This window comes from Lytechinus variegatus, chromosome 18, assembly GCF_018143015.1.
Source record: "Lytechinus variegatus isolate NC3 chromosome 18, Lvar_3.0, whole genome shotgun sequence".
Classification (NCBI taxonomy): Eukaryota; Metazoa; Echinodermata; class Echinoidea; order Temnopleuroida; family Toxopneustidae; genus Lytechinus; species Lytechinus variegatus.
The window spans coordinates 6,652,894-6,713,044 of record NC_054757.1 but is presented as its reverse complement, the minus strand read 5'-3'; the positions used below and the strand labels follow the sequence as shown (position 1 = coordinate 6,713,044).

Here is a 60,151-nt window from a genome sequence, read left to right as displayed (position 1 = left end):
ATGGAGTAAATATATTCTCATTCAACATGTATGCAATGTTGCATAACAGCAATAAATGAATTGCGTACGACACAAAAATGAATTCTAGATTTGTGACCTCCTGCTCAAAATAAATGAAAGATAAATCAAACATTATATCTAAAATATTCACTTCCTCACTTCAATTCATTCCAAATGCTGTCTAGTTTCTGGAAGTGTAAATACTTCTTTTCAATGAAAACTTGAACTATGCATTCAAATTCACTATTCCACGAGCAAAACAAATCTTTTCAGATCATTTCAAAATTAAAACAAATAAATAACTTTGCATTTATGATAAATATCCTATAATATTCAATAATTGAAAAAAAAGTTATTAAAAAATGCCTGATATAAATTTATTTTCAGAAAGTATCAAAAACATTTTAGGATAAATTTAACATGGACAATTTATAAAGTTCAAAGCTGCATGCTCTTGAAGTGATTTGCAATGACTCTCAAATATTCAAAATATAATGACACAATTTATCTACAATCGCATAGATTCCCAGGTGAATAGATTAGATTGTATTTCAAAATGCTCTGCAGTAAACAGAAATAAGAACTCAATGGACCAGTTTTACATCTCTTTTAACCTTAAATATGCAGATATTCTAAAAGGAACTACATGTAATATACTCAACATAAACATATGTTTATTTTGTCATTTGACCCTGTTCTGAACGACTGATTTGGTAATTATTCACATCCACATGAAACATCTAAAATAAGTGAAGTTTAATAAAACTACTGTTTGATACGATTAAGCAGTTACAGAAAAAATGGAACACAGCCTTGAAAAAAGGCAAGCATGGATAATTTCTTTCAAATAAATATTGAGATAACTGGTTAAACATGAGGTGACAACATTGAGGCTCTTGAATGAGATGGGACCCATATTGAAAACTTAAAGGAATTCAGAGTATTTTTTATATTTCATCTCATATTTTTCCACTCCACATGACAGGCTTCAGTTTCTTAATACCACCTCTCTCTCTAAGAGTTTAACAAGAGCCGGTCCTTGGGCAAACACACTGTGACGACAAAAGCAATGCAAACACAACAGCCAACTGCTATGGTGAGGACACAAAAACTTCTTCACAATAAAGGCAGATATCTGAAAACTTTGAGGACCTGTTAACATGGACATTTTGAATGCTCCAGTACAAATAATGAATTCTTTCAATGGTGGCAGCGTAAAGCATATTGCCTCGTGAACAGAAATTGCTCTTCATAAATATTACCGGGGAATTCCAGTAAGTTGGGAATGGCTCAAAGGGACTGATAGTTTCCCTCAAAGAAACTACATATTTGCCACTGGAATGGAATGTGACATAATGCATTATTTTCACTATGAAAATATGTACTAGTAGTTGAATATAGTACCGGTTTGAAACACACCACCAGTTAACATACCTGTCACAATGGAAATTAACAGGGCATTGTCCTATATCATGTATAATATCATTGGTAAAAATAAACAAAAATACACTGTTATCACTCAATACCAATGAGAACACAGATATTTGATTACCAAATCAAACATTTGACTAATTATCAAATGACAATGAGGTACAATGTCAACAAGACATCTTGTTCCGTCAAATTCCATTAGAGTTTCTGGAAGTGATCACGCATCCTCAGTATGGGATTCTTAACTGACTTGGAGATCACTTTGAAAAGTTGAAGTAGGTTTGATACCAAAGGTACAGCCAATGTCCTAGGAGTTCTGTCAGTGTCTGAATTTAGCTGACCCTTGACAAAAGCAAAAAATAGAAGCTACATGGATAACAGACTTAAATTGCAGGGCTTGTCGCAAAGTACTATGAACCCTAATCAGCATGACTTAAGACTAACTTATAAGATTGCCTACTTAAGCATTCTTTTGCTATAGGCCTAGTTATGCACACACAATTTCATGGCATATAATGCAAAAATGCAAGATAATACCAATGTGAATTTAGTCACTCATGGTGGAACAAGATTACAATAACATTTGAGTCAGCTGCGTACAATCTGCAGTGCATTGTGTATGCAAGGAAGAAACTTTGGTTGATAGGTGGAAATTTAGTGGGTCAGCGAAATAATAATGGAACCTAAAGAATCTTCAATGTATTGGTCCATCTAGAAAGCATGTTTGGTCACATTCCAATGTTTTCAAAAATGATACGTAAATCAAGATATCTCCTGTGTGCAAAACAAGCAAACAATAAATTTGGAAGCTTGGATTAGGTGATAGAAATATTGGAAATAAAATAAATAAGGATTTTTGGGCATGGTTAACATCAAAGGGTTAGAAATTGTAATGTTGAAAGCTGTACTTTAAACCAATCAAATGTGCTCTTCTTTCATCACATACAGAGTGGAGTTATAAATATAAGATATGAATTCATCTTATCTGACTTAAATTCTTCCAAACATTACTTTAAATGTGAATGCATGAAATTACACAATTTTTAACATGATTAGGATTTTGCCACATTCCAATAATTCAATTTATAGATTTGAATATAAATCATACTAGAGTTTCATGCATCATTATTTAGGGTTTTCTGACCACATTGAAATTACATTTTATCAGGGAATGATTTTCCTGGTATCGCATCACAATGAATATGCTCCACATTTTTGAAAGACTGCTATGCATAAAATTTTTTGTATAGCATATTTTTACATATGACTCTACTTTACTTAGTTGAGAGCTTTCTATTCAAATTTGTAAAGCAAAATTATTCCCAGCTTATCTAAATACATCATAGCTTGGATTTCCCGTTTCACTTTCTTAAAATGTGGTAAAAATTCCCTATATTCCCTAACCCGACAGGAAATATAATCTCATATCCACACACACTGAGTCTTTACTTAAATACCCTTAATACTATTGCAAAAACAATTGCCAAACAAAGCAGAATTTAACCCACTAACCACTGATATTGTAATTCCCATATGCTTTTCATAGGGAGCACCAGGTTCAATTAGGGAACGAGTTGATCATACTCTGACATTAGTTGAACAAAAGAACATCAGGCATGGACAAAGTATAAGAGCTGTGCAATAGTTTTTACTATTGCACTGCAATAATGCAATAGCTTTTACTATTGCACTGTCACTACACCTTTGTGATATCATATAACAAGTATTGACTGCCTAAGCTTGTGCAATAATCAAAACATATCATTTTGTCATATATGGAATATACCATAGAAATAATAATAGTAATATTATAATTACCAAAGAAATAAGAAAACTTGACCTCATGATATATTTTGTACTATTGCACTCTCTGGAATTCAATATTGCTAAAGCTTCTATTTGACTACGGTTGCAGAGATGAACCCTGATACATATCGGTCACTGTGGCAAGGCCATTGTAGTTTACTAAGCAGTTAGACAACTATGAACCTGCAGACAACCATGTCTGCAAAATAAGACCTGTCAAATATCATACCACCAGATTGTCTGATTGCGACTTGATCTGCTCAAGATGGTGTTACAATTTGCTATAATGCACCTGTTAAAGGCAGACTACAATCCTAACAGGGAAATGCCTGGTGACCTTATCCAGACCAACAGTCTATTGGACTATGCCACACAACCCACTTTTGAACATAATGAAGGATGGGGTAAAATATGATAATATAACACTATCAATCGGTTTTTAATATTTCCTCCACCAGTTACATCTCCACTGCATCATTCTACATAATATGTCAATACACACTCAATATAGTGACTGTACATGATATCGTTCTAGTGATCACTTTATCGGCTACCACCTCGTACTGTTTTGTAGCCTATCCACAGTCTTAATTTCTGTTTAAAGATATTTCCAATTTTTTGTACAGACTCATCTGCACTTCATGAAAATAGGGCTTGAATTGAATTACTTGCAAGGCTGCCACTTGTACTGATGTAGGTTTTCCGGCCTCTTGTTGACCTTCACACAATTTGTTGTGCACGTAGCAAGACATACAAATATATTCATGAGTGTAAATATAAATTCTTATCTATTGTATCAACTACCTGCCAAAACATACATCATTCTTTATGAGATTTCTTTGATAATGTCTTATTGATATAGGTATTGTAGAAGAAATGTGCGAAGAGCATGAAATAACTGAGGTACATTAGGGAGGCATATTTTATATTATCATGGGTGGTGGAACACGACTCCCCCTTCTTGATCATCCTGTAAGCATATATGTTGACATAGCAACCGACAACCATTTGTAGAATCTGGATGGTCGTGATGGAGATGTTAACCCAACTTGGAATACGCATAAGCTTGGCTGCACGAACGGTGTAGTAGCTGTACATGATGGCGTGGACACAGGAATTGATGAGGATAAAGTAGCGACCAGGAGCAATGTAGTGAGCGTAGCTGTACCAGGAGTAAAGGAGGACAGTGATGTGGTGATACCAGTGGAGGAAGATGAGCCGTTGCTTGCGGAGCACAATGAACACGGTGTCTCCAAGTTCCGGAAGCTTGCTCAGGACAAACAGCCAGCACCAGAATCCGCTTACGCCTTTGTAGAAGACAGGATCACACATAGAGGCCTTCCACCCGTATGTCCTGACGAAGAAGAAGCAGTCGGTGACAAGACGAACAGCGCAGATCCAACTGAAGATGGCCAACATGAAGGACCAGGCAGTTAGAGCATACTGGAGGTTGTACCTGGGTCGGTTCTGCATCCATGCCTGAAGGCCAAAGATAACCACGATGTACACTGCACAAGACGTGAAAGACAAGGTCCAGTTGTTTTCAAACCAGGTTATTTGATCCTTGTAGTTGAAACTCTTCTCGAACGCGAAAACGGTGGTGTGGTTCGCATTCAGCCGGGTAGAAGCATCCACCGGCTCTATCCCCAGAGATGACATGGTTCCAATGACTGAATCCTTGATCAAAACAGTTTCGCAAAGAATCTAGATCGAGATGCACTTCTCGCAAAGCCTGGACAGAATCACACTGCACTGAAGTTCCAACACTGATTCTTTACGAGCAGTCTTAGCAGCAGTCGACTGGTGCCCCGTCTTGAAATAAATTGCAGGGATTCTGAAAGTTTTCGTCTGCTGTCAGAGGTCACATTAAAAACTGGTGTTCCGGGATAGATGATTCCTACTACAGATGTTGATATGAGCTGAGATGAGGATATTTTCTAGAATTCATAAACCCCTGGACACTCCCTCTTCGAAACCTTGACCGGGCGTGATATACTATAGCAACAGAAACAAGATCAAAGCCAAACCCTCAGCTCCGCCGCTGCCTCCTCCACACTTGAGTAGCTTATGAATATTCCCGGTAATATCTCACCAAGAAACACGATAGAAAGACGCTGGTTATTCTTTGATTATTACTCCCTTTGGAAGTTCCTATTGTAATAATTTTTCTGTTAATTTTGTTTCAAAAATGTATATTTAGAGTTTATATGCACATGAAAATAATTTTCCGATTATTCTATCATGCATCTAATAGTATTTTGTTGGTATAATATGGAATATATATATAATTTTAGGAAAGATTAGACAAAACAAAAAACTTCCGTTTGGTAAATGTACGGAGCACTGTCGGAGAAATCTCCATTCTGATTGGTTGATGGCATCAGGTGGTGCGATGCTGAAATGGGAGGAGCTGACCCGGTGAAGTCGAACACGTGAATTCTATCATCTCTGACTGCGATGGGGCGATAATTAGAGACAATAATGGAAAGCATTTAGATCTAGGGGTGAATTTCGACATAATGTTGCTTCGTAGGGAACATGAAATGTCAGTGACTTCACACTTCCACCAAATAAGTACAAAAATCAACACTTGTGAGCAACAGAAAACAATCTTGACTATATAATCTTTCACTGGCGAAAAATATATCATGGAGCTATCATTGCCCAACGGCGATCACACACGTGCTGTATTTGAAAAAGTTTGTTGACCTAATTATGATATTTCGCTTATCTCTAAACTGGGTAGCGCAGATACAGAGAGCGAAATTACTTCTGCAGGATCAGGATTTGCGAAATAAAGTTTGTTGACATCAATGGGCACTGTTTTTGGCCGGATGAAACGAACTATGTTACCAAAGAAAATGTTTATTTTTGCTGTGAAAATCATATTTCTTGTTAGTTCATGGAGTAGTGTAGAAGGTAAGTCGTAATATTTTCTGGAATTCATTTTCGGATAACATGGATTATTAATAAAAATGCAGTTGAATTATGAACCAAGATAAATGATGTGGTCCCATATCATTAGGAATTGTGTTGTAGGATGATGCCGGGGTGTATGGTGGATCGTATTACCGAACACTTTTCATGAATTTGATCATATCAAACACATTATTCCAATAAAATTCACCAAACTTTCACCATAAATACACAAATACCTACAAAATATAAATATGCAGAAATTTTGCCGAAATTGTTTTTCCTTTTTACGACATCAGCTTCCAATCTGACCCCTGGCCCCTCTTCGAAAGTGAAATATTTTGGTCACTTGAAAAGGTATCGTATTACCGAACGTGTGTTTTCTATGGGAAAAGTTGGGAAAACAACAAAGTCACTGATGAGCTATTTTGACCATTTTTATTGTTTTGAGTATATAAAGACTTCAAAATTGTGTTGTTGATAATTTTTCATCATTTTTCTATTTAAGTTCCCTTTGGACAGTAGAGGCGCACGGCCAATATGGGAGACTCTCTCCAATATTAAAAATAAGGGAGACAATCTCCCATATTGGAGACTTGCTTTGCAAAAGAACAAAAGAAACAACACCAACAAAAGTATGATTTTTTCCACCCAAACTTTTGTCCCACCGAGGTCAGAAGCCCATTTGTTTTGTGTGTGGATGACAACAAAAATCCTTATAAAAACAAAAGTAGACGGTGAATTTTTAAAGTAGACAGTGAAAAGGGGTAATATTTCATGAGGAATCTGCTTATCACATTTTCATTTGCCGCCAAGGTAATCCTTTTTAAGCAAATGTAAACAAAGAAAATTGGTCTCCAAAACTGGAGACTGTCTCTGAAATTGGATACCAAAATTCTTTATGAAAGTCTCTGATATTGGAGATAATCTCTCTCATGGGAGACGGTCTCCAATATTGGCCGTGCGCCTCTACTGTTGGAAGGAAGTTGCAAAGGTTTGAGCGTATTTGATTATTTTCTGATGCATCTGATGCGCGCGTTCGATAATACAAGGCCGGTCGGTAATACAATCACTATACTAGGTCTACTTCGCGGACTTTTCAAAAATATTCATCAGGCTTCAATTTTTTCACAAAATAATCACAATTTATACAAAACCAATTCATGAAGTAATTGCCACATTAACTGCAAGATCGTAAACTATGAAATCATTGACGAAAATGTAAAATAGTAAAGGGGTTTCGCCACTTGTTCACTGCTAGACAGCTGGCAGCCGTCTGTTTCGAGGAGTTTTTTAACATTTTTTTAATAATATCTCCTCGTACACAGATGGCTCGCTATCGTGCAGCCACCATTAGGGGACTTGCAATGCAAAATCCCCCCGTCGGGGCTCTTCAATTTTTGTCTTTAATGAATAAAAATTTTGAAAATTAACGCAACCAAAATGCAAATTTATATTGACTCTTGGCATTAATTGCCAAAAAACGGCGAAAAATGAAGTTGAAAGGAACAAAAACAGTGACTTACCTCGGCTGTCGCGCAAATTCACTTCCCCGTTTTATCCGATCTTAAGTACATAAACATATGGCCATTGAGTCCCCTGTACAGATCGCGCTAGAACTTCGGTCTCTGTATTTGGTGAGTGAAGCCAACGGAGTTCATCTGAACAACCAACGAAACAGAGACCGAAGCTTTTGGTCTAAGGTAGGACTATGGTATGCCAATGCTGTATTGAGCACACACTTTAAAAAAATATCACTTTTGTTACCAAAATTACTAACTTCCATACAGTTGCAATTCATTTTTCATTAGTAACTTGGGAATAATTTTTGTATTCACCAGAGCACTCAAAAACTTGAATTTTGGGCATATTTTTGTGTACACCCTCTATTGGTGGAAAGTAATATGGCAAGAAAATTTTAATTTTTCAATCTCTATTTTTAATTAAGAAAAAAAATAATTTAAAAAATCAAATTTACATAAGAGCCCCGTTATATGATAAATAGCTGTAATGAAAACTGACAGTGTAAGAAAATCAAGCATTTGTCCCATAGAAAAGGAGAAAATAAGCCAAACATTGCCACCCTTATTTTACCACACATGGAGATGTAACTGAGAACAAGGTTATATCATAACCTTGTTCATTGAATGAGTGGGTTTCGCTGGTATCGCGATCTCAAATTTCTAATCCAATCGGCAAATGCGCACTGTGCTGGAAAACCGTTCTGAAAAGTGTGACCTAACTTCGCGGACCAAAGTTTTTGTGGAGATTTATAGGGTACATGTAGCAATTAGCAAAGATGCACAAATGTCAAATGACAGAATTCTTTTTTTATTCAAGTCCTAAAATTAAATAAATTATGCTAAATTCTAATTATTATTTATTTCAAATCTTCTTACTCTTGATAGAATTTTTTCTTTTATTTTCCTTCCTTGTTATTATCTTTCACTTTCTTCTTTCATTTGTATTTTTCTTCCTTTAAAAATATATTTCTTTTTGTCTTCTCCTTCTGGAAACAGTACAGACCACCGTCTGGTGTATTGTACTGGTGAGGTGCAGTGTGCAAGTGTATGTAGGCCTACATCATATGATAAAAATATTGCGTACACCATGCAAGTAAAAACGACCACTGTTATTAACCGAGCTGAGTCTTTGTACCTCTTGCTTAAAGATGTGTAGAGAGGTACAATTAACTGTGCTTTGTGGGAGAGTTCCAAAGTCTTATTGAATCTGGGAAGAAGCTCCTCTGGTAGACAAGTGTTCTGGCAAAGGGATCTTCTGAGAATGACCTCTATCAGAGCTACCAAGTCTCGCGCATTATGCGTGAGACTCGAGCATTTTGGACTCTTGTTCATCCCCTCAAATCTCTGTCTCACGCAACTATCACAGCCTATCCCCATATACATTGTACACAATGTATGTAATCTCACTCAGATTCACAGAAACCCACGCATAGCTGGTCTATGGAAGGATGTGGATGGAGTGAGGAAGGTACACTGTAGGTGGGATGTCAATGAGTGAGCTGGTAATGCGGTAGATAATCACCACCTCGGCCTGTGCCCTACGCTCTTGTAAATTTGTCCATTTGAACTGGTTCAGCATGGTTGCTACACTGCTTGTTCTACAGTCATCATTACAGACGAAGCATGCATAGCGTTGCTGCACCATTTCTTCCTTCCTTCCTTCCTTCTTTCTCTTGTTTGCCTTCTTTGTATTCTCCTTCATATGGATTTGCCATTTTACTGAAACATTAGATGTATGCAGTTTTAAACTTTATGCCTTGTTTATAGAGTTCTTAAAAATTGTCATGGAATTGATTAACTGATATATCCCCAATATAAAATTAAATCAGTCTATTATTTCATGTTTGTTTTGATTCCAGGCAGTGTAAATGAACCACCAATACAAAACCCATTGCAGAGAGGTGACCAAGGCACATGTCCAAACCATTTTGCCCAATTTTTCCATCAAATCTCGCAAAGGACTCGTTGGGCCGCATCCCAGGATGACTCTGCTGATATTGACCATCCAGCCTGGCCTTCTTCACCATTCCAACTGTTTGAATTGAGTGAATTATTAAAAGGGCTGAATGGATCCGCAGAAGAGCAGCCTCAGCCAGATCCAACACCATCTCCTAAATTCAAGTGTGGCAGCAACTACAACGACATCCAGAATGGCAGTCGTGGTGTCATCATGGTCAACAGCTCTGAACTTGTGCATCTCATATCACGGCGACCCAATGTGAGTGCAATCGTGAACTCGTCCATCGAAGCAAGTTCAAACTCGACAAACAACTCAAGCAAGCATTCAGAGAGTGTTTGTGTGGTAGTGATGTTCTTTGCCACATCCTGCCGATTTTCAGCAGCCACAGCTCCTCATTATAATGCCTTTGGGAGAGCGATGAGTGGGTTAGACGTCCTGGCATTTGATATCAATCAAGCAAATGGGTATGTTCGATTCATGAATCCACTCAGAAAGATCAGAATATTGAAAACTACAAGAAATTTGAAATTAACCCCAAAACATTGTTTATAAAGGAGAATGAAACCTTTGGAACAAGATAGCTTGTGTGAAGATCACAGAAAGTTTGAGAAAAATCGGACAAATAATGAGAAAGTCATGAGCATTTGATAATTGCAATCACTGATGCTATGGAGATTCTCACATTGGCAATGTGACAGAGATGCGTGATGTCACTTGTGAACAACTCTCCCAATTACTTTCTAATATATTTCACTTAAACTACCTTTTTTTATCATGTCTATCAGTAGATCATGTGTTCTTTCTATAGGAGGGCATGTAATACAGATTTTTAAAGAATACATCATGGATAAAGAGCTTGTATCACCATAAGAAAAAGCAAAAAGAGACATTTGGGGGTATTTTATAGTACATCACCGGGAAAGTTGTTCACTTGTGACATCACACATCCTTGTCGCATTGCCAATCTTAGGATCTCCATGGCATTAGTGATTGCAATATTCAAATGCTCATAACTTTTTCATTATTTGTCTGATTTTTCTCAAACTATTTGTTCTTATTCTTTGATTTTTCTTTTTTGACACAAGCCTACTTGCTCCAAAGGTTTCATTCCCCTTTACAGATTGGCAAAATTATTTTTGATGTATGTGCCTGGGCCTATGAATGTTTTTTTAACAGAAATATGGCACCATATATATGCTGTGGATCATCATCATCTTGCTTTGCTGATGTGGTTTACGGTACACCATGTGGAGTGTTATAGAAACAGTGGATAGGCGAGAAAGTGGAGATTTGAGAGTAGAGTATTCTTTCTTGAAAGTAGTCCTGAAAAGGACTGTAAACCAGAAGGAATGTTGAGGAGAACAGCTTGAGTAGTAGAGCTGATTAGGAGATGCTGGCTTGAGTCGGCGAGTAGAGATGATGAGTAGTAGAGAGACTCGACGTTTCGGACAGGTTGACTGTCCGTCTTCAGGAGAAAGAATACTCTACTCTCAAATCTCCACTTTCTCGCCTATCCACTTCTTCTCTTCTATCCACTGTTTCTATAACACTCCACATGGTGTACCGTAAACCACATCAGCAACTGTACATGCAGTCAGACCGCAGGTCCCTATGCTAATGAGCAAAAAGGCCAGATTCATCCAAATCATCTCGTGGCTGAATCCTCCTTGCAAAATCTCGTGATTCGTGAGATTTTCTTTCTCTAAGAATTTACCTGTTTTAACCTCAAGTTAAATGACATATTATTGCACCATCAGATAGAGTAAAAGTTACTCTTTCATATTGGTCATTTATTTTGTATACAATATTTTGTTGAATAAGTAAATTTCTGGCCTGAAAGTGTGCCTCAAAACTGAATTTTCTTCCTCTGTTTTCTTTTGCAAATTGTGCAAAACTTTTTATTTTGAGCCTCAATGATATCTATTTCACCATAAAGCTGAACTTCTGTACTTTCTCACAATGCCATTCTTGATATGCGGTACCTTTAATCGGGTCAAGATCACACTTTTCCCACCAAGGTACAAGACGAGATTTCTGAAATTTTGTACTTGCATGAAATCCAGAGTCCTGATTGGCTGGATAAGGTTCACAGAACAACAGGCGCGGGGTATTTGAGGAGATTACCACATGGGAAGTGTGACCTTCCCACGAACCCAGGCACTGGAACCGTTGGAATTTGCCACTGGGTGGTCTCTTTGACCAATCAGAGTGCAGTATTCTTGTTTTCAAACTGCTTTATGTACTTGGCAAATGAAAAGTGTGATCTTGACCCGATTAAAGCAATTCTTATTTTGAAACCTATATCATTTCAAAGCATACATATTCAGCTTTATCATGATATAAAAATCATTTGGGCTCAAACATAAATAAAGTGTGAAAATAGCAGCTTTTGTCAGGTGAAAATATTTATTTTGTAGCATATTTTAGATCAAAATTTTAACCTATATTACAAAATCTTTGAATAAATCCAAACTCATGACCTGAAAGAATGATTCTTCTTCTTTACAATGGTACCAAAGTCATGAAATTTGATGCACAATGAGAGCAGCAATGACCGAATGAAAAGAGGTGTTTTGGTCCGCATCAAGCTCATTAAATATGCAAAACATCTCAAGTCATGAATATCACTTGGATGAAAAAAGCCACTTTCTTGGGACCTGCAGTCTGACTGACATGCCACCATGCAAACCTTCAAACAACATCTGATCATCATGCTTGTTCATATACATTTTCTGTATACATGTACCTTCCCTTTTTGTTAGGATACACTTGTGCTTTCTGCACCCCATATATGTAGTTGAAAATGAAGCGAATTGGGAACATTTGGTGAACTAACATGATTGCAAGCAATATATGAATGAAATTAAGGTTTTAGTGGTGATGAGGATTTCATAAGGATGATGATATTGTTGATGATGATGATTATGATGATTACGTGTGGAGCGTTGTGGCCCAGTGGATTAGTCTTACTATGAAACAGAGGGTTGTGGGTTCAAATCCAAGCCATGGCGTGATTTCCTTCAGCAAGAAATTTATCTACATTGTGCTGCACTCAACCCAGGTGAGGTGAATGGGTACCCGGTAGGATTAATTCCGTGAATGCATGAGCGCTGATAGGCAGCTTGAGCTAAAGCCGGGGTAATAATGATAACATTGCCCCTCGGAATAAAACATTTCTCGATAGATGGCGCTATACATGTATAAATGCCTATCATTATTATGATGATGATAATGAATGATGAAGATATACATTTTAGTTGCATAGTCAGTAATACTTGTCTTGTTCTTGAAATCTCTTATGTAATCAGTAATACATTTGAAACTTTCTTATGAAAGTTTTCTTTTGTCCACCCAATGACAACTTTCGTTAATCTTTAATCTACATTACATTTAACGTGTATAAGTTATCAAACTTGTTAGTAAGAGGTTTATTGAATATGAGCTTTGATGCAATCTTTTCCCGATCGTTCCTACAGGGTAAATTCAAGGTATGGGATAGTAGCGGTCCCAAGCATCATATTGTTCCACAATGGCAAGCTAGCGGCAAGGTTTAATGAGAGCCAAAGAACACTTGAGAGCATGATGAACTTTGTACACAACTTGACCGGTAAGCAGAGTTACCATCTCTTTGAAGCGTTTCCCTGTTCAATGCCTATCTCCCAAATCCCCTTACTGCAACTGAGTCATACAAGACAAACGTGGGAGAGGTTCAGGGGTCCATTTCACATAACTACATAATAACTTATGTGCAATTACAGTTTTAAAGATAAATGCTAGTTTTGGTAACGATATCAAAATGAGTTCGTACAGAATCCAATGAAATGACCACCAAAGTGTCTGTTTGTATAAATAAAACGTATGTGCCAAAGGATTCTGGAAGAAATTGTGTAATTGCTGAGAAATCAGCAAATAAGCACAGGATTCGGGTAGAGCGTCGGGCCCGACATTCAAAGCAATAATTATACACTGTCCCACGTGCGCTTATCTGTGTTGGGGATCTTCAGTCTGAACATTTTTCAGCGTAGATTTCAAGATTTCACAAAGTTCAGTTTATGTAACTGTACCAGATCTAGATCCTCAATGATATACTGACAATTAAGCCTTGTTTTACAGACTTTCTCATGAAATCAGTGTTTACTGCAACTACTGGAATTTCTCTTTAAGCTACTGAAATCATTTGATTTGATTGGCTTGATAGTGCATTCGTTAAAGAAATGTGTAATTATATCAATTCTTTGTGAAACGGTAGACCAGTTTTTAACTGACATATTTTTATTCATCCCCTGGACATACACACCTGGGGAGCGTTCATGAAAGGACTTGTCGGATGTTTTATCTGACAAGTCCCATTTTTCCGACAGTTACAGTAGTAACAGTGCCTCTCGGCCAATCAGAATCAAGGAAAGATGTCCGATCTGATAATCTGTCGGTCAAATAAGTTGATGAAACACTCCCCAGGCACCAAATTAACTTGAATGGTTGGGAAATGAAAACTACAAAAAAAAAAACATTTCAGTACTTCATGTTCATTTTGCAATTTTTAATTGCATTCTGTGAGCATTCCAAATGTCCAGACCAATTTTGTTGGCCCTACTCTTTTGCTTATAGTTTATTTTTTTATGGTGAATTTGAAGAGGAAAATATCCTAGACAAGGTGAGCCTTTTTAGACATTTTTTTTCTGGTTGCACATGCGTACAACAACAAAACTGAGACCCCCCCCCGCCCTTCTCATGGGGAGAATATCCATCTGCATCCAAAAACTTGATCTGAATACTTTTATAATATTTGATTGACATTCTAACATCACTTGAAACATACCACCATTGCATAAGAGGACAATTCAAGATTAAAACACAAGCCACTCATAACATGGCCAGCTGCTGCTGAAATATCAGTAGGCGAACAGAGTTACCTAATTTGAAACCAAAAAGGTATTCTTGAATTGCCTTTTGATTTTCTTTAGAAATTAAACACATATTTAAACATATATTTTGGCCAGTGTACACTGTGCTTTAGATGAATGCGTGTGACAGGACCCTTTATGCACTTTAGTATAAAATCTACAATTTTTTTTCTTTAAAAGAAGGTCAGTGATTATGGGTTACTTGCATAACATCTTTTATAAGGTGATTATTCTCTACTAAAGTTGTCTTAGTTTTTAAAAATCCTTAATTATTTGATTACCAAGGGCAATAATGAAGCAGAAATCGTGTTTGTCCTTGGATTAGCTATCACCACAGATTAATACTATTTGTAGTTAACAAGAAAGACCACAGATGGATAAACACTGAGTCACAGCTCAAAAGAATTTGTACATTGCTTTACTTATGTTAGAAGCGCAAACCAGTGCACCATTGGTATGATATTTGCAGAAAAACCAAATATATATATATATATATATGTGGAGCGTTGTGGCCCAGTGGATTAGTCTTCGGACTTTGAAACAGAGGGTCGTGGGTTCGAATCCCAGCCATGGCGTAATTTCCTTCAGCAAGAAACTAATCCACAGTGTGCTGCACTCAACCCAGGTGAGGTAAATGGGTACCGGTAGGCAGTAATTCCTTAAGAAGCTGTGTGCGCTATGAAGGCCTAGCTTAGCCGGGTAATATAGGAGCGCCTTGAGCACCTAACAAGGTGGATATGTGTGCAATATAAATACCCTGTATTATTATTATATATAAAAGTTGTGTATGTATATGAAATATACATGTAGGCTTTCACTATTAAAATGAATGACAGTGATGATATTAAGATTTTTTGTTTTCAGATCAGCATTTTTTAAAATTTTGTTTATATAAGCTATCACAATTTCCATCAATTGTTGTTCAATGAAGGGCATAAATCAAAATTCAAAATTTATAATTCAAAATTAAGTATGATGAAGAATAAAAACAACAAATCATCTAACTTACTTTTTTGTAAATGATGGTTGCTGAGTGATGCTAAGCATGGTGTAGCCTACTATATCTCAGTTCTATCTTTATTGTCAACAATTTTGTGCATCCTATAGCAGAAATGATTGTATTTGGGGAAAAGATTGGATGATTAATGGCTCAAATTAAAGGTTTCTGCACAAAGTGCATGGGAATTAAAATGTTTGCACCGGTTATAGATTGTTTGTGTTGTGGTATATCGTTTCCGAATTTATCTGATTCTGTTAAATGTTAGTGTTTATGGGCATGGTTTCCATGAACCAGAATAAAGGAATTGGTATTTTTGTAGATCAGCTTTATATATCAAGCACTTTGTTTTGAGGTTTTACTTCTTGGCCATAATAATCAATTTAAGAGGATTTTTTTCATCATTAGTAGGATACTAAATCTTTAATAGGAAACTGTAAAGATGAAAGACAAAAAAACATAATTTTTTTATAAGCTTAAAGTTTGAAGGATATTTGGTTTTCAACTCATCGATGACAAAATTAAGCAAAATCCTGCTGTTAAAGCTTTTTTGGTAAATTTCATTCATTTAGCTGTCGTATGGAAAATTGTAATTATAATATGTTGCAAATTGTTACATACAATTTAAAGCATGTATACAGTGGATGTAAATGTATTGGAGTAGTCAATTCCAATGTTTGTATTTGTGTTGCAAAACCATGAAAATAATGTACATGCTTTAAACAGCAGTTTTGAACTTAATTTTTATTGTTCTCATTTTTTTTTAATTCAGGTCTACCAGTGAACAACTCCGTACAAGTCTCAGAAGAAGACCAAGAAGGACCTGTTCCTACCACAGCAGTTATAGGTCCAGATTACTTCCTCTGGTTCTCAAACACATTCTTGTTCCTGTGTGGACTGGGCTTGTTACAACAGAAAGTTGGAGCGGCGGTCAGAGCTAAGATCACTGCAATTCAGGATTACATCATTCAGGTCTGGAGGACGGGTGAGTTCTACGAGCAGGTGGGTATAGCAGACAACGACCAAGAGCCAATGAACAATGATGCTGCTGAGATTAGGTGATGAATGTCCTCAGTGCTCAGAGGACAGTTCAACCTGAGAGGATGGCGTGGTTGATAAAGAGGAGGTACCAGGGTACAATGATGCTTCTGAGATCAGATGATGAGTGTCTTAAGTGCTCTAAGGACAGTTCAACCCGAGATCTTTAGCCATCATTTTTGTCAACAGAATGGGAAAGTTGGCAAAGATGTACATGTAGTGCCAGTGTAGAATGACATCTCTGAGAGTGGGTGATGAATGTCTTCAGTGCTATGTGGACATTTCAACCTGAGATCCTTAGCCATCAGACTTTGGAACAAGATGGCATAGCTGACAAAGATGAAGTGCCAGTGTAGAATGACATTGCTGAGAGTGGGTGATGAATGTCTTCAGTGCTATGTGGACAGTTCAACCTGAGATCCTTAGCCATCCAATTTGTGAACAGGATGGCATAGTTGAAAAAGATGAAGAGCCAGTGTATTATGATGCTTCTGAGATCAGATGATGATCTCCTGAGTTTGTGAAGATATCAACTTTGGATCCTTGCCCATATGCTTTTACAAGCAGACCGAGTGACACTGCTGATAATTCTAGCAAATGAAATATGTTCCTTACAAAATCCCAAACCTATGACTATTCTGTCCGTGGGACTAGTCAGCATGGCCATTTTGAATTTAGGAGAAGTCCTTGTTTAGATATTCAAGTGCTTAGAAATGGTGCAAAATGTCAACAGCAAAAAAAGCTGTTTTATTTTTTTTTTCATCAAGCATATAGGCCTACAGGAGGCTGCCTGGCACGAAAATATGAAAGAAAACAATGAACAAAAAGTATTTTTGCAGTTCCATGTTAATGATCTTAATCTCTGGGACATTCAGGGAGTTAATTTGTGTCAATGTTGCCGATCCTCATGTTTTGACCTTCTGATTTTTTTTTAAATAGATATTGTATGTTTATAAATGTTAGAAAGTGCAATTTGATTTTATTTTGAAAAGTGATTGTTTTACATGCCATCCAAAATGTCATTTTCAATGTGTGCAATCTAATTTGTCATTCTTTCTGTTAGGGGGTCTTAATTATTTTGAGCAAATGTATTATAACTTGATTCATCATTCATGATTAAAGGACAAGTCCACCCCAACAAAAACTTGATTTGAATAAAAAGAGAAAAATTCAACAAGCATAACACTGAAAATTTCATCAAAATCGGATGTAAAATAAGAAAGTTATGGCATTTTAAAGTTTCGCTTATTTTCAACAAAATAGTTATATGAACGAGCCAGTTACATCCAAATTAGAGAGTTGATGACATCACTCACTCACTATTTCTTTTGTCTTTTATTATACAAAATATGAAATATTTTTATTTTCTCGTCATTGTCATGTGAAATGAAGTTTCATTCCTCCCTGAACACGTGGAATTCCATTATTTTAACATTTTGTGCTTCAGGCAATGAGGTCCTAATCATCAAATTCGTAAAAATTGAAATATTGTATAATTCAAACAATAAAAAACAAAAGAAACAGTGAGTGAGTGACGTCATCGACTCTCTCATTTGGATGTAACTGGCTCATTCATATAACTATTTTGTTGAAAATAAGCGAAACTTTGAAATGTCATAACTTTCTTATTTTACAACCGATTTTGATGAAATTTTCAGCATTATGCTTGTCTGATTTTTCTCTATTGATTTAAATCAACATTTTTCTGAGGTGGATTTGACCTTTAAATAATTTTGTCAAATACCTTAGACATCAGATTCATACATGTAGGTTAATTGAAGTTACCAAGATAGAAAGTGTTGGTGTAATAGGTCCCTGGAGTGATGAATATAATAGTTTTCTCCACCATGAAAAATAACGTATGAGAAAATAATCCTAGTAAATACCACAAGCACACACAGTTGATGTTCAAATTCACATTTCCTGCCTCTCTCAGTTGGATCAAACTAAGCCTAGAGTTCCCAGTTTTCTGTAATACGGAAGAGGGAAAGAATTCACAGAACTGAATGGAAGATAGGCCCCTCAAAGTTGATTTATGAAAAATACTTTGAAATCATGACAATCGTAGCAGAATCAATAAAACAAAACCAAGCATAAGTGGAAAATCTGCCGCTCTAACAGTGTTTGATCTATGTTTATTTGAACTGAGGTTTTTCTTGAGATTTTTCTTCTTATCAGTTGTTTTTTACATGTGACCAGAGAGAGTGGAATATAGTCATTCGAACATGGAAGAACATGGTATTTTTTTATTTTACAAAATGAAAATCTTGAGACTGTTAGTCACTTGGACCATGTTTTATTTTCTATCAAACTTAAATGGGAATCCAGCCTTGGCCATAAAATGTTGTGTTGGGAGGAGAAAAATAACTTAAGCAGAATGGTGAAAGTTTGAAAGGAATCGGACAAGCAATGGGAAAGTTGTAACTGCTTAAAAATTGACTAATCACTAATACTATGTACTGTAGATTTCAAAAATTGGCAACTGGGTAAGTAAATTGTGACAAGGGGCAAGGACAACTTTCCCGTAGGCCATGTACTTTATTATCAGGGATTTGTGGTTTTCTCCTAAGTACCCATTTCCCTGGGGCAGTAATCTGAACATAACCCAGGTAGTATATTGTTTTATGTCCTCATGAAAAAAAAAATTGAAATAAAACTTTTGGGGAAAATGGCATTTTAGCCATAATATGTATTGGAGTACATGGAATAGTAGTCCTTGCCTTACATCACTATAACATCCCATATGCAGCCAATTTGAAGTCTCCATGGGTATAGTGATTACCAATATGCACAACTTTTTAAAAGTCATAACTTTCTTGTTGTTTGTCCAATATTGTTCAACTGTCACCCATCAACTTGTCTGATTTTTCTTTTCCTTATAAAAAAAAGTTTTAATTTGGGTTGGATTCCCCTTTAAGAATATTGGCCATAGGAAATGAAACAAAGCTTTAGATGAAGATATTAAAGTTTGGTTACCCCTCCTGGGGTGCCTGGATACTTGAGTGCACTACGGAAACGACCTCTTGATTTCAAATGTTACTTGTATATTTAATAATATTTAGGTCCCATAAAACAAGGTTAGGGAATAATCATACGCTTTATTTCTACGATTGATTGTACATTGTACTAGTCAGTGGAATCAATTGTAGAGAAATGTTTGATGATCATTGCTAAGTTTTGTGTTACTTGCCACTAATGTTTATTTTTATTTGTAATTCATGTTCAATTAAATACAATTTTGTACTGCAAGACAATATGTTTTTGATGAAATCCATTTACCTATCTATTTATCCATCCATCCTATCTATCCATCAGTCTATCTAGCTAACTATCTATCTAGCTATCTATCTAGCTAGCTAACTATCTATCCATCAGTCTATCTAGCTAACTATCTATCCATCAGTCTATCTAGCTAACTATTTATCCATCCATCCAGTCTATCTATCTAGCTAGCTAGCTAACTATCCATCCATTTCTCAGTCTAGCTATCTAATTATCTATCCATCCATCAGTCTATCTAGCTAACTATCTATCCATCCATCAGTCTATCTAGCTATCTATCCATCCATCAGTCTATCTATCCATCAGTCTATCTAACTATCTCAACATTGTTAGATTGGACCAATTTGCTATAATTCCATGATGAATAAGACACGACTAATTGCTCCATCGTTCATCACCCCCATTGACTTGACTTGGAGGTTAGAACAAGTTCAGTCTATTGTGTCTATTCTAACGTTGTTACAGCACTTCCTTCTTGCACATTGTACTGTGCCTTTTAATAACTTTGCACTGAATATTTCCCAATAAACAAACTCACATGAATGAAGTATATGAACCCTTTACCACCTTTTCTATTAGTCTTCTTTTCAATTATCTTTGCTAAATTGATGTTGGACACTTTCCACAAATCAAAGTCACGTGAATAAAGTAAATCGACTCTTAACCCATGTTTTGTCTCGTTGTCTTTGTCATATTGATGTCAGATTCAAACACAAGTTTTTAATATGAATGAAGGAAATATAGTCAAATTTTAATCCATCACTCAAATTATGTTTGTTGAAAACATTTATCGGTATATTGCCCCTAATTTTTGGTGCATGCTAGATTATAATTATTGTAGTAATTTTGCCATAAGTGGTCAAAAAGGACTGAAGTGAGAGAGAGAGAGAGCATTCAGGGGGTTAGATGAAGTAAGAAGAAGAACAAAATAACAAAGACAGTTGTAGGATGGAGAGAAAGTGAGATAGAATAGGAAAGAGGGTTAAGCTATAGAAGAGGGAAGGGGACCAAAGAACAAAATAACAAAGACAGTTGTAGGATGGAGAGAAAGTGAGAGAGAATAGGAAAGAGGGTTAAGCTATAGAAGAGGGAAGGGGACCGAAGAACAAAATAAAGACAGTTGTAGGATGGAGAGAAAGTGAGAGAGAATAGGAAAGAGGGTTAAGCTATAGAAGAGGGAAGGGGACCGAAGAACAAAATAACAAAGACAGTTGTAGGATGGAGAGAAAGTGATAGAGAATAGGAAAGAGGGTTAAGCTATAGAAGAGGGAAGGGGACCGAAGAACAAAATAAAGACAGTTGTAGGATGGAGAGAAAGTGAGAGAGAATAGGAAAGAGGGTTAAGCTATAGAAGAGGGAAGGGGACCGAAGAACAAAATAAAGACAGTTGTAGGATGGAGAGAAAGTGAGAGAGAATAGGAAAGAGGGTTAAGCTATAGAAGAGGGAAGGGGACCGAAGAACAAAATAACAAAGACAGTTGTAGGATGGAGAGAAAGTGAGAGAGAATAGGAAAGAGGGTTAAGCTATAGAAGAGGGAAGGGGACCGAAGAACAAAATAACAAAGACAGTTGTAGGATGGAGAGAAAGTGAGAGAGAATAGGAAAGAGGGTTAAGCTATAGAAGAGAGAAGGGGACCGATGAACAAAATAACAAAGACAGTTATAGGATGGAGAGAAAGTGAGAGAGAATAGGAAAGAGGGTTAAGCTATAGAAGAGGGAAGGGGACCGAAGAACAAAATAACAAAGACAGTTGTAGGATGGAGAGAAAGTGAGAGAGAATAGGAAAGAGGGTTAAGCTATAGAAGAGGGAAGGGGACCGAAGAATAAAATAACAAAGACAGTTGTAGGATGGAGAGAAAGTGAGAGAGAATAGGAAAGAGGGTTAAGCTATAGAAGAGGGAAGGGGACCGAAGAACAAAATAACAAAGACAGTTGTAGGATGGAGAGAAAGTGAGAGAGAATAGGAAAGAGGGTTAAGCTATAGAAGAGGGAAGGGGACCGATGAACAAAATAACAAAGACAGTTATAGGATGGAGAGAAAGTGAGAGAGAATAGGGAAGAGGGTTAAGCTATAGAAGAGGTAAGGGGACCGAAGAACAAAATAACAAAGACAGTTGTAGGATGGAGAGAAAGTGAGAGAGAATAGGAAAGAGGGTTAAGCTATAGAAGAGGGAAGGGGACCGAAGAACAAAATAACAAAGACAGTTGTAGGATGGAGAGAAAGTGAGAGAGAATAGGAAAGAGGGTTAAGCTATAGAAGAGGGAAGGGGACCGAAGAACAAAATAACCAAGACAGTTGTAGGATGGAGAGAAAGTGAGAGAGAATAGGAAAGAGGGTTAAGCTATAGAAGAGGGAAGGGGACCGAAGAACAAAATAACAAAGACAGTTGTAGGATGGAGAGAAAGTGAGAGAGAATAGGAAAGAGGGTTAAGCTATAGAAGAGGGAAGGGGACCGAAGAACAAAATAACAAAGACAGTTGTAGGATGGAGAGAAAGTGAGAGAGAATAGGAAAGAGGGTTATGCTATAGTAGAGGGAAGGGGAACGAAATGAGTTTTGTTGAGTTGAAGAAGAAAGAGAGGGATCAAGAGATAGATTTTCAAAGTTTAGATAGAGACAAAGGGGAAGGAGGAATATTTGAAGAAAGGAAAAGAATCTAAGTGAAGATAGTCAGAAGCATGGGTAAAGGAAAATGAGAAACAGGAATGCAAAGTTTAAAGAAAGAACAAGCGAAGAAAAGATAAGATTGAAATAGATATTGAAAATGAAAGTGTAATGATAGAGGGTAAGGATAGATAGAGAGAAAGATTAAGTATGGTTGAGAAAGAGAGAGATACAGAGAGCAGGGTTTCGAACGGGCTGAAATCCCTCCCAAAAGGTAGGGGGGACAAGAGACTGGAAAATTTGACATGCCAAAAAAAAAAGAAAACAAAAAGAAAAGGTTATCACCCCAAATTTAAGGTCATTTCGACGAAAATAAATTTGACAAGCAAAAAAAAAGGTTGTCATCCCCAAAGTAAGGTCATCTCGCCCTAAAATACATGTTTTATTTTTATTTCAATTTTGAATGATGTAGTTCTTGACATCAAAAAAGACCACAAATAGTAGGGGCACATTTCATATTGTGCCCCCCCCCTACTATTTTGAGTAGAGGGCCCCCCCCCCCCCCCTGGGATTTCCGCCCATGGTGTTTCGAAAGAATGACGAAGAGAAAACGGAATGTATGAAAGTAAAATGTAATGGAATAGATGGGACAAATCTTACGAGAAAGAAAGTGAGAAAAATAAAGGAGTTCTAAATAATTTATTAATGATAGATGAGACAGTTTAAGGGGAAGTGGAAACAAAGGGATAGAGATGCATGATTAGGCATCGATTAAATGTATATGGGTGATAGATATGAAAAAAGATGTTTATCAATATCCACTATGCCGGCAATACCAATCTCTGAAAAGAAAACACAAACGACGTTTGCTTTCTTGTTATAAAGTGAATTTCCAAATTTTATTGTATAATACCATTCTATAACATTTTTAATTTCAGAAATGTGAAGAGCACGTCAATCATAAATATAAGGTTTACAGTGGTTATTGTTTTTGTTTGAATTGTTGTAATCTATTCGTGTAAGGACAGATATACCATTATCCAATATGATCTTAATTTCACTTTAAATATTATTTGTTGTTTAATGTATGCAAATACATACATACACTGAATGCCTGTCAAAATTCAATTCAAAATATGTTTTCTTTGTCATAAAACATGTGTACCACAAATCTTCTATAATATAAGGATTCTCTACATCAGTTTAGGCGACCAGCTCATTAATTGAAATGATCTTTTTGTATCATCTACAATGTGTATTCAAAGTTTTTTTAATCAAATTATATGAAATTTGGAATGCATGGGTATTAAAGGTCATCTTCATCACCAGTATACAGCACTGATACTATACCATACATGTACAATAATTCAAACATTGTCAGATATTACGTACATCATAATAATATGCAAATTGTATTATATACATTTAAAAAAATAATCATACTTATCATATGTAGTCTTTCATGCATTATCGTGACAATAATTAATTTTACATATTAATATAAGATACATATATATCTATATATATCTAATATATAATGATAATAATGATTTGTTCTCTCCAGTACCATAAAGAACAGCATAAAATTTGAATAGGTAATTCATTTCTTTGCCTTCAATAATTAATTGTTCATGTAGAATACTCACTATGAATTACACATTCCAATAAATACTAAAATATTTTTAAGTCTTTTCGCCCAGACCCATCACATATTCTTCCTCTCTCATTCCTCTTTAACAATTATTCCTCTTTGTCAATTATTAATTAGGGGATCATTTACAAATGGAGCCTATTGGATCATTTTTTTACCGAAATCAAACCTAGTTAACACATTGGATCATCTCAAGATGGAAATAGGTTTATCGGGGGGGGGGGGGTTCCCGTAGATTTAGTGTTTAGGAATTTAGCTGGTGGTGCTTAGTTCAAATTGTTTATTTTTCATTGATGTCCTTTTTTCGTATTTTATTTTCATAATTATACTTTTAGGGCCTCAAACAAAAGCACAGGACGTTTTAAGAGGTCCTGGCTCATTTATATGTACATGTATCTGTATTTTCTTTGTATTTTTTATTGTATTATTTGCCAAATGAATTGAATTAAAATGAAATTACCATTGCGCTTAGGATTGATCCTTGATTTTTTTATTCAGTCTCGAATCGATTTCAGCATTTTAATAAATCGCCCCTAACATGCCAAACATTGATGTACCCGGTAGGATTTTATTATATTCCTATTGGCAGGTATTGCGTTCTCAGGCAAGCACAAAATAACATAATCCTATTAAACACAAAACCTCAAATGGAAATGACTTCAATTTTAAATATACCTCAACATAGGCATCGGAAGCGGGGGGACAGGGGACGGGAGGGGGTCCTGTTCCCCTAAATTTGAGGGGGATGGACCCCCTAAAAACATTTCTGCGTCCCCCCTAAATTCATCATGTAGAACCCCCCACCCCCCAAAAAAAAAAAAAATAAATGAAAATATAATAAATTATGGTCCACCCTTAAATTTGTGTTGATGAACTTTTTTTTGCTAGTCCAATTTTTTACCTGTGTCCATGCAAAAATTTCAGGTGGACCCCCCCCTTTTTTTTTGGGGGGGCTTCCGCCGCCAATGTAACTCAATGATCTACTCACCATATTCACATTCAATTATAATACACACTCAATTACAAGTAATTTTCTTCTTACTCCCTGAAACAAACTATAAGGTGATAAGTTCTTTTCATTTGCTGTCCCTGCGCAGCTCTTTGCCAATTAATAAAAGTGTTTCAATGTTCATTTTTTGCATGTGTATCATGGGTTGCGGAACTGGGGGGGGGGGGGGCGATTTGTCAGTAATCGTGTAAAAAAAAATACCGAATTTACTATAAATTTTTATTTGATTTGCACGTTCACCCCCCCCCCCCTTCCCATACATGATACGAATCTGATTTTGAAATATATGCTATATCATCATAATAGTAGTATGACAGTGAGACCACGTGTGTGGTAGGTCAAAGATTCCGACGCTCATGTGTTAACGGGTTGAACTTTATTGCTACAGAAGGCCCCACAGAAAGTATGTTTGATGAGGAAGAGGAGAAGGAGGATGAGCTCGGAGATGGTGACGACAGAGAAACCGATGTACAGACCAAGGAGACCACCGACAGCACCAAGGAATGATCCAAACTGATTAGAAGAGGAGAAAAATACGTAACGGTTTGGTTTAAAACAGAAGTATGATTCTTTCATTTTACAATTTTCGGAATTTAACAAACTTCTCCTAGCAAATACTAGAATTCAAAAGATCAATCAACTAGTCGGTCTATCAGTGAATGATTCAATCAACCAATCAATCAATTAACCTATTAATCAATTAATTATTCAACCAGGCAATCAGTATTCAATCAATAAACCAACCAAGTCATCAACCAATCAATCAACCAATCAATCAATCAACCAACCAATCAATTAATTAACCAACCAACCAATCAATCAATTAACTAACCAATCAACCAACCAACCAATCAATCAACCAATCAATCAACCAATCATCCAAACAATCAATCAACCAACCAATCAATCAATCAACCAATCATCCAAACAATCAATCAACCAATCAATCAACCAATCACTTAATTAATCAAACAATCATCCAAACAATCAATCAACCAATCATCCAATCAATCAACCAATCAATCAATCAATCATCCAAACAATCAATCAATCAACCAATCAATCAACCAATCATCCAAACAATCAATCAATCAACCAACCAATCAATCAACCAACCAATCAACAAATCAATCAACCAATCAATTAATTAAACAATTAATCAACCAAAAAATCAATCCATTAATCAACCAACCATAAATCAATCAATCAACCAACCAATTAATCAATCAATCATTCAATCAGCCTACTAATCAATCAACCAATCAATTAATCAATCCACCAATCAAGCAAGCAATCAATTAATCAACTAACCAATCAACCAACCAATCAATCATTCAATCAATCAATCAATCAACCAACAAATCAATCCATCAATTAATCAACCATCAATCAACAAATTAATCAATCAATCATTCAATCCATCAACCAATCAATCAACCAACCAACCAACCATCAATCAAACAATCATCCAATCAATAAATAAAATATCAAAATCAAGCAATCAACCAACTAATTGATAGTTATTGAAACTGTCAGTTTACCAACCAATCAATTAATTAATTAATCAATAAACCAATCAATCAGTCAACCTCTGGCGTAGATTCCGAGCAGTAAATAAATTCTTATTCGGGAGGGAGTGGGAGACATCTATTATGAACCACTCTTCCTCTTGTACAAATGTGTTTTCTCTTACAATAAATCTCTATCAACATTAGATTATTTAACATGAAGATGGCGCTATTCAAAATAGACATAAATTTCAAAATAAGTAATGATTGATTGGAGAGGAATAGTATTTTTCTCCATTTTGAGTGGCGCTTTATATAAATCTACATTAGTGCATTTGTAGAAGGACAATCAGTTTCTAATAGAAAACGAGGAACTATCTGAGGTATGCTGATAGCAGGAACAAAAGAATTAAACCGGAATATTATGGTTTTCATGGCGGTAATCGAGCAAACTCGATCGGTCATTGAGACAGACAATAAATGTTCTCATTCATCATAACTTCAGTGAGTCTTTCTATTATAATTTTGTTAACAAACCTTCACTGTTTTCGTTTCTTTTTCAGAGTTTAACTTTCAGTAAGGAAGTCTACATGCGTAAATCGTGTACAAAATAGAAAAAAAGAAACTATTATGAATGAATAATTCTTGATAGTTTTGCTTACCGTATATGCGGGAATCTCTTCTATTGACTGGAAATTCAACTCTTCAAAGTAGATTCGGACACGGGCTAGGTTTTTCCTGTATTCAAAGTGATGAAAAGAGATGAGTAGAATGTCGGAAAACATTGACGTTGGGGCGCGAATTTTCTTTTATGATACTAAAAATTTCCTCTGAACAAAAATGAACATTACAATAGCCTTTGAAGAATATTGATATTAAATTTCCAAATCCCTTCATCTTATATTCATATATGGCTGCAAAATACTGGATGGATATAGCACAATATGTATTGACAATCAAATTCTCCTAATAACACGATGTTGTCTTTATTTTTAACCTGGAAGTAGCAGGGACTCTTTCCCTTTTTCAATGTTTTAAAGTATAGTTTGTATATTCCTTTAGTATTCCTGACCATATCTGGTTGTTCGAGTTAAAATATTTCATACAAAACATGGATTTCAGTATTCATGATCCATTCATTTACTTGGTGGTATTGGATGGGATAGAACATTACAAATGATTGCAACTCATAATTTGATAAGCAACGAACTGTTGATTTAATTGGATACAATTTTGACACTCCTCAGAGCCGTGTGGTCCAGTGGTTAGAGCATTGGTTGTGAGTTCGAATCCCAACTCTGCCATTGTCTCCACGTTGATAAAAAGGCCCAAGAGTAATATAAGGTCAACCACTATGACTGATTAACCTAAACGTAAAATGTTTCCTAGGTAATTGATTATATACCCGTTCGGCGTTTACCAGCAAAATGGTGTCCTGCCGAGTTCCCACGAAAGTTACCATAAACAGAAACAGATATATAAATGTACCTTGTAGATTCTACATTCTGGAGAATACGTGCCGCAATATCGTTCTTCTCGGCTACCCTCGTGTAAAGATGTTCCTACGTAGATGATGAAGACACAAAAAAATGTCAAATATGTGCTTAATGAAGTGTACTAATTAACTAATCGAATGACAGAGTGGTGGTGGTGGTGGGGGCACTCAATTTTGCACCACCCCTCGATGTGTAGATATAGATCTTATATATATATATATATATATATATATATATATATATATATTATCATATACATTTATTACATATATATATCATATATATATATATATATATATATATTATATATTTATTATATATATATTGTTATATATCATTGTATATATATATATATATGTATTGTACTCTAAATAAAAAAATCTCTCTTAACAAAATTACATTCCTATAATGAAAACAGTAATAACAATTCATTCATATTTTTAGGAAACACAGAATCGTTTTTTCAGCTATGAAAAAATACATTCCTAAAGTCAGAGCATTGTAGACAAATTTAATTAACTAATCTGCAAATAAAAAAAAATAATTAAACAAAATATATATAGAGAGAGAGGGGGAGATCGACAGAGAGAGAGAGAGTAAAAACGCTGTTTAAAATTAACCTTACAGTAGGCAGTTTAAACAACCATGCTACCATGCTTGATTTATCGAGAATTCAATATTAAAGATCAAAGTTTGTTGTTTGAGATTCTAAACACTTGTTTTAAATGTTTGAACAACTACTGTAAGGTTCATGTAGTAAACGGCGTTGTATAAAAGATTAAACAACATTTTTACTAAATATATGTAAAGACGGATGAAAGTATATAAATTAATGATTCCATACCTCGTATCTTTCAGATGGCCAGAGTGACGTAGATGTTGAGGTAAGGTAGTTCATTTCCCTGCGTAGATAAAGCAACATGAAAATAGACTCAGCAAACGGAAACTCAATGTCAATCACAAAAGGGATAAAAGTTGAAGGGGGTATATAAATAAATACAAATATGATGAATTTACACAGCAAAAACTGTCGCGTTAACCGGTGTACATAGAGGACCACACCAGTTATTTTACACCGGTGTTAAATTGGTGGTGTTAGTTTTACACCCGTAGGTGTTATTGCAACACCTTTGGTTGTTACATTTACACTCTTTGGTGTTATGTTCAATCTGTAGGGTGTAATTTTAACACCTCAGGGTGTGGTCCTCTATTAACACCAATTGGTGTTAGTTTTAACACAATAGTTCTTACAGTATAAAAAAATAATGCACTGGAGTGAATGGGACACTTGAGCAGAGACGATATCATAACTTGTTTGTTTCCTCGTATGCCAAGTTCAATTTATTATATCAGCTCATTTGATAAGGCTGGTTTCCGTCACCATTAATGCATGAAGAAAGAGCACAGTAAACATAGGGAAAATACGATGTTAACAAGAAAAATACAATGTAAACAAACGTTTTTGACACTTTGTTTCATCCTCAAAAATTATTTCCAATCAGAGGAAATTAGAGAGTATTGATTTAGATATAGATGCATAAATAAAAATGAAGGCCATGTAATAAAACAAAAACAAAACTATATTCGTACTACGTAATTTAAATAAAGTTGAGATTAAATATCATGCAGTGGAAATAATGGCTTACATGCAGGCATTGGGACAGTAACAATCCAACTTTCCCTCATCATTCAAAGACTGTATCAGTTGACGACAACGCTCTGTAAACAGACAAAATAACCAACAAGAAAATCAAATAAGAATAAATCATTTTATATAAATTGTAGTTTGCATATCAGGGATATGAATTTCATGTTTGACTCTCACATGAATGATTTTTTTTTAAAGATTTCCTAAAAAAAGAAACCCCATAGTTTCCACACTGTTAGAAAAAATAAAAGAAGTTCCTGCAGCAGAGTCTCGAGAACACCTGTAATCTTACCGAATTGCGTAATAATCATTCTGTAAATTCATAAAACAAGAATTTTTCTGCAATTTAACAGAACAGGTCTGTTTAAAAAAGGGGAAAAGGGTGTTTTATTCAAGGAAATTTGTAAGATTCCATACTTCAAATACAAATTTCCTGTAAGATTAAGCAATTTGGTAAGATTAAATGGTGTTCTCGAGACTCTGCTGCAGGAACTTCTTCTATTTTTTCTAACAGTGCAGCCGGTATTACTTATCACATTTATCAAACGTTATTTTGTTTTGTTGATTTGCTAGGGCCTATACACACGCTAAAACATGTTTACCCAATATCGGGTAAATTGGGAACATGCATGTTACTGTTGCGCTGAAATTTACCCTTAAACCATGCAATTTGCCCAATATGGGAGAAGAAATTGCACAGCAAACATCCATGTTCCCTTTCTACTCAATTCTGGGCAAAGTTTGACTCCAATTTTTTAGAGTGCCCTTTTCATAAAAGAGTGCAAATTAGGGAGGAAATAATATGCTAATTTTGACTCGGTCGCTTGACTCGTTCGTAAACTTAAGGAAATCGTGCAATGATCATATTATACAGTCCCTCAAAATTATAGACTCATCGGCCCGTATTCTAAAGCCGGGTTTAATTCAAACTCAGGTTTAAAGTTGTAGTTTAAGTATGGGAAGCCAATTGTTACATAAATCACTAACGGTACAGATATCATATTTCGGCTCATTTGGCTCTCAAATCATTCATAATTGTCTAGGAAGTATAAATAGATGATTGTCTTCACCATCGATGAATCAGGAAAGAGCACAGTGAACATAAGAAACATACAACTTAATTTTTTTTATACTTTTGGCTTGCCATACTTAAACCACATTTTCAAACCTGACTTCAGAATACGGGTCATTGTCGATGTTGTCAATGGCACATTCTCTGTGTAAAGACAAAGTCCAACCCCCCCCCCCCCTTCACCCAAAAATAAATAAATGAATGATAAAGAAATTCAGAATAAAAATGAAATAATAATAATGAAAATAAATAAAATAGAAGGCAAAATAGAAAAAATGAAGATAAAAAAACGGGAGTCCGTCGTCGGTAGCGAGGGGGGGGGGGCAAAAATTGGCGAGCGAAAGGAGTCAAATATTGTCAGATCCCCTCAGTAATCTGACTCGCCTCGCTCACTCGACTTCGGACTCTAACGGTATCAAGTCCCTGTGAGACTAGATCAGGGCCGTCGCCAGGGGGGGGGTGCGGAGGGTGCGAACGCATCCCCCTTCAGAACCAAAAATAAAAAATAAAAAAAAATAAAACAAAAAAACAAAAAACAAAACAAAACAAAAACAAAACCGGAGGGGGGGGTAGGGATACTTGAAGGCTCTTTTGAAAAAAAAACGTTGTTTTTTGTGTTTTTTTTCATAAAAAGCACCCCCCTAGAAAAAAGCTGGTGACGGCCCTGTAGTTGAGATGTTCTTTAAACTTACGTTGGGTGGAATTGAAGAAACTGCACTGGATGAGATCGTCTTCGACGATGTCATTGACGCAGCCACACCTTTCGTACATCTCATCCAAGAGACATTGTCGCTTGCACGCGAGGGTGGAGTAGGAGTAGCCGTTCGCGGGTTGGTAAGGAGTCTCGGATCCATCCTCTGTGCAGTTACCGTACTTTCCTCCTTGTCTGCTGAGGAGATTCTACGGGGATACAGGAGAAGGAGGGAGGAAAGTGATGTTAGCGATGGTACGTGGTGGTGGTGGAGTTGATGATGAGGTAAAGGATCATGATCATATCAAGACGACGATGAGGTGGTGATGATGATGATGGTGACATTCAATGTCATCATCGTCATTGTCATCGTCATTGTCATAATCATCGTCATCGTTATCACCTCATCATCATCATCATCATCATCTGATGATGATGATGATGAGATGATGATGATGATGATGATACTGATGATGGTGGTGATGATGATAATAATGATGAGATGATAATGATGACGATAATTTTGATGATGATGATGATGATGATGATGATGATGATGATGGTGATGATGATAATGATGATGTCAAGACGATGATGTTGATGATGATGATGAGATGAAAATGATGACCATAATTTTGATGATGATGATTATGATGAATGATGATGATGATGATGACGATGATGATGGTGGTGATGGTAATCATGATTATCATGATGATGGTGATGATGATAATATAGACGAGGAAGATCATTGTGCTGATGAAGAATACGATGCGATGATGACGATGGTGGTGGTAATAAAATTATGTTGCTCATAAGCCTCGTAAAAAGAGGACACTAAAACTTTAGAACGGAAAATAATGAAAGAAGTAACTTAAATCGTTGAAAAGCATGAAAAGAAAGGGTCTGGTCGTAGAACTTAGTACCCCTTTTTCATTGAAGAGAAAATACGTGGCACTGAGGTAATATCCCCCCCCCATGGAAATACCATATCATCACATATAATGGCCTTAATACTTATGATAACACATTCATGAAACATTTTATCTTCGAATCTCCCTAATTAGACTTTCAAAATCACCATTACCAATTATTTTCTGTGTTACCCACCTGGCGGATACCAATGGATGTTGCCCTCCCTGTAGGAGCAGTGATACCATCGTCCTCTGGTAGAGGGAACACGGCAGGGTCATGGATGGCTACCCGAACCCCTGATTCCTGGGAAAAGATACCAACATACTCCGGCTGCTCGATAAAAAGAGTCAAGTGAAGACCTGCAGAACAGAAAAAAAAATGTTTCCACGTTCATAAATGAAAAATAAATAAATTCCTTCACAAAATAATGACGGAAGAGAGCTTGAAATTATTCTATTCAAGCATTGAATGTGCTCCTATTTCGAACCTCTTTTCTAATTTTTAGTTATTCAATGACAAAAGATAGACATTTTAATGATATTCTTAATTCTTCATGCCTAATTATCCACAATTATTATCGTGAGTCATCTAATTTTAGATTTATTCATTTTCCGTTCACAAAGCACAACACAATCAAAGTAACAATACATAGTCAAATTTAAAGTACAACATCAATCGGAATAATGCATAAGAATTAGAAGGTATAAACAATGAGAACTAATGCGTAACTATTGTTACGTATAACTGGTATAGATACTTCATATAGCTACATGTGCATTAATATTCATTCACGCTCATTATTTAATTTACGAATTTCCATTTATGATACCTCTTTAATTTCTCTCACCTTCTTTGTTTTTTTTTTTTTTTTTTTTTTTTTTGCCCTTGTGTCTGTATCTGTTCCCTAAAAACTCACCAGTCTTCATCCATCTCCACCATGCCTCCCTCCTCTCGCTCTCCCTCACCTTCCCGCCGTCCATCCCTGCCTCCCTCCCTCTCCCTCTCTCTCATCCCGCATTCTCTCTGCCATCCTTTCCCTTCCCTATTTACCATATGCAGATCCCGATTTGGTGGTCTCAATTATTGTTGTATTGTCTCTGCCGTGATTGTAGGTGAAACAGTTTCCGTACACTCTGTTTTGGAACATTTCGAAGTCGCTGTGTAGGTACGGAAAAAAATTGATAACAGTGTAAGAATATGATGATAATTCACAATGTAAATACTACTACCCCTTTGAAGAAGAAGGAGAAGAAGAAGAAGAAGACGAAGGGAAAGAAAAAGAATAAGTGAAAGAAAAAGAAGAAGAAAAAGAAGAAGAAGAAGGAAAAGAAGAAGAAAAAGAAGGAGGAGGAGCCGAGGAGAATGATAATATTAAAATGGTTGAACTTCATGAGGAATTACATCTCAGTCAATCAAAGCGCAGTTATTCATACTTTCCAGCTACACCAACGAAATCTCCTACGCATCGATCAAATGGCTTCACATTGGGTTGTCGCGTCGGGCCAAGCAATCACGAAGCCCGACCATTCAAGAAAAGGACCCCCAAACTTCCCAAATGGTCGGGTAAACTTGGGACTTGAACCCACACCCCCCCCCCCCCCCGAGACGTCGGGTCCAATTTATCCGACCATTCAAGAATGTGCACCCTAAATTCACGAAGAGTTGGCCGGGCACATGCAGTTCACCCTTTTTTTATCAAAATTTATCGAGTCATCGGGTATACCAGTCAGTCGGCAAGCCCCTGTTTTAATGAGCAAGATTCATCCAAGTCCACTCGTGGCTGAATTCATGTCCCTGCATACGCGCGATTGGCCGACCCAACGCGACGACCCGATGTGACGATACAAGCTGGTCAAATCTATTACATTATTTCGATTGACATCATCGTCTGTCGGTTTCGAGTTGGTTTTCTAGGTACGACTGGACAGTAAAAGCTTAAAATTCTTTGTCGATATAAAGGCATTAGGCAGAATTATTGAACGTTTACACAAAATCAAGAGCATTTATAAACTAAATGATAATAAAAACAAATGAATGAATGAAGTAAAAAGATAGTGGGAAGAAAAGAGAAAAAAGGGAACGAAGGGAGGGAGGAGGGAGGAAGAAGGAAGGAAGGAAGGGAGGGAGGAAGGAAGGAAGGAAGGAAAAGAAAAAAAACAGAAAGAATTAGAAAGTGAATGCCTGAATGAATGAATTGATTGATAAATTAATTAATTAATTAGTCAATTAATTAATTGATTAACTATTCATTAATAAACTAATTGATTAATTAACTAATTATGAAGAAAAGAAATAGAGATAACAAAATGAACTCACGTGTAATTACAATTCCTCTTATCGAAAGTACACTGGAGAATGAAATCCTCGGGCTGATGACCAAGTTCCTCCAGTTCTTCTTTGGTCGGGTTGGCTACATCAATGATGTCACTGAAATCCTCACTTCTGGAGTTATCATAGAACCCCTGCCAATCACTCTCACCCTGCACCAAATCGGCCCAATCGTAGTAATCATCAAACTCGAACTGGAAACTGCCGAACAGTTCGCTGCCCCAACTGTCCCAGTCGTCGAACCAGTAATTCCAGTAGGAGCTGGAGTAGTAGCCACCACCACCCCATCCCCAGGAGGAGCTTGTCCCCCATGTATAGGAAGAACTCCATCCGCCTCCCCAACTGCTGCTTGTGGTCCACCAACTCGAGGACCCTCCTGCACGTGCCACGCGTTTCCCGTGGATGAGCTGCCGTGCGCCCTTGAACTCGAGGTTCGGTTCGATGTCGAAGTCCTCCTCAGCCATGTCGGGGACCATCTCGAAGTCCTCGAAGAGGTTATCGTAGGGCAGGGCCCGCTTCTTCCGCCCAGGGCCAAAGCTGGAGCTGTAACTGGATCCGTATCCTCCCCAGGTATAGCCGGACGAGTACCAAGTATTCCAGAAGTCGGAAGAGAAATCGAACCACCATGAGTAGGCGTTGTCTCCGTCGTCCTGGAAGCCTCCGTCGATTTCTACCAGCCCTGGAGACACCAAAAGAAAAACAAAATGATAAGACACCTGGGGGGCATTTCATGAAAGGACTTGTCGGATGTTTTATCCGACAAGTCCCATTTTATCCGACAGTTACCATAGGAACAGTGCCTCTCAGCCAATCAAAATCATGAAAAGATGTCAGATCTGACAACTTGTTGGATGAAAATATTGATGAAACGCTCCCCTGAACAAAATGGTTGTCTGCATGCTGTCGGACCCTTGAGAATCTACACTCCACAGTTATCTGAAAGCGTGTACGCATATTATTGATTGCAATAAAGATCAAAGAAAAGCCTCGTTTAATTTTCGGTTATAGCGATGCTTACACTTGATTGTATGATTGGCATTTAATGAATAATGATGTAACCATTCTAAAATCGTATTTTCAAGCTCCTTTTTTAGTTTAAATTTGCAAGTTTGTCTTGTCTACACTCTAAACATCATTATATGACACGAGATATTAATGCAAATTTCGATCACGTTACAACATCCAAGGAGGTAAAAAGAAACCTCCATGCCACATCCCTTCAAGCAAAGGTAAAGTAACATGAATACGTCAAGGTTCGTCGTATCAGAATTTTTCCATCATTATAGTAATTGTTGTATTACATTATACCGATAAATATTTTAATTTCCAATCTAATTTCTTCATCAAAACCACTTTTAATTAATCTGACCCATCTATCACATATTATTTTGGTAGACTGATAATATCAAACTACTCCCACAGTCTGCCCCCTCCCCCTCTTTACATGCCCTTCTTCCCCATGTCCTACGACCTCAGAAATCCACCCTAAATGACTTAATTTTCATAACCAAAATAAGCAAACTTAGATGGCATGTCGAGTAAGCAAAGGCTACCCTAAGTTGCTGGAAAGCAATCCCCTTTTTCAAAATAAGTCGAAGCCGACGTCGACGGCTTGGTGCCTGATACGGGACCATGCCATCGCCATTTCTGGACGACGGGCGCGTAGTTGCAGGTCATGTGGATAGTGACCTACCGGACACATATTTGATGACGATGAAAATACATATACAACCCAGTAATATGAAAGCGGATCGATGGAGCGGTTTTATGTGCACAAATTATCACGATAATCGAAAATTATGTTTTTATTTGTCAGGGGGTCGTTTCATTCGTACGCAGGAAAAAAGTTGTGGTACCCATTGATAAATATTTACAATGATTTATTTCATATATTTTTGTCATCTTGTTTTATCACAAAGCTTGTTGAATGACATGTGCCTTTTGCGAGGTTGAAAGATTAATCAATTAAATCAATCCAATTGCACCATACGGCCCTTCAATCCAATCAATCGATTAAAGCAAATATATAATGAGTCACCAGATTAACAATGTTGGCATATACACTCAGATTAATCTAAAAGTTTCCCGAACTTTGGAACCGCGGCTCTTCCTCGGCCCAAGGACCATTGTTGTTAGGTCCATATGCTTCTCCTGAAAGAAAAAAAAACTTCTAAAGCAAGATCAGGTACTCCCAACTCCCTGGCAACATCTATCAGTAACCACTTGCCATTATAGCATCCCCATTCTCTACGATTGATGTGATTTGATCAACAGAATGGTAAGTGCCTTTTTTCTTAGGTTTTGTAGCCTTGATTTTTAATTATTAACGTTATTCAAATTTTTATGCCAACTATTTATCACTAAATCTGGTGTTCTTAAATTCGTTCGTGTTTTTAATTCTTTTTATCATCAATCTGAACTTTGAAAAGAATCCCTATTCTGCATTAAAGCTATGACAATGTTCCTTTTCTTTTGGATGTTTAACAGGCGAGATTGGATACTGTCCGTGTCAGACTTGCTCCATTTTTCGTCTTCGCCGTCGCGTATGTCGTCGCTTCCCCGCCGCCGTCGATAATCGCCATCCTTCTTAAATGCCTGCCTATAGCCTGCCTCTGTGGGTTTGTAATCACCGACACCCTGAGCCCCGTCCGACATAGCAACTTAAGCTACAGATATAATATCGTCATCATCGCCGGACTCGTGCTCTCAGGCATCGGCGATGCAGCTTTGGTTTACGTCGACGACCACGATTTATTTGTCATCGGGCTCCTGTTCTTCGCTCTGGCCCATCTTTCCTACATCATAGCCTTCGGATGGAGACCTGTCAGCGTCAAGACCCTCTTCATATGCTTCACCTTAATGTGCATAGGATACAGCACGGTCTATCAAGGACTTGTCAAGCATAATCTGGCGTCCCTCGGGGGTCTATACTCGGTCCTATTGATGCTCATGGGATGGAGAGCACTTGCAGGAGCTCGGTTAACCGACAACCGTTGGAGGTTGACTAAAATGGCAGCACCTGTTGGAGCTATCTTCTTCTGCATATCCGATTTTGTTCTCGCAATGAACCGATTCTACACGCCAATTCCCTCTTCCCAGGTGCTGGTTATGTCAACATACTACGCAGGACAGTTAGGCATTGCTTTGTCAGTTCTTGATCGAGATTTTCAGACGTAAAACGCACTAATGCGATATTCACAACGATTTTCCATACTGCTTTGTGTGACGAGGCCACGTAGGAGCTTTATTTTAATTGGAGGGTATTGGGGCAACTTCCATTAACGAGTGGGTACCATGCGCGACCATGGGGTCTCGAAAAGCACCCTAAACAAGTATTTTCCATATTCTGGGAATGCACCTCTTAACAAGTATTGGCGTGTGAAACCCTACCTTTAACAAGTATTGGAAACAAAACGATACCTTTGGCAAGTATTCCCTGAAATTGACCCCTAAAAAGTACAGCGATGTTTTAATTGTTATATGGCACGGACGTCGGTTTTAGTACGACCCCACCCCCACACCTCGAGCAAGTGGGACTCGAAGCACGTAGACATATACTATAGTGTTGACTGTTGGGGGCAAAAAGTACATCCTTTATTTTTTAGTCTTGTTACCCTCACAAATATTACCCTAAACACGTAGCTTTCCTAGCGAAATTTCATTATTGTAGTGTTTTTGACACCCTTATTGCGTTACGTACGTAACGTGCCCAATCTTGAAAAAGACATCCCTTTTACGTGTTTTTTTTTTGGTCACGCATGGTATCCACTCGTCAATGTAAGTGCCCCCCCCCCCCCCGGTGTTGACCTACAGGTGCACTCATTTTTTATCAATCGAATAATATATTTCATTCCGCAGATCTCTTTTTTTAAACATTTTTTTTGTTTTTTGTTATCAGGGGGGTGGGTTCGCTAAGTGAAAAGTCTTGGGGTGATTCCCAATCCTCTGTGGTCGGTGCCTCTCCTGATGACAGCTGTCGGGGGAAAGTACATATCACAATATCTTGATAATGTTAATCTATCCTTTTGTTTTAACCTTAAAATGTTTAATTACTGATTAAATGAAAAGGGTTGCTTTCCATTATATACAATGGCCAATGCGTGTGGTTGAAAGCAGTCCTGGGAAAATAGTTTTACGATGTAACGCACTGTTAATGAGTTGAGGCAATTTCTCTATCTGAAATATGTAGACCTATAGTAATTTCTCTCCTATAAATTTTCATTTTTTGTTGATATATTGTTTACATAATGGATATTGTGTTATCTTTTATTTGGTATGCTTTGAATGTTAAGGGAGCTGGGCTTGTACAAGGTCTGTTGACATTACTTACGCAGTTCCTCTTGTCATTTTTGTCTTTGCTTCTGAATGCTTTATTACGTTTTGTAATTGTACTTTTTTAATCGAGAATGAAAAAAAAAGTAACCTCAATTGAACATGAATGTTATTTTTTTGTCTAAAATAATACAATCGATACTACAATGACGAGAGATTCGTCATGGTTTAGGGGCAAGGAGTGGGCGTACCGAGTATAAACGTGAGAAGCGGTGAGAAAAGAAACAAAGGTAAACATTCCGTCTGCAAATCATCATGTGCTCTTTGGGCCACTTGGCCGTGTTTGCTGTTGCTATCATTTTTATCGAGTAGGCCTAGTATCGTGTAAAGTTTATACTATTGAATGGTTACCTCTGATCTGATCCGGGAGCAATTCATTGTCATATGATTTCTTTTAAACTTGGACCGCACACGTGAGTCTCACATCAGTTATGGTAAGTTAGTTTTCATAATTCGTTTTAACTAGATTCAATTTCATATGTTATATGTTTGTCACCAATTTAGAAGAATGAAAGACAAAATAAAAGTAATACGTATGCTGTATTGTTAATTTATTTATTTGGTTACAATTCGTAGGCCTGCAGTACTTTATAAGTAAAGGCATTCTTAACTGCTTATGAGATAAAGGGGTCGATATTAGAGTATATAAATATGTAGTACGGAGAAAAATGGTAATCAAACTAACATGAATCTTTTCCCCCGTGTACGATCACAAATCAGTAGCAAACAAGCACAAAAATGTATTTCTTACACTATTGATGGTCACGAACAAAATGTTATCTTCAGATAACATTGACTCCAAAGTGTTTACATTGACTAAAAAAAAATTAATACCAAAACATTTTGTTTTGATTCCTCCAGGAATGCTATGCTTGAAATAGACTGAACTTTCAATAGTATTCATACCCTGTTCTAACTTTGATCGTTAGGGGTATATGGTTGGAAGTTCATGTCAAATTTATATGACAATTCTTTGAAAAACTCATCATGTAGTGTTGCACCGGGCTTTAAACAGTCATGTCAAAATGATTATCCTTGTATTCCTTGTTCTCTGTCCGTTTTTATTTTATTCAGGCAAATTACGGTCGCAGTGTTCTAACTTACACCATACTTTCCGCTATCTATGTCGTTTTCCGACCTGAACCATCATGGGTCGCCATCATCTTCAAAACCCTCCCAATCGTATGTCTCGGTTTGCTTGTCGTTGATACCATCCGCCACGCCACGCACCAACCCAAAACGCAGTACGACGTTTCCATTCTTATCGGGTTGATACTATCTGGCTTCGGAGACGCTTTCCTTGTCTATAACTACGACCCCAATTTCTTCATCCTCGGCCTTCTCCACTTTGCCATGGCCCATGCCAGCTACATCATTGCGTTCGGCCTGAGACCTTTCAACGCCAAGCTCTTCGCAGTTTCCGCAATCTGCGGATGCGGCGTATACAGCGTTCTTAGTTCCGGCTTTGCAAGGCATAACCTAACCGGCCTCGGTATCCTCTACACGACCCTGATCATGTCAATGTGTTGGAGGGCCCTCGCACGACCTCCACCCCCTGGTAATCAAGAAACGTGGACCTGGTCTGCAGTTGGTGCCATCTTGTTTTTCATCTCAGATTTTGTTTTAGGGATTAATAAGTTCCGTGCGCCAGTGCCGTATGCCAATACAATCATCATGGTGACTTACTATGCAGGGCAGCTCGGAATTGCTCTCTCCGTGTTCGGGCGTGGCAAACAATTGCGAAATGATTAAGTGCACTTTTAGGCTTACGAAGATATATCAGAAGGAGGAACAGACACAGGGAGTGCTTTTGATCATGTGAACATTCTAATACTTCAATTGAAGAACTCAGACAAGGCCTATGATAAGAATTTCACAGCCGTCAGCACATAATACGAATTTGGTAGCATCTTGCGTGCAATTATAGAATGTTAAAATGGTTACTCATAAGATCAAAAGCTTTAGCCTCTGTTCCATCGGATGTTCCGCTGAACTACGATGGCTGCAGACAATGATTGTCAGAAATATTTAGATAAATCCACAGAAAAGATCGTTATTCCTGTGTCGTTCTAGTAGCTCATTATCTATTTTATTCGTTAACATTAATCATGGTTAAAGACCTACCTTCAAACCTAGTCCCGACAAGCTTGGACCTGCGCATCCGGTTCATGTTACAGACCGTGACAGCTGGAAATCTAACATAGGTCCTGGTCTGGATCCTGATGTTGGTGTTGACGGGGTTGCCTCGGTAGTCCTGGAGGATATCCCAGGCCTGTCTGCAGAAGATATAGGTAGCACCGGAAAAGACCAGTAGCCAGAAGATCTTCCAGTACCACTTGGACTCGCTGATGACGCGCGGTAAGCCATGGGCGGTGGTCGAGTCCGCGAAGTCGGTGATGATGCTCCCATAGGTCACCCGCTTCGGAGGCTCGACATCTTGAAAGGGGGTGTTCATTGCACCCCTTGGTGACGCCTGCATTGTAAGAGGATAAAGGAGAGATCTTTCATCAGAGATTATGAACAGTCAGTTTTAATTCGAATCACTAGCTACTCTCCTTTTAAAATCTATATATACAGACACACACACACACACACATAGATATATATGTATATATGTATATATATATATATATATATATATATATATATATATGTATATATATATATATAATATGTATATAATCACAATTGGTTTAGTTAAATTTCGTATAAATAAAATCATAGATTTTAAAAGGAAAGTAGCTAGATAAGGAAATGCTCTTTTATATCCGATAAATCTTAATTTATTGATTTATATATATATATATATATATATATATATATATATATATATATATATATATATATATATATATATATATATATATATATATATATATTATCAGTGAGTCTTAAATGATGTAGTATGTTATGAACATTCTTGAACAAAAAAAAGACTTTGGTATTTCTTACAATCTTAAACCAAACTAGTGTCCCTACTGCGCTATTGCAACCCAATTTTTTTTATACCTTTTCCACTCCAGCCATGTCATCACCGGGAGGCACCCCTAGGCCAACACTCACGCGTTTCTTCTCATTGTTGTACCTGAAATTTAAATTATAATATAGTGAACTTTACATAGATTCATCAATAAATATAATTCACAGATTAACTTCATTCATACGGAGCACTAAATATAATTTCAATTGAATTATTGCCTGGAATTATTGGCATAGGTCTTATGATCATAGATTTCAATTCAATGCTTTATTCCATTTCCATTAAAAACATAATACAAAGTAATAAAAAGTAATACAAATCATATACAATTATACAAATTTATGCGAGCCTCTCCCGCTTTGTTCCTTTTTTATAGCTTAATCATATTGACTGTGGTCTCTGATTTGATCTATACTGAATATTATGTTTAATATTGTACTTTAATGTTTGATTAAACATTTGACTTTGTAGTGTTTGTTTGTATTTCGTTGACGGAAAATAGATAAATCTAATCGAAAATTGTCAACATAATAATGCAAACATATTTTCATTAATCTCCGATTTATCTGGGTCCCGCATGGCGCTGGGAATCGGGGGTCTCAAACACCCCCAAGATCTTACTTGGAAGTTAGGGTGCATGATGCGTGTATTATTCTCCACGGGCATCGCCCCATGGAATTCCGGTAGCTTTTAAAGAATGGGGAGATTTAGCCAAAATGACCTTTATTTTGGAGTGAAACCCGTTTATTTATTTTGTTTTGGCATGTCAAATTTTTGGGACCAAAATAACCTTCGTTTTGTATGGAAACTTTTTTTTTGCTTGTCAAATTTACATCAGCACACCCCAGTTAAATATCGTTCCCAGGACACTGGGGTCCCATAAAAAGTTCCATTATTTTCTGTATGATGTATTGCCGTCCGATGGCAAATTCGTTCGAGTTCTTGAAATTATTGGCTGTTGAGCTTTTTTTACCATGGTAGTTCCAAAATAATGAAAAAGTTACCTTCCTATGCATCACCATATTTCTTATAAAAAAAGAATAATTAAATACAAACTGAAATTAATGATATGGAATTGTCGGATATTGATTTTATAATGATCCCTCTCGTCTGAATTTAAGATGACTTTCATGAACTTACAGAAGTTAGCAATTTGATTGATATTGATGATAGAGGAATTTGCAACTTGAAGGTAATATTCATTATTGGTTAAACTTTAGGTTTCAAAGTTTTCATAAAATAAAAACAGTCAGACTCGCATAGCTTTGAAAATTTCATCAAAGTTGGCTGCAAAATCAAAAGGTATTATAAGCTTTGCTATTTTATTCATTTACAGTGAGGAATAAAAAGAATGGTATACATGATACGAATAAACATAAGAATATTTCGAATTTCATACTACATAGTACACACAATGAGTGTATAGAGTGTCGTCGATTCCTCTTTGTTCACATCACTTTACTTTAAAGTTGAAATGTCATTTTCTTATTTTCTATTCGACTTCGATAAAATTTGTTTGTTACGCTTGCTCGATTTTCGCAAATCAACTTGCTGTTAGAAAGGATTTGACAGTGAAGTAAAGATACAAAAAAATCATGTCTAATATATAATTATGAACCAATAAATCAAAACTCCTTGGCTATGTTTGTACTATTTCCAAATAATTTAATCCGATTAGTTCTGAACTGTCGCTCTGAGAAATAAAGTAAAATACGAATAGGCCTATGCCTACATGATCATGATAGTGAAAATAATAGCCCCTGGGTCATGTAAAGTTAATGTTATTTTGATGACTACCAAAAGTAAAAAGTCCAGTAAAACATTTAGCATTACATGGGCCTGCCCCTTTGCGCTTTGTACAGATGAGATGAGAGTCGGAAAGTCCTTTTGACGTGGCACCAAATCGTCACGAAGCACCTCCCACCAAACCTCGTACGTTGCTATGGAAAGTTGTCGACTTGCGGAATCGCCTTTTTCTGAATAGAAACAAATCTGGTATGTACTTGACCTCGGATGAACAGGTAAGGCTTGTTGGTCTAGTGGCATGATTCTCGCTTAGGGTGCGAGAGGTCCCGGGTTCGACTCCCGGACAAGCCCCACGGATATATTTTGTTTTCAAAACCTGTCCGCGCTCGATCTTTGATCATGGTTACAGAAGTCCCATGTTTTTTAATAAGTCATTAATGAACCAGTTGTGTGGAAAGCGTGGGGTGTATATAATACATAACACAACACTCTAAAAAACTTAGATGTTCAATCAACAATGATTTAAAGGTTAGAAATGTGAAAACCTTTTCCAGATGTTATATCCAACCTTGCATAAAGCTGAATCCACCCATTTAAATGTAAATGCCTGGTCACACCGCCCGAGCGTTTTTGGAGCGGTCGTGGAGCGGTAGGGAGAGGGGGTCGAATTTCGCTCACAAAATTGGGGGAAAAATCAAAACCAAAAATCGAAAACAAAATAAAAATCGAAATCGAAAATGGTGAACGGGAGCGAGCGGTGATGATTTTTTTCTCTCCGCTCCACGACCGCTCCAACAACGCTCGGGCGGTGTAACCATGCCTTTAGGTCGAACCATTTAAAGCGGTACACTGCAAAAACTCCGGTGTTGATTTAACACCAACCCGGAATCTTTGTATGTCCACACCAGAGAAGTATATTGAAACGACACCAGTTTGGAATCAAACCGATGCTGTTTCAATACTAATTGGTGTATAAACACCTTTCTGGTGTTAGACCAAAACGAAACTGGTGTTGTTTAACACTTGTCTGATGTGGACATATATAGATTCCGGGCTGGTGTTTAATCAATACCGTAGTTTTTGCAGTGTAAATGCAACATTTAGAAAAGGTTGCTACTCTTCCAACCTCTCAAATGTTAATTTGCCATTTCAGTTTTTTGAGTGTATGTCACATTTTGATGTTCATTGAAGTTTGTTTATCGTTATAACATAGTCAATCCGTATTTGTGTGCTCTATTGTTTTAGGGGTCCAAATTGTATTACATAAACACCGAGGCCTACTATCATGACTCTGACATGTATACAAAAATGAATTTAAGACTACTGTTTAGGAAAAGAAATTACTCTCTGAAAATAGTAAAATATGAATAAAACATGTTTCTTTTCAAGTAGTGACGTGATAAATAATTTTGAGTCGTGGCTTATAATTCATTTAATAACGTTGACGTGTCATCCCCGAGGACTGCCCTTTTAAAAGCGTTGCTCTTTTTGGAGCGTTGTAGCAATATATTAGTCTTCTGACTTTGAAACAGGGACGTGGGTTCGAATCCCAGCCATGGCGTAATTTTCTTCGGCAAGAAATGTATCCACATTGTGCTGCACTCAACCCAGGTGAGGTAAATGGGTACGTGGTAGGAATTTATTCCTTGAAATGCCACCGCGCTGTAAAAGGCTACGGTGCTAAAGCCAGTGTAATAATATTGAGCGCATATAGGGACGCATTTTGGCAGTGATATATGCGCTGTATATAGGCAGGTTAGTATAATAATAATAATATGTCCATTTATATAGCGCAGTTACTATGTGCATATACTCAACTGCGCTTTAATACTTGGTATCATAATATTACCCCAGCTGTAGCTGAGCCGCCATATTAATAGGCGCTAAAGCGTTCAAGGAAAAATCCTACCGGGTACCCATTCACCTCATCTGGGTCGAGTGCAGCACAATGTGGATAAATTTCTTGCTGAAGGAAATTACGCCATGGCTGGGATTCGAACCCACCACCCTCTTTTTCAAAGTCCGGAGACTAATCCACTGGGCAACAACACTCCACGTTATTATTGTTATTATTAAAAGCGTCGTTCGTTACCTTGTTAGAAAAATGGAACCTGAACTTAATCAGACTGACATAATAATCATGAACCAACGGAGGCTTGTTGGTCTAGTGGCATGATTCTCGCTTAGGGTGCGAGAGGTCCCGGGTTCGACTCCCGGACAAGCCCTTGCATTTATTTTGTTCTCTCAAGCTGTCCCCACTCTGGTTCTGTTTGGTTTCAAATGTATCTTATCTTCGTGCCCTATCTTTGATTTTTAAAAAGAAAATCAAAATTAAGTTGTTTGTAGAAATCTGTTCTCATGCGATAGAAACATTTTTAGACTAAAAAATATTGCTCTCGAAAATTCACCTCGATGTTGGCCTAAATCACTACGGCCTTTTAACGGAAGTATATACAATGTCGATAGTTTTTTTATCTTTATGAATATCACAGGGAGAAAATTTGACATCCCATTTTCAATTTATTTGTATTCATGCCCTATTCATGAAGTATAAATTGTCTTTTGGTGTTTCTACATCGAACACTCTCTTATATATGCATGTAGATGTAGCCAACGAGAAACCAAAATATGAAGAGACTGTTCATATTTAGCACATGGATTACTATCAAGGAGAAAACTAAATGTTGGTCTTTTTTGGGTTAATATCAGGATGTATATAACGTGGTATATTATTATACCGTAATTCGGAGTAATGATTTTGGATACAGCAGACGTGGCAACATCAATCCCGAGTACTGCCACTTTCACAGCGTCAAGCGTTGCTAGGGAGATTAATGAAAGTTGTCGAAATAATATTCGTACCTGAATTTAAATAAAAAAATATGATAACCACCTAAAATCAAGTGAGGCTTGTTGGTCTAGTGGCATGATTCTCGCTTAGGGTGCGAGAGGTCCCGGGTTCGACTCCCGGACAAGCCCCATTAAAACATTTTCTTAACGTCTTTGTTCCAATTCTGTATTTTTAATTAAAAATAACATCTTTTTCTCAGAGACATAATCTCCATTTACAAAAAATCAAATTGTTAAGTCGTTTTGTCTAAAGCGTTCTGGCCAACTGTAGAATTCTTTTTAGAGCAGGCAAGTTAATGCACAGCCCTTCAAAGATTCTAGCAGAGGTAAAAGTGTCGTTCTTGGAACTTCAGATGTACACACCATTACAACTTATAGTTTCAATATAAAAAAGGATAATAATTTATCCACATCAAAACAGTTGAGGCTTGTTGGTCTAGTGGCATGATTCTCGCTTTGGGTGCGAGAGGTCCCGGGTTCGATTCCCGGACAAGCCCAAACGGAATTTATTTTTTATTATTAATTTAGATCAGTCTGATCTGACCCATCGGAATCTCCTAAAACGTATACCAACTTCGCTACTTACCAACATTATAAGTGGACGAAAGGTTATGCTTCCAGGTGCAATTTCTACTACTACAACAACAACAACAACAACTACTACTACTTCTACTACTACTATTACTACTACTTTTACTTCTTCTTCTACTACTACTACTACTACTACTACTACTACTACTACTACTACTACTATAACTACTACTACTACTATTATTACTACTTCTACTACCACCACCACCACCACTACTACAAAAAAATTATGGTTTACTGAAAGCGAATTACATTGTTTCGCGTACAACTTATTTTCGTAATTATCTCCAAAAAAAAATTAGTTGTCATTTGATATTATTAGTTCTTTCTTTGCTGACAGAGTTTAAGAGAACTTACGGGTAATCATCGTTGCTATAGTCCATCATTTCATGCAGGACGCACCCAACCAAGTATTTCAAGCAACTCTATATTCCTAGCACATGTAGTTTACTCTAGTCATAGTTGTATCCACATTAAGTCGCTAGTCATATTCAAATATCATCCTGATTTCCTCTCCTTGTATGATAATATCTAGCAGAAATGGTTCGCAGAGACTTGTTTTTGGTTATAACCATACCTTCGACAATATGGCGGACACCGACGCACCAAGTTGTGAGACTTTCTTTTTTTGTTTGAAATCGATTTTCTTGCCCCTTTCATTCAATGTGGTTAAGCAAATAGCTGGCAAGTTCGATGCTGCTTTCTTGAATATTATGTAATCATGTTCCGAATAATAAAATGGACATTTCAATAAAGAATCCGGTCGGTCTCAATGTAGTTGAAAGGTTTGGGGGACATTTTAACTTCGAAATATGATTTAGGAACCGGTTGCATTCATTGCTCCCCTTTCTTCATTTAAGAAGACAAGACAGTTTTGCTTACCCTAAATCACCACCTTCGCCCTTCCCCTAATCCTTCTGAAACACTCTTTTGGGGCAATCCAAAATAGATAATTCAAGAAATAATCAAACTGATTTACTAAATGGTTAATCAATTATTAATAATGAATTACATAAATGAATGAGTAAACGAATGAATGGAATGAAATGAATCGTTGATAAATAAATTGATCAACCGGAATGAGCAAGTGTATAAACATGTTTTCATCAGATTCATTGAGTGCCCCGTTTTATATAGCTAAGTGACCAAACCTGCTCCGACTCTCGCTCGAATAAAATAATATTGGTATAAATAATATACCGGGTGTATCCCGTGTCACGATTTACATCTTATACATGTTAAATATAGGATCACTATCTGAAAAGATATCTACGAGAGTAAAATCAATAATATTGAAGACCCCCTTAATGATAGTCTTTAATCAGCCAACTATCGTTATTGTGTGGTAGGGCGTTTAACTGAAAATGTTTAACGACATCATTTGCAATTTAAGCGTTAAATGTTGAAATGATTTATATTTTGATGACAGCGGTCTATGCAAGAAATGTGAAAGTTTTATATATCTCACACATAAATCATTAAAAGGTATAGACGCCCCGGTAGACGCCTTATCTTTCTGGGAAAATTCTAATTGAAAATTATATATGAATAGGCTGTTCTCAAAGAAAATGATATCTTTGGTGGTTTGTAGATAATTAAATTTTTCTTTGGGATGTTTACAATATTAAGTCGAATTTTTATTCCAGTGAAATTAGCTTAGAATGTGGAGACTCTTCAAAGAGGATGTGTAATAAAAAAATCTATAAAACAGTCACAGGCAGATCCATTATTTTTTGGAGCGGGGTTGAGGTTTTTTTCTCTTACAAATTTCTGACAAGAAATAGAAAGTAAACGGTCAGCATATTTTGCCAATTTTCCGTCGATTTTTTTTTAGGGAGGACAAGGGCCCCGGAGGAAACACCATCCCAAGTACACCCCACCATGAAGCCAGAGGGCAAACATTTTTGTTCTCATAATTTTCCTCCAGGGTGAGCCCCGCCCATTGATCCGTCACTTAGTCTTAGGGGGTGTTGTAAGAAAATATTTGCAATCAATCGCAAATATTTTGTTGAAATTTTACAATTAATATAGATCAATTCTAACTGTAGCAAATCAGATTACAGTCCTTGTTTCAAGAAGCAGATTAGAAATCAATAACAAATTTACAATTAGTTACAAGATATATTATTGATTCAGGCACCGAAAATAGACTTGAAATTGATCGCACGTTTCTTGCAACACCCCATTAGTCTACATATTCCTTGTCGATTCACTTTCGAACACTACACTCTAAAAATAAAGTGCTAATTAAGCTCTCAAAGAGCCTGTATAGTGACTGCACTTCGGAGTGCTGATTTGTTTAGTTCAAATCTGAACTAGACAAATCAGCACTCCGAAGTGCAGTCACTATACACGCTCTGTAAGAGCTAAATTAGCACTTCATTTTTTAGAGTGTAGACACAAGAATATATTTTTATATCAAAACTTTAGAATTGGAAAACAACAAGAACAATATTCACACTACTCCTTGGAGTAAGGCATTATGGCTGCATGATGAATAATTAAAGACGTCCCACTTCTCTCGGAGTTCTCTTTGAAATCTCAACCTTACTTATTCATTCTAATGAAATGAACTTCGATTTCTTTTGGTGTTGTTTGAGACCCTTTTTTCAATATTATTGTAACGTTTGTCTTTTTTCAGTCCGATAGTTCAATTATTCAGGCAGTTGGTACTTACGTCGCAATCGCCTTTGTTCAAGTACGAATGGATAAGAAGAGACAAAAATGGATGAGGAAGATATTGAGAATGTGACCGGACAGGACCGGATCAAACACAATACCATTTTAGGGGGCATATGGTTTTGCACAAAAGTCAGCCTGGATAATTAAAAAAAAATGCGTTCATAAACTCCGAAAATAATCCGCACTAATTTTACCAGCGCCCGTCCTGAAAAAGGAGGATAATCGTCATGGCAACCGCACACACCACCTCCGATGCGGTTGCGTTAAAAAAGGGTGACCTTGTGACCGCTCCATGGCAATTATCCGCATTACTTTGGAAATGCGTTCATGAAGTCAAAATCTGGTCCCGATGCTGCTATTATGCGGATAATTGCAGCATCAAAACATGGACCTATTACGTGATAGGTCCATGATCAAAATAATGCGGATAACTCTGGTCCTCCTCCGATTTTACGACCAAATTATGCTGCTATTAGCCGCATAATTGGGTTTATTAAAAGGGGTGTCCAGCTTGATCCGCGACGAGGGGGAAGGGGGTTGTCAGCACTAGCGTACCTATGGGGCGGGCAGATTGCCCCCCCCCCTGACGAGTCACAACCCATGCAAGGAATGTATCCCTGCCCCCCCCCCCTGACGAGTCACAACTGATCCCTGACGAGCCAGCACCAGTGCCCCCCCCCCCTCCTTGAAATTGAAGACCTTTTTTTTCTTTTTTTGTCAATTTTTTTCTCGCGCGAAATGCCATTTATATCCCGTTGAGGACCTTTTTTATTTGCTTGTCATTTTTGCGACGATTTTGCCCCCCCCCCCTGTTAAAAATCCTAGGTACGCTAAGGATTGTCAGATGGAACCGAGAGAGGGAGAGAGTTTGACCGCTGAATCATCTTTTACAGCTCTCACTATTTGTGGGTTATTTTTTTCACCTTTACTTTCTGAAAATAGTTTTAAAATCTATATTTAATATTAAGAAAAAAAAATCGTTTGATGAATATCCCATATTTAAGAATACTGAGACTCCTGTAAGCCAGTTCGTAGTTCCTTTCTGCGCATGATCAAAAGATTCTGCGCATGATCAGAGGAAGGTCATTTTTACAAAAGTGACATAGTGGTTTAAATGAGATAAGCACCAACTCTGATCTCTTGATTATTCATATATTCTTTTAAATTGTGTTTTCATTTACATCCACAAAAAAACCACGCGTCCACGAACAGTTTGCCAAGTGCACTGTATTATGTAGCCAACATGCTACATAATATGCATTCAAAGTAGAAATGCAACAAATACCTTCATAAAGTGTTCATTGGTGTGCTATTCAATAATTTCCTCATCGTGCTATGTAGGGCAAGCTAAGGTAATATCTTGCTTTGAAATCTGCCTATCATAATTACAGAAATAAAAGGCCATTCGACCAAAATTGTCCATGAAGGAACTACGAACTGGTCTATTTTATGGATTGGGGGACACCACCAAGATCCACCACTAACAAACATACACGACCGTATCCTGGTATCCCCGTATAATATTCGTCAAATGAAATTGCATGTAAACCAATGGGGATTTTTGTTCTTACCATCAGTCGTTAAGTTCATTTTTTGTACAATATTACGAAATGATTTATATAAAACTATACTAACAAATATAGGTTCATGTATATGATCTTATATATTCATTTAACCTACATGGTGATTAAAATCCTTCATTGCAGTCTAGATGGCGTATGAGAGTGTATGTATGAAACCCCTCAAAAAAGTTTTGGAACTCAGGTTTGGGGGATCATATCTTTTTGGTTACAGAAGTATAAAAAATGAAACTGGTATTATTGGAAAGCTGAATTATTCCTCTTTACAGTGACATGCCATTTGCTGTGATTATGTAATCATGGAATATGCAATCACCCTGAACATTGAGAAAAGTCAAAAGTGAAATGTTGCAAAATGCATTGATTTCTAACGAGAGTCTCCATTTCTATAGAATTTCCACCCTGCAGGTGACAGTGAATGCACTCGGTCCATCCTCGAAACAATCGGAAATTCGCTATTGGAAACGACGCATTTTGCAAGATTTCATTTCTAACATTGCTGCGTATTATCATGTCTGTGTATTTCATGATAACACTAGCATTACAAATGACACATGATTGTAAAGAAGAATAATCATGCTTTCCATTGATACCACTTTAACATATGATGATGGCACACTAAGAAATTTATTAGCACTCAAACTTGAGTTGCAAAACTTTTTTTGAGGGGTTTATTTTCACTACTTCTCGTTAATACATCTAAGCGAATATGTGTATTTATATTAGATATAATAATAATAACAATATAATGTATTTATATTGCGCTCATATCCACCTTGTTAGGTGCTCAAGGCGCTCCTATATTATCCGGCTAGGCTAGGCCTTCATAGCGCACACAGATTTTTAAGGAATTATTTCCTACCGGTACCCATTAACCTCACCTGGGTTGAGTGCAGCACATTGTGGATCAGTTTCTTGCTGAAGGAAATTATGCTATTGCTGGGATACGAACCCACCACCCTCTGTTTCAAAGTCCGAAGACTAAACCACTGGGCCACAACACTCCACAGATATAAACACACGAAACAAATACTAAAAATCACTGGTGGATTCCAGGGGGGGGGGGGTACTCATCAGGCTCGTGCCCCCCCCCCCTCTCTTGAAAACCATAATCGAAATTATTAATGCAAATCTGCCATTTTAAACCTAAGTGTGTCCCCCATTTGAAAGTTAGATTTTTGTTTTCCCTGTCAATTTTTGGGCTGACGAAATAACCTAAATTTTTGAATTTTAGGTGATTTTTTTTTTTTGGGGGGGGCGAAGAAACGCAAATTGGGTCCATCTCGTCATCTAGTGAAGCGCCCCCGGTTGAGAGTTATGAATGGAAGCAATAGTCAAGTAGTCAAGGACGCTCTGCGCCTACTGAAAAACTTTGAGCGAATAGGATCTTTTGTTTGCCTTCTCTGTTTACAGCGCAATTATGTACGTTGTGGGGGAGGGGCTGGGGGCACGAATGGGAATTTTGAAAAGGACGGAATAAGTTATTGATTTTATCTCACGACTGATACACTTTAATAGATCATCTGATCATAAGAATATAATGAGGTCGAGATCCACACCATTCTTATCACCAGTGAAGTTTATAAATATTGCTAATGTCGTGTAATTTGTACATTTCTTCTATTCATTATAAAACTGTTACTAACAAGTGAACATTCTTTAATTCTTCTTCTTTTCTTCTTCTTTTCTTCTTCCTTTTCCCATTTTCTTCATTTCCCCTGTTATTTTTCATGATTTTCTTGTTATTTAATTTCCGTTTTAGTACGTGTTCTTGTTTTTATTTGTTTCCTTACAATTTTAAATCGACGAATTGTGCTTCGTGAGCTAGCAGTCTATTTTTCTAAATTTTTCTTAGTGTTTAGTTTTCTACTTTTTTAATTAATGTTATTTTGTTCTCATTGATTCTTTTAAGCTCACCTCATGCAGTATTGCATTTTTTCGTGTAATACCCTGACCGACTTCTAAATGTAACGAACACTACTGACACACGTGTGTTAACATCTTAACCAGTTTTTTTTTTAATATTCTTAAAATGTTGTGCAACATACTGTCCACTGTGTTGGGTAATGTATGTTGGTAAAAAATATATATTCTGGGCAATTATTGTCCAATTTAGCAAATTTATTACCCAATTATGAGTTTTTATTACCCACTTTGGACAGATTTTTAACCAATACTTGTGTGGACGACAGTATGTTGCCCAGGGTTGGTTAAAAGTTGGGCATTTTTGCCTAACTATTTTAAGAGTGTATAAATCAATGTTTCAGCATGAAAAGTATATTCAAAATAGAACAGGGGCGTCCCTGAATAGAACTAGCATATTAACTCTTGGACATTACTTGTAGTAATCATAATAAAAAATCTCTTGGGAAATGTTTGTTTTCCATGACTGACAACAAATGGTTTATAAATCGAGACATCGTTTGATTGTCGGGGGTCTTGCCAAACGTGCAACTACCTTTAGCCATTTTTTTTTCGTACAGTGGCATAAGCTTGGAACATCAGACGTATATTTCATAATCGTTCTTTTTTAATTAATCGTTATCTATTACTTTAACCGACATTTTGGGCAACACGTACAGATTCGATGGATCAAATTTGCTCAACACTGATCACTAACGGCTGATTTCCGGAAGCATGCAGCGGAGGTATAACAGTATATGAAACAAAGATAGAAACAAACTATGTTACCACATTGTTTGATGAAACATTACAAATTAATGCATAAATTCCTAAAATCAAAGATGAGAAAAAAGAGATCGTTTAAGAGTGATTTTAGACTGCAATGGAATTAATAAAACACTGTGTATTTGGAAAGATGATTTCTTTCCTTCTCTCACAGCAAAAACTGTGGTGTTGACCGTGATACATATAGGTCCACAACGGTGTTAAATTGACAGTGTTAGTTTAACACCTATATGTGTTATTAGAACACCTTTGGTTGTTACTTTTAAACTCTTTGGTGTTATGTTCAATCTCTAGGATGTAATTTTAACACCTCAGGGTGTGATCCTCAAGGGACACCAACTGGTGTCAATTTTAATACCACAGTTTTTACAGTGCAGAGTGGTGTGGAGAATCACTCGAAGAGGAGTTAACTGAGAATGAATATTGAAAATCAGCCCAAAGCCATTTGGAATTCACTGCCTTCGAGAGTTTTTTTTCTTCCTATCGCTCCAAGGAAGAGTGAAAATGATATATTTACTTAAACATTTAGAATTTACGTTCTATCCACTTTTAAACTCACTACTTATTATCTAAAACTGGCTTCCGAAAAATTGCCTGTTTTGATTTCGGATGATGTTGATGACCGTATCAAGATAAAAAATTTTTTGGTAATGTTGATCATAATTTGTATGTAACTCTAAATCATTTAACTCAAAGAAAGAAGATCTTGGAAATTTTGCATGGAAGTAAAACAAGTGGTTGCTGTAAATATCAACATCTGCGTATATACATTCGTAATTCAGAAGCTTCTTTATTCCGAAGGTTCGTTAATCCGAAAGCGAAATAAGGTTCGTTGTTCCGAAGGTTCGACACTCCGAAAACGAAATAAGGTTCGTTGTTCCGAAGATTCGTTTATCTGAAAACGAATTGAGGTTCGTTGTTCATTTCGTTTTCGGACTAACGAAACTTCGGAATTACGAACCTCATTTCCTTTTCGGATTAACGAACCTTCGGAATAAAGAACCTTCGGAATGACGAACCTTCAGAATTACGAAGTGTAACCCAACATCTGTATGCAGAGTTTTCAAAGTTTCTACTTCTCTTCAAAAAATAGACTTTTCAAAATCATTTTAAGAAATGGGATTAATATATATGTATTGGACCATATTCTAATATTCTGAATTCTGGTCCAATATTGTGATTTCACTATCTGACAAAATCTTGGTAAATTACGTAAAAATACGTACATTTGGCGATGGAATGATTTAAAGCCATTTCATAAATGTGTGAGGAAAATACTTTTCCTCATTATCAAAGCATAAGGAACGACCATAGTAACACTAACATACGAGACATGCACAATTTAATTATGAGCTTTCCAATTTTCATATTCCCATGATTTGATCACATTGCCTAAATCAAATATGATTTTCACCAATAAAAAATAAACATGCGTATAATACAGCACTATATCAACAACAACAACAACAAAAACAATTATAAAAGTATGTCAAATGCCTAAAATTGAAAATTTGCATTTAAAAGTTGTAAATCATTTTTCTGTCATCGTAATCATAGCAGTTTTGATTACAAAAGTTACACACATATCAGTATGATTTTACACGAGGAAATTGCGTCCATTAAGGATGAGTGGGGTCTCAGAGCGGTCGAAAATATGGTGCGTTTTAAGAAGGCAACAGTTCCTTGCTTTCCAAACCGCCCCTGTCCGTGAAATTGATTTATTTATTGATGTTCATACTTACATGTCCTTGAACCGCCTCTATTACTAGTAGGTGTTGGTTGCAAAGTTCAAGTTGAATATCCAAAGAAATATCCCCGAAGTCCTGAGCATGGGCGGCCCCGGACGGGATATTTTAGAATTTGTGGTTGACTGCGTGGTCAACACACAAAAGCGGGCCTGGTGCAAATTTAGGGGTAATCAATACACTCCTTTCCCCTTCTGAAAGGCGCATCTGCGCAGTTGGTTTACTGGAGATACTGATGGTGAAAAAAGGTGATGCGAAAGAAAGCATTTTGTAATGAAGGTCACCATTGTCTAGGATGTTTGGGAAGGGGCAAGGACGATTTTTTTCTTCGTTCAAACTGTACTAATAAGTCTTTAAATTAAAATGAGCTAGAAGCGGTCGTATTAGCTGATATACTCGGTTTGTTTGTGTTAAACGCTTTCTTTCCTCATTCTTCTCACCCTCATATTCGTTCTCGTCACAATTTAATGCAATCATTATCAATCATCGTCATGCATCATAATCACCTTTGATATCATCAATATCATTGTCATCACAGTCATCACCACCATCACTACCATCATCATCACCACCAGTCATCGCCACCACCACCATCATCACCATCTTGATCATCACAATCATCATCACCACCACCACCATCATCATCATTATCATCACCATTATCATCATCATCATCATCATCATCACAACCATCACCCCCACCACCACCACCACCACCACCACCATCATCATCACCATCATCATCATCATCATCATCAGGTTCGTGCGTTTCTTTGATGCTGGTGTATCCCTACCCAATATCTTGACTTGTTAGTCAATGCCCCTACCCTTATTATTCAATGCGTGGGGAGAGAGGATGGGGGGGGGGGGCTCTGTCTTATCGATCATCAATCGAGGAGGAACCACAACCCTGAGTTATACCATGGACCTACTAGGTGTTAGTAGGTCCATGGTTATACCTACAGAAGGAAAGGTGGGATGTATGCCTTTAGAATGGTCAGAGTAGTAGGTCCATGGTATGGCATAGTTTTTTTTCTGATGTCGTTGGATTTACTTTCTTGGGCCTGCCAATCGATAACAGAAAGAAAATTACAACTGTTTTCTGATGTTCTTTTGTGCAAATCTAATCAATACCACCCTGGCCAATCAATTCACATGCACGACGTAAAACCAAAATCTACAAGACACTCTATACTCTATTGGTTGCACGGGCCTATTAACAATGGAAAGGTAAAAAGATATCCATTCGAGCCAACCCATTCTGAATTCTATTTATTTTGATATAGCTGCATTGACGAAGTGTATGAATATTATTGTCCATCTAATACAGAATCTAAAGATGGTAACTACTGTGCTTTCTTTTCCGAAATTGGGAAGAAATATCACAAATCTTGTAACTATATTTATACTGGCGGAAGGATTAGGGCTATTTTAAATTTTCAGGTGATGAATTTGATCCCTCAGGAGATGTCTTCATAAATGTCGATTTATTTTAAAAATGAGCCGGTCAAGGGACCTTAGCAGATATATATCATATCTACTGGTGGAAAACATTCGACCCCCGAATTTCATCCTTGTTTGTTATGTTTTTTTAAGTGCCAGTATAACACACGATTCTAAGGTCTAAGGGAAATGTTTTAGACCCTTGAGACGTATCGCGATGTGATTCTCAAAACACACACAGTTTGACATCTATTCCTGGGCGGATCTTAACAAGCCCTAAAATTGATCGGAAAATCGAAATGACAAAGGTTCAAAGATCCAATGATTCTTAAAGATTCTTTCCAATCGATCCTCCTTTATTTCTTTTGACCAAAACCAATTGTGTTTGTTGATATCTGCAGCCAGGGCCCCGGGGCTTTTTAATAATAAAGTAATTCTATCGAAAGGATCTGGGACTTTTCTGGGGGGGGGGATACCAAATCACAAGTGGTGAAGAGTCTTTTAATCTGATAAAAAGATTAATAAAATTAAACTGTCTTAATCACAGCGGCCCTATAGCCGAACGCAGTGAATGAATGTATATGGGGCCGTCCCTTCTATTTTTTATCAAAGACATTTTTTTTCTTTTAAATTGGAAATTCTCAACAACTTCAAATTACTCAACATGTATTCATTTGGAATATTCCCCCCCCCCAAAAAAAAAGGGGGGGGGAATAGTTTTCTCCCTATAGCGTATGTTTTATTCAAATAAAACACCTATTTTTGCCTCTGTAAGAAAAAAATGATCGCATGGCAATGTCTGCATCTCCTTTTTAAGGTCAAGGGTTCGAATCTAGGCCGCGGTAGCGACAAGCTTACTCGATACAGAACTAATGCATGTCAATCATACGAAGTTGCACTGCACAATAATTTTACACATTCTCCACTCCGGGGTATTATTAGGTACGCACAATGACAACTCGTTAATTAATGAGTTGTCATTGTGCGTACCTAATAATACCCCCGGAGTGGAGAATGTGTAAAATTACTGTGACATTTTGTAAAATTTGATATTAACAACATCATTAATATCTAAATGAAAAATGCGATATCAAAATAAATAATAAAGTAAATAAGGAGCAATAATTAAAGAGGATATTAGTGAATCAAACATATGTTAAAGGAGAAGAGAAGAGAGGCGAGAAGAATTAAAAAAAACGAAAAGAAAAGAAAATGAAAGGAATGAAAAGAAAAGAAAAGAATGGAAATTAAAGAAAAAGACAGAAAAGAAAAAAAAAGAAAGAGAGAGAGAAAAAGAAAGAAAGAAAATAAAATACTAATAGATTACATCGACCATGGACCTAGAGTAGTATGTCCATGCATCGACCAATCGATTGTTTGCATTATAGGTCGATACTCATGCTAGAATGTGGCCATGAATACACTTTCCGGTGTGACTAAAGTGTTTGTAATTGATGTTCTAATGATGCTAATATAGAGGGAATTGATATCGATGTGACATCACTCAGTAGTGTAATGAACCAAGGGGGGGGTATCCTCTTTTCGAGGCCCTGGCGGCTGCTTCCCGAGCGAAGCGAGGGATTTCCTAATTCTGCTTCGCTGTATCCCATGCTTCGTCATGTTCGCTCGGAAAGCAGCCGACAGGGCCTCAACAAGAGGATGGGGGGGGGGGACATGGCATGTATTAGCTGGATTTATTAAGCGCTTTTTGACTAAGGATACAAAGCGTTGCTATTATTACCCCCCGCTCAAAATTCCCGACATAGTCGTGAGTGAGCGAAGCGAACAAGCAAACATTTTAGCCTTTTTAAAATGAAGATCTAAATTTGTGATAGACATTTTGATATAATAATAATGATAATAATAACACTAAAATTAACAATACATATTTCATCCTTTTTTCATTTTCCTCAGATTTTTTTATTCGTTCGAAATAGACTGATAAGTTGGATTTTTTCAATTAAAATGAGCTTGAAGCAGCCGTACAAGCTAACATATTCTTGTTTGTTTGTTTGTTTGCGATTAGCCAACAATTTCAGCATTATTAAAATGAAGAACTAGATTTGTGATAGATATTTTGATATAATAATAATGATTACAATAATAATGATAATGAAAAAAAATAATGATAATAATAATAATACTACTGATAATAATGGAGCGTTGTGGCCCAGTGGATTAGTCTCCGGACTCTGAAACAGAGGGTCGTGGGTTCGAATCCCAGCCATGGCGTAATTTCCTTCAGCAAGAAATTGATCCACAATGTGCTGCACTCAACCCAGGTGAGGTAAATGGGCACCTGGCAGGAATTTATTCCTTGAAACGCAGCGCGCGTAACAGCTGCACTTCTAAAGCCAGGGTAATTATGCTGCATGTACTGTAGAGCGCTTAGAGACTTCTGACAAAGTAAGTATTAAGCGCTATATAAGCAAGTATGATTAATAATGATGATGATAATAATAATAATGATAATAATAACAATAATAATACTAATGATAATGATAATAATAGTAATAATTATTATTATTATATTATCGCTATCATTATTACTATCATTATTATTATGATTACTATTACTATTATTATTATTATTATCATTATCATTATTATTATCATTCCTCAAAATACGGACTTTGATCCTGTTTAGAGGAATAATAATAATAATAGTGATAGTAATAATAATCATAATTATAATTTCCAAAATAATATACAATTTGTGATCACAGAGTTTCTT

The 60,151-nt window shown here is 36.8% G+C and overlaps 4 protein-coding genes and 4 non-coding genes across 9 annotated transcripts; 6 read left to right on the top strand and 2 right to left on the bottom strand.

Annotated features, from left to right (window-relative positions):
* Nucleotides 1-3,865: 3,865 nt before the first annotated feature.
* On the bottom strand, nt 3,866-5,310 carry LOC121432261 (elongation of very long chain fatty acids protein 6-like). The gene has a single exon (XM_041630121.1). The coding sequence runs from the start codon at nt 4,894-4,896 to the stop codon at nt 4,057-4,059; it is 840 nt and encodes a 279-aa protein (XP_041486055.1). The 5' UTR covers nt 4,897-5,310; the 3' UTR covers nt 3,866-4,056.
* A 309-nt stretch (nt 5,311-5,619) lies between these two features.
* On the top strand, nt 5,620-17,320 carry LOC121432260. Its single transcript, XM_041630120.1, has 4 exons — nt 5,620-6,156; nt 9,536-10,100; nt 13,113-13,243; nt 16,310-17,320. Exons 1-4 carry the CDS (start codon nt 6,051-6,053, stop codon nt 16,597-16,599), a joined length of 1,092 nt encoding a protein of 363 aa, XP_041486054.1. The 5' UTR covers nt 5,620-6,050; the 3' UTR covers nt 16,600-17,320.
* Nucleotides 17,321-25,330: 8,010 nt separating this feature from the next.
* On the bottom strand, nt 25,331-56,050 carry LOC121431758 (amiloride-sensitive sodium channel subunit alpha-like). Of its 2 annotated transcripts, none has more exons than XM_041629455.1 (12): nt 55,972-56,050; nt 42,122-42,197; nt 41,237-41,585; nt 34,769-35,459; nt 33,503-33,609; nt 32,648-32,811; nt 31,539-31,746; nt 29,773-29,845; nt 28,971-29,028; nt 28,119-28,192; nt 27,293-27,368; nt 25,331-25,635 (listed from the first exon to the last, which is right to left on the bottom strand). In XM_041629455.1, coding segments are annotated over exons 1-12 (2,037 nt in total). In that variant the 5' UTR covers nt 55,974-56,050; the 3' UTR covers nt 25,331-25,476. The 2 variants fall into 2 exon arrangements, with proteins under 2 accessions (XP_041485389.1, XP_041485388.1); XM_041629454.1 differs by lacking the exon at nt 55,972-56,050 and adding an exon at nt 47,637-47,896.
* LOC121431759 (lysoplasmalogenase-like protein TMEM86A) lies at nt 36,889-38,139 on the top strand. The gene is made up of 2 exons (XM_041629456.1): nt 36,889-37,058; nt 37,268-38,139. Exons 1-2 carry the CDS (start codon nt 37,056-37,058, stop codon nt 37,955-37,957), a joined length of 693 nt encoding a protein of 230 aa, XP_041485390.1. The 5' UTR covers nt 36,889-37,055; the 3' UTR covers nt 37,958-38,139.
* Nucleotides 44,118-44,189, top strand: TRNAP-AGG. Its single transcript has one exon. It is a non-coding gene; the product is annotated as a tRNA-Pro (tRNA).
* TRNAP-AGG lies at nt 45,992-46,063 on the top strand. The gene has a single exon. It is a non-coding gene; the product is annotated as a tRNA-Pro (tRNA).
* TRNAP-AGG lies at nt 46,746-46,817 on the top strand. The gene has a single exon. It is a non-coding gene; the product is annotated as a tRNA-Pro (tRNA).
* On the top strand, nt 47,114-47,185 carry TRNAP-UGG. The gene has a single exon. It is a non-coding gene; the product is annotated as a tRNA-Pro (tRNA).
* Nucleotides 56,051-60,151: the final 4,101 nt, after the last annotated feature.

What these genes read in the sequence shown, in the direction of transcription:
- LOC121431758 (XM_041629454.1), bottom strand. Translation starts at nt 47,665, where the DNA reads ATGATGGACTATAGCAACGATGATTACCC. An exon ending in TGTCGGGACTAGGTTTGAAG is followed by an intron (nt 35,460 to 41,236) that starts GTAGGTCTTTAA and finishes TGGTGTCTCCAG; the next exon opens with GGCTGGTAGAAATCGACGGA. An exon ending in TTTCTTCAATTCCACCCAAC is followed by an intron (nt 29,846 to 31,538) that starts GTAAGTTTAAAG and finishes GTCTGTTTACAG; the next exon opens with AGCGTTGTCGTCAACTGATA.
- LOC121432260 (XM_041630120.1), top strand. Translation starts at nt 6,051, where the DNA reads ATGGGCACTGTTTTTGGCCGGATGAAACGAACTATGTTACCAAAGAAA. An exon ending in GATATCAATCAAGCAAATGG is followed by an intron (nt 10,101 to 13,112) that starts GTATGTTCGATT and finishes TCGTTCCTACAG; the next exon opens with GGTAAATTCAAGGTATGGGA. An exon ending in CTTTGTACACAACTTGACCG is followed by an intron (nt 13,244 to 16,309) that starts GTAAGCAGAGTT and finishes TTTTTAATTCAG; the next exon opens with GTCTACCAGTGAACAACTCC.
- LOC121432261 (XM_041630121.1), bottom strand. Translation starts at nt 4,896, where the DNA reads ATGTCATCTCTGGGGATAGAGCCGGTGGATGCTTCTACCCGGCTGAAT.